A 70,328-nucleotide genomic window follows, 5' to 3' on the forward strand; every position below is an offset into this window, starting at 1 on the left:
AAAAAATGATAAAAAATTGGAAGGGCAAATGAAAAAAAAAAAAAAACAACAAACAACAAAAGAACAAAACCATGGGTTGATATAAAGACAGTTTTATAAGTGGGGGCATCCTGCTCAGGTCCTGCAGAGTTCAATGCATTTGCAGCAACCACCAGCACCCCCTTCCCCATCCTTTGACATGACATACACACAGCACACTGGGTTTGGCTGGTGTGGCTCAGGTGGACGTGGACAAGTCCCAGCCCACTCCTGACTTCTCCCCTCACTCAGTTAATTGGAGTTTTTTTTAAAATTTTAATCAGGTCATCCACCTAAGGACAAGGCAGAACATGTAGCACTGCGCTGCACCCCACGGTGGTCTGACAGGGATCTGTCATCTCCTCCACAACCTTGAGGAAAGGGGGCTCCCCAGTCTACCCAACTTCTTCTTGGGACACCTCAAAATGCAGTTTGCAGTTCACTGGCCCATTGGCTGTTTTCCCTCGAGCACATGGTGCTTTTGGGGAGCCCCTTTGGGTCTTTTCTGCTTTGTCCCCATGTGCATGTTCTTCTGCAGGTGGCATTTTGTCCTGGTTTTCCATTCTCATAGCCAGCATGGCCTGTGTCTTGCAGCACCGCTCAAAGCCCAGACTCTGCCCCAGTCAGCCCGCACGGCCGCCCTGCAGCGCTGGGCTGGGCTGTGGGGGCCTCCCAGTGCTGCTCACAGGAATGGGCCCTTCTTTGCACCTGACAGGATTTGTTCTGGGGGCCCCATGGAGGTCTCCAGGGAGGGGGCAACAGTACCTGGGCATGTCCCAGCTTGTCCGTGCCCCAGCACCTTTCGGGTACCCCTTCACCCTCTTGAATCCCCCCCAGCCCAGAGCTGTGAGTGCGTGTTCTGCCGCCTGGTAAAGTGAGGGACCCAAACATGGCCTTCTCCTTTTGTTTATGCTCACACTTAAACTTTAATTTTTCAGTACATTAAATCTTCATTGAAATAGATTTTATCCATTTCATAACTATACTTTTGTGATTATATTAAGTTCTGTACCTTTAAAAATATTTATTTGTTAGAAATGTGTATACGTATATACATATATAAGTGTATCTATAAAAAATACTGTACCTATTTATATATAAATAATAATTTTACTGATAGAATTATACACTTCCTTTCAGACATCTATTTCCATATATGTATATATTGAATATAAATGTATATATTTTATATCCAAGCACTTCCTAGGCCAAAGAAAGGAGGCAGCCAATCACAGGGGCTGCCTGAGAACACGCGGGTGTTGCGATGTCACAAGATGGCCATTAGCCAATCCCGTAACACAATGATATTTAACAAAATGGCCGCTCACTGCCATGAATGGCAGCACCCTGACCTAAAATGGTGGTCAAACCACAATGGCGGCCCCTGTGCATGTAGGGGAAGGGCCTTCCGGGTCTGATGTATCTCCAGGTGAACTGGAGGGAGCGGCCGGTCCTGCCAGCCAATCACAACAGAGCACATGACCAGAAGAGAGAGAGTCTTCCAGGGCCAATGGCCCCTGTGGCTGCTGGGAGGCGTTGGGACTACTTGTTTTTATGCCAGGTGGTTGATAACACCCTTGGGTTTGTGGTTGTTGCTCCGCAGTCGAGGCCTTTTGTGCTCCTCACACCACCCCGCCAACGCGTAGGCTGGAATGCACAAAGGGTTGGGAGGAGACACAGCCAGGAGAGCTGCCCCCCACTGACCAACGGGATGTTCCACACCGCATGACGTCGTGCTCAGCATATAAACTGGGGGAAGAAGAAGGAAAGGGGGACTTCTGGAGTTACGGCGTTTTGTCTTCCCGAGTAACCGTTCCGCGTGATGGAGCCCTGCTTTCCTGGAGATGGCTGAACATCTGCCTGCCCGTGGGAAGTCGTGAGGGAATTCCTCGATTTGCTTTGCCTGCGTGCGCGGCTTTTGCTTTACTTATGCACCTGTTCCTGTCTCAACTCACGAATTTCCTGACTTTTGCTCTTGTGATTCTCTCCCCCATCCAACTGGGAGGAGTGAGCGCGTGGCTGTGTGGTGCTTCGCTGCTGTCTGGGGTTAAACCACGGCACTTGTGCTCCCAGCCAGAATGAAAGTTTTATTAAAAAAAGCCATCTCCATCCACTTTGGAGCTACTGAAACTTATTTCACCGTCAGTGACACTTTCATTTGCAGCACTTTGGGAATTAAATAGCCACACCAACCTGAAAGTAATGGCTCCTGCCAGAGTTTAAACGTTGGGCAGTGGCGGCAGTGGCAGCAGTGGAGCAGCAGTTGTTGCGGCATGCTGAGAGGACGTCAAGGCTTGTGAGGTGCCTGCAGGTGCCTGAGGGTGTCTCTGGGCCCCTGGCACCTGTGGGCTGTGTGTGTGGAGGGACCAGCCGGCAGGCAACAGGTCTGGCAAGAGGGGTCAGCCAAGAGTTGTGCGGTGCATTGGTCCCCACCGCCAGTTCAAACCACAGGACGCCACATATAACTGGTCCCTGAGGAGCAGCACGACGAGGACGTACAAACAGGGAGTGGTGTCAGCTGGGAGCAGTGCGACCCTTTGCCCGGCACTTTGCACAAGACGGGCAGCGCACTCTGCCCATTGTCGGGCTGCTGCCTCCTCTGCTCCCCGGGCAGGCGTAGGCTGCAGCCCTGATGGTAACCCCTGCACGCTGGTGGCTGTGCAAGCCCACCCAGAAGCTTGAGATCTCCAGGGAATTAGAATTAGAAAAACAACATCTTTCAAAGGAATTACCATTTTAGATGTAAAAGAGCCATTTTTCCTGAGAACTTCAAAGAGACTGTGTCCTGCTCAAAGAAAATGGTGTCCAGGCAGCACAAGTGCAAGGCGGAGGCTGAAATGCAAGCAGAAGCTCTAAAGCCTTCCTATGCTGTCACCTCCACCCAAACAGAACTCCCAGGGACTGAAATAGCTGTCCAGACCTCAGGTTGCATGGAGCTCCAGCACCTGGAAGTCCCCCTAGTAAGCAATGGCCATCATAGCTGCAAGTGTGCCCAGCTGGAAGAGCTCCTCAAACCAGTAGGTGTGTTACCAGAGGAGCTCAACAGGCAGTGCAGTATCCGGGAACGTGAGGGAGAGATGGATGCGTGGTCCTGTGCGCTGTGCCACGCTGAGCACCAGCCCTGCCTTAATGCTGCCCAAGGGGAGGGTAAGCCTGAATTCCACCTCAGGCTGACTGACACAAGTAAGTCCTGAGAGGAAGGAGATTGGTCCCTTGTCTCTGGTCAGGGCAGGAGTAACCTTCCCCCTTCCCTGAAATGCCCCTGTGTAGCAGATGTAATGCTCTGGGGATGGAGAATGAAGAGCATGTGAGTAATGGGCAGGATTCAGGAAAAGCCGACCGTGGAAAGTTGATCCAACCACCCACCCGCATTAGAACCAGTGCCACCAGAAAAGCACGTAAAGTATTAGTAATTGGAGAAGCACTGAAGCAACCATTTGCCTTCCAGACAGTTTTTCTGGAGAAGTTTGCTGCCTACCAGGAGCTCACATTTGCGATGTCATTGAGAGGCTGCTGAGCCGGGTGAACCCTACAGGTTTTCACTCACTCCTCTTCCACATAGGGACTAATGATACTGCCACAAGGAAACTGAGAACCACCAGAAGACACTACATGTCCCACAGAGCAATGCTAAAAGGATCAAGGGCACAGGTGGTGTTCTCTCTCCTCCCAGTCAGAGGAAGGGGTTTCAGAAGGGGGAGACAAACCCAACAGGTGAATGCCTGGCTTTGTGACTGCTGGTGTCACACTCAAGGTTTGGGCTTCTGTGATCATGGAGTGAGCTTTGAGTAGGTGGATCTTTTGGGAGCTGATGAGATTCACCTGACTGAATGGGCCTTCACCAACAAGCTCACAAGACTCACAAGGACTTACCAGGTTTAGGGGGGGAAGGGGGTGGAGTTTCTTGCTGCAGAGAAGAGCCAGGGGCTGCTGATGTATTAGGAACCACCAGGGAAACCCCTGTGAAATGCCTCAAAGGAATTAGGGCATCTTTCTCTAAAAAGGTGACATGATCCATAGCACAGCTGAAATGCCTCTGTGCCAATGCAGGTGTGCTGGGTAACAAAGTGGAGGAGCTGGAAGCCCTGTGTAGCAAGAGAGCTCTGATCTGATTGCTGTCACTGAAATGGGGTGGGACGAGTCGCATGACTGGGGCACTGCAATCGATGACTCTAAACTGTTCAGGAGGGACAGGCAAGGAAGGAGGGGCGGGGGGTTGCCCTCCATGTAAAAGACTGAATTGACTGCACAGAGCTTGGAAAACCAGCAATGAACAGGTTGAGAGCTTCTGGGTGAAAACCAGTGGCCAAGCAAACAAAGGAAACCTTGTGTCTGGTGTTTCCTACAGAGCATCTGCCCCAGGGGAGCCTGGTGACAACACATTCTTACTTCAACTACAGGAAGCATCGTGCTCGCAGGATCTGATCCTGCTGGGGGGCTTCAGTCCTCCTGACATCTGCTGAACAAGGAGCACAACAAGCTGTAAGCTGTTCAGGAGACTCCTGGAGAGTGTCAAGGATAATTTCTTCATTGAGGTGATAGACAGCCTGGCCAGAAGAGAAGCGTCACTGGACCTGTTGCTCACCCACATGGAAGAACTAATTAGAGAGGTCCAGACTGATGGCAGCTTGGGATGCAGTGATCGTGCCCTGGTGGAATTAGCAGTCCTGAGGGGTACGGGCCTGGTGAAGAGTACCATCATGAGCCTAAATTTTAGGAGAGCAAGCTTTCTGTTGTTTAAGGAGTTAGTGGATGGGCCCCCTGAGGAAACTTCCCTCAAAGACAAAGGTGCTGGGCAGAGCTGGCAGCTCTTTAAGGACGTTTTCTTCAGAGCGCAAGAGCTCTTGATTGCCACGTGTAAGAAAACATGCATACAAAGCTGGAGGCTGGCACGGCTCACTAAGGACCTCCTGCTGAAACTACAGTGTAAGAAGGAAACACAGAGACAGTGGAAGCAGGGACATGTATCCTGGAAAGAATATAGGGATGCTGCCTGGTTGTGTGTGTGTGGGATCAGGAAAGCTAAGGCACAGCTGGAGCTGAATTTGACAAGGGATGTGAAGAATATTAGGAAGGGCTTCTATGGGTATGTTGGCCAGAAAAGGAAGTTTCAAGTGAATGTACTCGCCTTAATAAATGAGACAGGAAAACTAGTTACAGCTGACATGGAGAAGGCTGAATTACTCAACCGTTTTTTTTGCTTCAGTTTTCCCTGGCAGTCAGTCCTCCCCTGTCTGTCAAGTCCATGAACTTCAAGGCAGGGACTGGGAGAATTAAATCCCTCCCATTGTAGCAGAAGATTAAGTTTGAGGCCACCTAAGGAACCTGAATGTACAAAAGTCCATGGGACCCAACTCAATAAATCCTAAGGTGCCGAGGGAGTTGACTGATGCAGTTTTCAAGCCATTCTGCATCATTCTGCACCATCTCTGGTGTCCCCAGCACAAGAAAGATGTAGACATGTTAGCACAGTCCACAAAAATGATGCAAGGCCGAGAACACGTCTCCCATGAAGAAAGGCTGCAGAGAGTGTGGGTCGTTCATCCTGGAGAAGGGAAGGCTCCAGGGACACCTTCTTGTGGCCTTTCAGGATATGAAGGGGGCTTATAGAAAGACAGATGTTTTACCAGGGCCGAGAGTGACAGGGCAAGGGGCGAGGGATTTAAACTGAAAGAAGGAGGGATAACATAGGACATGAGGAAGAAATATTTTATGATGATGGTGGTAAGAAAGGGGAATAGGTTGCCAAGAGAAGCTGTGGATGCCCCATCATTGGAAGTGTTCAGACTCATGTTGGAAATTGCTTTTGGCAGCCTGATCTAGTGGAAGCTGTCCCTGCTGGTGGCAAGGGGATTGGATGAGATGATCTTTAAATGTCCTTTTAACCTGAACCATTTGGTGATCTTACAGCTCTAAGTCCTTATGACGTACATGCAAGGACACACATCCCAGTGGTGGTTACCAGGGGTTGTTACTCACACACTGAAGTGATCTCAATAAACTCAATTTCCCACAAGAGGACACTCCCAGGAGGGGCTGATGGCACATATGTTCACTCAAGTTTGTCTCATCACACAGACGCAATATGTATTCCGATATCTGTAATGCAGGAATAAACTTCTGATGTAGTCATTCAGTGTCCCTCGGTGGAGGGAAAAACAACCTTTCTGAGCTGAGGTGAGTGGCTATTGCTGGCAGTGGCAGCCGTGAGGGGTTGGTTGGTGATGAGTACCCTGGGGCAGCTTCCCTGGTGTGTCCAGGGACCATGGCACAGACCAGGTCCTGCTCTCCTGGTCCTTCATGTCTCTGCCAGAAGGCTGGTTGTGTGAGAACACTGCGGTGTGCACCCACTCTTCACACACAGCTGAGCTCTACACTGGCATTTTCCTCTCCCAGGCACTTTCCAGCTCAGCCCAGGCCCTCCCCTGCTCTCCCCACCTCCCCTGCCATCTTCCCAGCCCAGCAGAGCAGCCCAGTCTGGGCTGACCCCACGGCAGTGCCTGCCGCAAGGTGCTGCAGAGCGCTGGGCACTCAGCCCACAGCCCCACGGAAGGGCACAGCAGGTGCTGGGGGGCAGAGAGGGCTCTCAGCTTCCCCATCAGCCCCAGGGCTGCAGGCTGGACGTGGAAGGATGAAAGAGAGGTCTGTGACAGTGCCTCTCTTGCTGTCAGACCAGGAGGTGCCCTTCACCAGCAGCCTGCAGCCCCCCTGTGCCAGCCCCGCTCCCCAGGACAGCAGGAGGGTCCTTGCCCTGGGGCTCCTCTTGCAGCTCCTGCTCTGCCAGCGGCACAGCAGCCTGCCCCAGTTGGACACATGGGAATGGGTTGCTCTTTGTCTTCATCCCCTTCACACACATGGTGTCCTGCTCCTCTCCTGGGACACCCCCGATCACAGAGAGCCTTTTCCCATGTGAGTGTGTCCGTGCTGGCTTGGCCGGCTGTTTCTGCACCCCTGCCCATGCTCCCCACAGGGCCCTGAGCTAAAGTGCTGCTCTTTAGCGGGCGAGGACTGTGGTGCCCTGGGGCTACGGGGTGCCCCTGCACTGGCTGTTACGGCCAGGGTGGGAAGCAGACTCAGACGGACAGGGATCACTGCCGATGAGCCCCTTTCCAGCTTCCACTTCCTGATGGGCTTGTGGCCAAGGAAGGGGCTTGGTAGGACCGTGGGGTATTTCCAGTGCCTCTGCATTCGAGTGCTGCACTAAATCTGGTGTGTGATGTTTCAAAGAGGTGTCATGGTTTGACCCCAGTAGGCAGCGAAGAACCACACAGCCCCTGGCTCCCTCCCCCCTGGGTGGGATGGGGGAGAATATCGGAAGGACAAACCTGAGAAAAATCAAGGGTGGAGAGAAAAGCAGTTTAATAGGCAAAGCAAAAGCTACGTGGGTAAGCAAAGCAAAATCAAGAATTGCTTCAGTACTTCCAAACATCAGACAGGTGTTCAGCCAACTCCAGGAAAGCGTAATGGTTACTTGGGAAGACAAACGCCGTAAATCCAAACGTCCCACACTTCCTTCTTCTTTCCCCGGGTTTTATTACAGAATCACAGAATCACAGAATCACAGAATTATCAGAGTTGGAAGGGACCTCTAGAGATCATCTAGTCCAACTCCCCTGCTAAAGCAGGATTGCCTAGAGCACATTACTCAGGACTGCATCCAGGCGGGTCTTGAAAATCTCCAGGGAAGGGGACTCCACAACCTCCCTGGGCAGCCTGTTCCAGTGCTCTGTCACCCTCACCGTAAAGAACTGTTTCCGTGTATTTGAACGGAACTTCCTGTGTTCTAACTTGTGCCCATTGCCCCTCGTCCTGTCACTTGGAACCAATGAAAAGAGCCTGGCTCCATCCTTCTTCAACCCACCCTTTAGATACTTGTATGCCATAATAAGGTCTCCCCTCAGCCTTCTCTTCTCCAGGCTAAAGAGTCCCAGCTCTCTCAGCCTTTCCTCATAAGGCAGATGCTCCAAGCCCTTAATCATCTTAGTTGCCCTTCGCTGGACTCGCTCCAGCAGTTCCCTGTCCCTCTCGAACTGGGGAGCCCAAAACTGGACACAGTATTCCAGTTGTGGCCTCACCAGTGCAGAGTAGAGGGGGAGAATGACCTCCCTCGACCTACTGGCCACACTCTTCCCTATGCAGCCCAGGATTCCATTGCCCTTTTTGGCGACAAGGGCACATTGCTGGGCCATGGATAATTTACTGTCTACCACAACCCCCAGATCCTTCTCCTCAGAACTACTTCCCAGCAGGTCCGCCCCTAACCTGTACTGGTGCCTAGCATTCTTCCTCCCCAGGTGCAGGACCTTGCACTTGCTTTTGTTGAACCTCATTAGGTTCTTCTCTGCCCAGCTCTCCAGCCTGTCCAGGTCACACTGGATAGCAGCACGGCCCTCTGGGGTGTCAGCCACCCCACCCAGTTTGGTATCATCAGCAAACTTGCTGAGGATACACTCTGTCCCCTCATCCAGGTCATTAATGAATATATTAAACAAAATTGGACCGAGTATTGACCCCTGGGGGACACCACTGGTTACAGGCCTCCAACTAGACTCTGTGCCGCTGATCACAACCCTCTGAGTTCTGTCCCGCAGCCAAATCTCAATCCACCTCACTGTCACCTCATCTAGCCCATACTTCCTCAGCTTCCTAATGAGGATGTCATGGGAGACAGTGTCAAAAGCCTTGCTATAGTCAAGGTAGATGACATCCGCGACTTTCCCCTCATCCAGCCAACTTTAATATACTTTTTGTGAATAATGAGGCAAAGGTCATTCATCAGACACGATGGCCCCGAAAACAGAGAACTAACAATCTTCACAAGTTGAGCAGAAACCCCTGTCTTCACAAGACTTCCCCCACACAGATGAATCCTGCATTATCGAGATGAGTATTTTCTCCTGAGTGACACAAGAGAGAAGCAAGTGTTAGCCATATCAGTTCTTTGAGCACAAGGCCTCCATTATCCAGACTCCACATTATCCACCCCTTGGCTGCAGCCATATCTCAAAGTACTTGTGTTTGAGATGTTCCTCAGTGAGGCTCAGAGGGCCTCCCCTGTCTTTGGTCTCTCACCATTTGTTTCAGGGAATTTACAAGTCATCTCCTACAGTGATGAGTGGCAGCGTGACTTCATTCAGGCCATGATAGTCCACTGTTAGCCTCCACTCTCCATTAGATTTTCGCACTGGCCATATGGGACCATTAAAGGGTGAGTGGGTCTTGCTGATGACTGCTTGAGTCTCTAGTTGACAAATCAGCTTATGGTTGGGAATCCGAGAGTCTTGGTTAGTGCCATATTGCAGCTGATGCACAGTTGTTGTACTGATTGGCACCTGTGTCCCATGCCAGCTCCTTGGGAAGATTAACCCTATCCCCACCAGACCGAGGACAATGGTACTGCAGAGCTCTGGGCATTCACACCACAGCCCCAGCCCCGCCGAAGGGCACAGGAACTTGTCGGGGCCAGAGAGAAGGGTTGCCAGCGTCCTCATCAGCCCTGGGGCTAGAGGCTAGACATTGCCTGAGCACTGTAGGACACTGACACTCTTGACCTATTCTCCTGTGCAGGGTATCCTCATCCCCACCCGCATAAGGCCCCTGTCTGACAGACCCCTCTCCAGCGCAGCACAAGAATCCTGGTCCTAGGGCTCCTCAGGCAGCTCCTGCTACCCAGTGGCAGGACAGTTTGCCCTGAGCTGGTGCAGTCAGAAACATGGTTTTCTTTCTCGTTCATTCCTGCTCTTCACACAGTCTGCCCTGATCTTCTCTTGAGATGTCCCTGTTCCCCAGAGAGCCTTTGCCCAGGTGAATGCATCTGAGCTGGCCTGACCGGCTGTTCTGATGCTCTGCCGAGCGAGGTGGCTGTGGTGCCCTGGGACTATGGGGTGGCTAACTATTGTCTGTGCTGGTCAAGCTGGAAGCAGAGTCAGAGAGACAGGGGTCATTGCATGTGAGAATGCTCTCCCTGGGGACCTGTGGCTGTGCAGGTGCTCGGAGCAATCGTGGGGCTTTTCAGAAAGTCACAAGGCGTTCAGATGTGTCCTTAGATCCAGGCCGTGGCTCTTCATTGGAGGTGATGTGAATCACACTCCAGGCTCCCTTCCCTGCACCCGCTGTGCCTCCCCTGCCTCTCTTGGGATTGCAGAGCCATCAATAGCCTGTGTATTCTTTGCTTTAGCCCTTTACCTTTAGGAGACTCCACTTGGCTTTTGGAAGTTGCATTTGCTGCCCACCCCCCGGCACAGGGTGTCTGTGAATATCCCCTGTGCTCTCCTGGCGGGAGACAGGACGATGGGCAACAGTCAGCAGCGCTGTTACATGTGGGACAGTCATGAGCAGATGCGTACTGCCCATTCATCATCTCCAGTGGCACTGTGCGACCACAAATGTGAGCTGAGTCAAGCCCTCCCTCCCTAACACATCGTCCAATGAGCTCATCTCCATGAGCCCATGGAGACCCCAAGCACAGCATCTGACCCTTTTAGTGTGCAATTCCTTGTGGGTATTCCTGACTCCAGCTAAAGGAAGAAGATCTCAGTCTTTGGACAGTGCACTGAGGACATCCCCTTTTATTAGCGGCTACATGGGAGGGCAGCTCTGACATAGCAATCGACACATTGAAAGAAGGCCTCTGGGTCAGATGGAGTGGGTCGGTGCCACTGGAGAAGTGGGATAAATTCAATTATTTGTGTACAGACACAATAATGACAGGACAAATGTGCGAGGCACGGAAGATGCCTGAGAATAACTGGCAATTACTTGTGAAGAGAGATGGGTGGCTCAGTCCTGCTGAAATACGACCAAGGGAATCAGTTTCCTCAGGGCATCCTTGAGCTCCCGGTTCCTCATGCTGTAGATGAGGGGGTTCACTGCTGGAGGCACTACTGAGTACAGAACTGCCACCACCAGGTCCAGGGCTGGGAAGCAGATGGAGGGGGCTTCAGGTAGGCAAACATGACAGTGCTGGGAAAGAGGGACACAACAGCCAGGTGAAGGAGGCACATGGAAAAGGCTTTGTGCGGTCCCTGCTCCGAGGGCATCCTCAGCACAGCCCTGAAGATCTCCACATAGGAAAGCACAATGAAAACAAAACATGCAAAGATTAAACAAAGACTAAACACAAGAACCTCAACCTCCCTGAGGCAGGAGTCTGAGCAGGAGAGCCTGAGGATCTGGGGGATTTCACAGAAGAACTGGTCCACAGCTTTGCCGTGGCAGAGTGGTAGTGAAAAGATATTGGTGGTGTGCAGCAGAGCATTGAGAAACCCACTGCCCCAGACAGCTGCTGCCATGCGGACACAAGCTCTGCTGCTCATGAAGATCCTGTACTGCAGGGGTTTGTTGATGGCAACACAGCGGTCATAGGCCATGACAGTGAGAGGGAAGAAAAGAAAAAACACTTGGGCAGCACATCCCGAGTAGGAGATGGTCCTGGTGTCCCACAGGGAATTGGGTATGGATTTGGGGAGAGCATTGGAGATGGAGCCCAGGTCGAGGAGGGACAGGTTGAAGTGGAAGAATAAGGTGCAAAACACTTGGAAAGTTCAGTTCCTTGGGTTTGTTTTGTACCTCAACTGTATCAAGGAGAGCCCAGCCTTCAGGCACCACACTCAGGACATCCCCTTTTATTGCAGAGGTGTTATTAAGGAGGCAAGAAGTGACACACAGTTCTTCAAGGATCAGACACAACAGGACTGAGTCGCACGTGAAGGACTCTGAACCCAAGCAATTACCTCTAAGTATGATAACCAGAGGCGGGGGGTGGGGTGGGGGGAGCGGGGAGTAGAGGCCAAGTCTAAAATACATCCTGGGAAACCTGCAGAGAAGGGGAGGCAAATTATTGTTAATGGTGTCTTAATGGTGCAAGATCCATGGGATCGCTTTCCTCAGGGCATCCTTGAGCTCCTTGTTCCTCATGCTGTAGATGAGGGGGTTCACTGCTGGAGGCACCACCGAGTACAGAAATGATATCACTAAATCCAGGGCTGGGAAGGAGATGGAGGGGGGCTTCAGGTAAGCAAAAAATGAAGTGCTGATGAAGAAGGAGACCACAGCCAGGTGAGGGAGGCACGTGGAAAAGGCTTTGTGGCGTCCCTGCTCCGAGGGCATCCTCAGCACAACCCTGAAGATCTGCACATAGGAGAGCACAATGAAAAGAGAACACACAGAGAATACACAGGTGCTAAGAACAATAAGACCAACTTCCCTGAGGTAGTCTGAGTCTGAGCAGGAGAGCTTGAGGATTTGGGGGATTTCACAGAAGAACTGGTCCAAGGCAATGCCGTGGCAGAGAGGTAGTGAAAATGTATGTGTAGTGTGCACCAGAGCATCAAGAAATCCACAGCCCCAGGCAGCTGCTGCCATGTGGACACAAGCTCTGCTGCCCAGGAGGGTCCCATAGTGCAGGGGTTTGCAGATGGCCACGTAGCGGTCATAGGCCATGACAGTGAGAAGGAAATATTCTGCTGAGATAAAAAATAGAAATACAAATACCTGTGCAGCACATCCCCCATAGGAGATGGTCCTGGTGTCCCAGAGGGAATTGGCCATGGCTTTGGGGACAGTGACAGAGATGGAGCCCAGGTCAAGGAGGGAGAGGTTGAGGAGGAAGAAGTACATGGGGGTGTGGAGGCGATGGTCGCAGGCGATGGCAGTGATGATGAGGCCGTTGCCCAGGAGGGCAGCCAGGTAGATGCCCAGGAAGAGCCAGAAGTGCAAGAGCTGCAGCTCCCGTGTGTCTGCGAATGCCAGCAGGAGGAACTGGGTGATGGAGCTGCTGTTGGCCATCTGTTGCCTCTTGCCACAGGGTCGTGTCCAGTGAGGAAAAGACAGTGACGAGTTAGGGTATACCTCTCTGAGGAAAACCTACTTCATTTTTTTTTAGAAATCCCTCAAAATGCCTCTGTCTTTTCACTAACACTTTTGTGCAGCTCCCTTTTCCTTGAGCTGCGACTGGTACTGGCTGAGGCTGCCAGGAGAGCAGGGGTGCTGCTGAGGGCTCTGGAGAAGTCAGTTCTGCCATGCAGCAAATGTTCAACAGGAACACAGGGTGATTTCAGATGAAATCTGCTTCTGATAGAGAAGAGCTTTTTACCATTGTTGCTCCCAATTCACTCGAATACAGCATAGCGCTCTGGAGATTTTGATTTGTTTAATTTGTTCGAGTTGCCCCACCACACTGGAGTATTGTTTATAAAACAGATTTTGTTTGCATTTCTGCTGTACTGGAAGTGAAATATTGTGAGTCCTGAGATGCAAAGGAGCTGTCTCTTAGTATAGAGCGAGACATGTCTTCTCCAGGGGGCTCCCGGATGACACAGAGATGCTACAGCAGAGCGGTGCGCTGATGGAGAGCAGCCTGCAGCCCAGCAGCCCCTCCACCCCCAAGAAAGAGAGGAATATCCTAAAGATGGGGTGTCCTGAGGTGGGGGTGGAGGGTGGTGGGGGTGTATGTGAACTCAGTCCCAGACCCTCCCATGGCAGCGCTAAGAGCCTGCAGTCTTGGTGGGAAAAGGCAGCACAGAGAGCCGGGGAAACATGGAGAAATGCCTCAATGTCCCTGCCAAGGCAGGCAGGACAGGGACAGGCAGATGGTCACTCAGGAATTTCTCCTCCCCAGGGCTGGGGCTGCTGAGGAGGCCACTCAGGCAGAAAGGCCACAGCCTGGAGGGCAGAGGCTCTGCTGGGTGGGAGAGGAGAAAGAGGCTTTGCTCTGGGGAAGGCTTCTGCCCTGCTGGGGATGGCAGGAAGGTGCCCGAATCCCCCCTCCCTCGGCATTTCTGGTAGCAGCACCCTCTCCCTCCCTCCCTACGTCTCTCTTTCCTAAACGCGTCCCTGCTGGGAGCTGCTTCTCTGTCCCCACCTCTGTGCCCCCTCATCACTCACAGACCTCATCCCACCCTTTGCGGGCTCAGCTCTGCTTTGCAGACACCTCCCAAAGGAGGGGCACTGCCCATGGGCATCTCCACGGTAGCAGGAGCCAAGCAGCATGTCACAGAGCCTGAGGAAGCTGGAAAGGGGATGCTGGTGCTATGTGCAGACTGATGGGTGCTGAAGGCACTTGCTGAGGTTCCTCGTAAACCTCAGAGTGGTGGCTTAGGAGCCCCAGCCCTTTTCTAAGCCAGCCAGCCTTATCTTCATTCCCATGCAGACAAACCAGCGAAAAATTCCAAGCACAGCTTCAAGAAAGAACAGGCTTGAGCAGGACAAGGCTGCCCTGGTCATACTCATGTAAAGTCCCCTCCAGAGAAGTCTCGGTTGTGAGCAGGGGCTAAGAGCAGCCCTGACCCACCCATCACCCCCTAGACAGGCAGAAGGACCCTGCCCTGCCGTGGGTCACTCTGTCTACCCAGAGCTTCTCCCTGCAGCGCCGTGGGGAGCTCCCTGGGCAGGCTGAGTGCTGAGCCCGGCAGCAGCAGAGTCCCTGACGCGGCATACAGCTCCCAGGGGTGGAGGGACACAGCTCTGAAGGACAGCCCGGGGCACCCTGGGCTGCACCCCCTGGCTTCCCACCCCAGCAGCCATCCTTGGCAGAAGGGAGGTGGCATGCCCTGTCCTTCTGGCAATTTTGGCAGCTGATAACAGCTCCACAAAATGTCCTCCTCCTCTGTGCTAGAGAAGCCGGCAGAAACACTGAGACACATCCTCCCAGCCATGAGCTGTGCCAGCTCTAGAGGAGCCCTCCAGGGTTCTCCTCTGCCTTGCCCTGCAGCCAAAGACTTACCATGTTAAGGGCTGTTGGGGGATTTCTCCTGCAGTGAGATTTAAGCTGTCTTCCCGCTTCAGAGAGCTGTTGAAATCGTGTTCTCTCCTTTCCCCTTGTCACCTGCAGGCAGTGCCCCCGGCCCTGATGGGCTTTGCAGAGGAGCTGCTCCTGGGCAGAGCTGCCTCACCGCAGCGCTGCCCGGTTGCCACCAGCTCCCCCTGTCCTAGGAGCCTGGATCAGCTCAGGAGAAGAGACCCAGCCCAAGGGGTCACTGTCTCCGCCCCAGCTCCCTGGAGATTCTCCTGGTGCTCCAGGTCACCCCTGGGGAATGTCCTTTGCAGTCAGCAGAATGAATCACCGATTGTCCCTCTCTAAAGAGCAGAGAGAGACTGACTCCAGCAGCATGGTTTGTCACAGCAGAGTGTGGTTGCCTGCAAAGGCTGTAAATGTTCCCCTCTGGAAATGCCATTACTGCCCTAAATGAAAGGACACACAGGGTGGGACAGGGAGGGGTTGGCTTCCCCTGTGCAGGGCAGCGATTCAGCTGAGGGAATGCAGGCGTCTCATCCCAAGCTGGAAGCCCTCGGGCTAAAGCAGTATTCGCTTCCCCCTCATCATCACAGCCATAGCCTGAGACCACCGCCTCCACACCCCATGTACTCCTTCCTCCTCTGCCTCTCCCTGCTGGACCTTGGCACCATCTCTACCACTCCGCCCAAATCCATGGCCAGTTCCCTCTGGGACACCAGGGCCATCTCCTACACGGGATGTGCTGCACAGGCCTTTCTCTTTGTCTCCTTGGTGTGAGCTTAGTGCCCTCTTCTCACTGTCACAGTGCCCTGGTTTCAGCTGAGAGAGAGTTAATTTTCTTTCTAATCATTGCTGTGTTTTCAGACTGGGTATGAAAGGAATGTCAACGATGAGTATTGGTTTAGCTGTTGCTAAGTGAAGTCTATACTGGTCAAGGACTTTTTCCAGCTTCCCACAGAAGCTGAGAAGGGGCACAGACATAACATGATGATGTCATGCTCAGTATGTAAATGGAGGCTTGCTGGCCTGAAGAATCTGTGATCTGTGCTTGGCTCGGGCTGGGAACCAATTTACCAGATAGTGAGAGGGACTTGTGTATTGTATATTCTTTTACCATTCTTGTTATTATTAGTGTTATTTTCCTTTTCCTTATTGTTCTATTAAACTGTCTTTATCTCAACCCACAAGAGTTTGGTTTTTTTTTCCTTTCTCATCTTTTTCTCCCTCTTCTCCCTACCTTTCTGGGGTGGAAATCAGGGCTGAGAGAGAGGCTGCCTGGTCCTATTTGCTGGCTGGGGTGAAACCACAACACATGGCCTACGACCGCTAGGTTGCCATCTGCAAACCCTTGTCCTGTGAGACCCTGATGAGCAGCAGGACTTGTGTCAAAATGACAACAGCAGATTAAGGTTGCAGTTTATTCCATGCTCTGCTGCACAACGCTAATACATTTTCCCTACCAGTCCACCAAGGCAATGCCCTGGACCAGTTCTTCTGTGAATTTCCCCGAGACCCTCAAGCTTTCCTGCTCAGAGTGCCACCTCAGGGAGGGTGCTGGGGCTTAGGGGGATGTGGTTTCTGTTAGCAGTTTGCATTCAGGCAAACCTGAAATTCTGCTGAGAGTTTCTACTTCATGCTCAGGGTAGGGTGAGGGGTAGGAGCTTCCCTTTTAGGGTTGGGGATCAGGGTGAGGCTCAGGGTGAGGGTTTGGAATTCTTCTTAGGCCTTCTTGGAATTGATGTGAGTACTGGTCAGCTTTGTGGGTTAGGGGGTGGGGTTAGGGATAGAGGTGAGGGCCAGGGTTAAGGCTAGCATGGCATGAGTAGGGACCTCACAGAGAGCAACTAAGTGCTGTCCCTCTCACGCACCTCTCCTCTGACCTTCCCCGCACTCCCTTCTCTCTTTGTTGAAATGGTCAGGCTTATGGAGCACCTCACAGTGCTGCTTCCTCCAGCAGAAATGACATCCCAACCTACTCTCCAGAAAGGACACTTTTGCCTTCATCTTCCTCTTGCCTGCCCCTAACCTCTCATCTCATCTCCCTGGCCTTTCTCCACAGAACCTCACAATCCCTCTCCTCCTTCTACCTCCTGGGAAACATGAGTGAGGCTTAGGAGAGGGGTTGAAGAGGAAGGGAGGTTGAGGGACAGGATGAGGGAGTTGGGTTAGGGTTTAGGCTTGAGGCACCTGGTGAGGGTTTCAGCTTTGGCATTAGTGTTCAGGGAAGGGCTAAAGATGAGAGCTCCGGGTTTGGTGTTCGGGTCAGGGTAGAGGCAAAGGTTTGGGGTGAGCTGGGTAGTGCCAGGTCTTAGAGGCAAGGGGGTGTAGGCACTCTGCGTGCTTCTGCCCTCGTGGTGACCAAAGGGATATCTCAGCTGGTCAGGACCAAAAGCATCACCATTTCAATGGTCTGGGGATCAGCACTGGGCCCCTTGGCTTGACAGGGCACATCCAAGGGGCTACATGACACGGGACGTCTCGGCCTCCTTTCTTTGTCATCCCCAAATCGCAGCCTCTGAGTTTGTGCTCCAATCAGCCCCCAGGGAAGCCCGCTTCAATTCCCTGAAACAGCTTCATCACCCACAGCCTCAGCAGACCCTGCTAAACCTCCAAGCCTCTTTATTCCTGCCATGGCCCTCCACTCCCTGTGACTTTCCCCTGGGAGCTTGTTAGTGTGCAGCAACTGTAATGAGTTTATTCTTGCATCTCAATTTCTGTACGGTTGCAGAGGGATTTTTAGGAGAGTCTGTCTTTGAGGAAGAGTTTTGCAAAGTCTGACGATGTTAACAAGCACATGATGGAACACAGGTTCTTTTCTTTCTCAGTCGTGACTCAGTACTGCTTTCCACATTGACAAATGATTTTTATTTGACTGTCAAATGTTGCCCACAACACCCCAACTTCATTTGCTAGAGGTGGGCATGGGATCAGGAGGCAGAGGCAGCCAGGTAGATGTGACCACAGGAAGATGGGCAGGGAGATCGCGAGAGACATGAGTTGGTGACAAGGCTCTGGGCTGGGAATTTGGCCAAGAATGGATGCTGAGCTCTGCCTGAGAACCTCAGAAATTTTGTCAAGATTTAAAAAGCTGTGAGCACTTTGTCACTTGCTGAAGTGATTGAATACTCCTACTAAAACTAATAAATTTTCCCCGAGTCATGTCAAATGGAGAATTTCATTATATGTTCAATATTTTCTGGCCATGTGCTCTTTCCCTAGTCCTCAGGATTTTTGACCTCCCCTTGCACATGGTTCCTTCAGTCATCTCTCACTGCTTTGATCTTCAGGGAGTTGACACTTTGACCTTCAGGGACCTAAAAGGTTTGCTGTTTTCTGGTAGTCTGCTGAATTAACTCTTAAGCCAACTCACTAATTGTGTGTATATTTACCATTTCCTATTCTCTTATCTAAAATGTGTCATGTATGGTCATTGCTTGAGGAAGATGGACCTTATTGGAGGTTTGAACCTGGCATGCAGTTTAGAAAATGTTACTTCATTTTATTATTTATTAATTTTAAAATATATTGTTTTATAATATAATTAATTTGTAATTAATTATAATATATTAATTGTTAATTTATAATTATATTTAATTGTGGTTGTTCAAAATTAATAATAATCCTGTGTCTATTTACTGCCAAGTCTCAGGTTAAATCAGGCGGGAATTGGTACAAAGAAGCTGTAACATTCATCTACAGAGTTCAGTGCAGAAATGTGATGTAGGAAAAGAATGTAAGTCCCAGGCGGCCCCCGAGAGAAGTGGTGGGGTTGGGGAGGTGGGGAGGAACGTTGTACATACAGTGGGGGACCTCGAGGAGACAGCTGTTGCTGCCTCTGCAGACATCCTCAGGACACCCTCTGCTTCAGTATCAGTTGGAGAAAGCTGCCAGCACTTCTGTAATCTGAAAACATAAAATAAAATATGCTTCAAAATTAAAACCAATTTTTAATTAAGTTCTCATTGAAATCTCCCACTGTAAGCAGACTCCTGAGACCTCTCCAATTAGCTGTACAAGCCTTGAAGCCCTGCAGAAAATCACGGAAGAGATGTTGCTCATTAAATCTTTCTGCACTTTAACGAGCCCCATGGTGTATTTGGTGCTGAGCCCATGAACCTCAGATACTGAGAGGAGTTTGAACAACCTGTCCAGGAGTTAAAGTCAGCAGCAAACGCCAAAGTGTGTTGGAGCATTAATTGGCCCCACGGAGGGCCCTTCCAGAGCAAGCCTCCCCATGGGTTTGTTAGAGCAGAGGGAAAGATTTGACACAGTTATGATGTACAGTGATTAAAAATTTATTAGTGATTTAAGGTAGATCAAGAGGTGGAATTTTAGCAGCACTTAATCATTAACCAATGTAGAGGTTTGCAAAGTGATTTAACAAAATAATTGAACAGCGACTTAGCTACAGATTCGAAGATGGGAAGATTGACACTAACGTGCTATAGAGTATTCCAAATCAATACATATACATATGGGCAAGAGCACATATCTCAAGATAATACGTAATACCTAAGGAAAGCATATAAGTGCGCATGCACACACCCACACACACAGACAGAGGTCTTGGATTCCTGGAATCAGGAATTTCATAATAGCATATTAGCTATAATGCTCATAATTTCATAATGCCTCTAACGAGCCAACAGGTATTGCTTTTATCTCCTACGCGTACATGGACAAACAGCAGAATAAAACCTCCATAAAGCTAATGTGTATATCACAAACACATAGGTGGAGGGGTGGGTGGGAGAGAGGCTAGCCTATAGTCACAATTTCCCTTTCCCGAGTTTAGGATAAATACAATGCATCAGTGTTCCTCAAGGGGCAGTAGTTGAGGCTCGACTAGTCTGGCCTTCCAGTCCTCGAGGTGTCAGCCTGAGCGGTGTCCCCACTCAGGGGAGATACTGGCCACAGCCCACTGCGATCCAGAAGAGCTCAAAGGGTCTTTACTAGAATCGCTACTTTTAGGATCTGAGATAATTGACTTTTGTCAGATACTTTTCCACTCTGGACCAGCTCAGACAATGCAACGTTCCAATACTTTCCCCTGGTTACACAAGCCCAGAACTTGCAAGGACTTGGGGTCCTGGTATGCCCCAGCTCTGTGTCCACAACTATATGTTGTGAGTAGTGATGGATTGTAGTTATTATCTTCAAAGTGTAGGACCATAGGGATCAGGCACACTATTGTGTTCTGGTCCATTGTGTTCCACCTTTTCTCTCTTTCATGGTACACCATTATGTATTGTTCTGGACCAGTGTGTTATTTTGTGGCTCAGGTGGGGAGGAAATCACGCCATGTACCGAGTGGCCTGGAAAGAGAGGGGGTTCCCCACCACAATCTGCTCTGCGACTAATGTTAATTTACCTCATCCGTAGAGCTGCTGTTTTGTTGCCTCTTGTCTCTATGCCTATAAACAGGGAATGCCTCTGTCCAAGTATAATTTGAGGGAGATTTTGTGTTTGGGTAGTTCCTCAGTGTTTTGTTAATTGTGGTTAAGTGGCATTATATACACGGGGATATTTTCACAGGAATGCAGTTTGTTTAGCCATCCTCCAAACTGCAATGTATAAGACAATATTTAACAAAAAGCATAATATAACAGCAGTCCGTAAGATCACGATAGGCTGTAACACCGGGTTTGGTATTCCAGTTGCTGTTGGAGACCATCCAAACAAGACTTCCCACCAGTGGTGTTCTTGTCCTCCTTTGACACTTTTTAACACTCAGTGTATTTCTTCAACATCTCTGTAGCCTGTGATAATAGTTTTTTATCCAGTCTCTCGTGTTCGTTGTAGAAGGTTGATTAAATCAGGGTGGTGAAGGAGCTGTTTGATTATACTTAGACTCATTCTGATAGGTGTGGGCTGTAGCTCGTGATATATCATGTAATCAAAAGACAAATCGTCATGAATAGTTATTGGTACAGAGAAATGAAAATCACAACCAACAATTATGAACAGGTTGCATACACATAAGTTGAGCTGATTGGTTATGTTGTAAGCAAGATCATCTATCAATAAAGATTCACACACTGTTTGCATGCAGGCATGTCCTTTTCCAATGTCTGATGACAGATTCAGGAATCTCATTTGGGTGGATTTCAAGGTGGCAGATGCTTTGTTCTGTATCTTAACAGATGTCTTCAGCTTCAAGAATGATACTTTTGCAAATGAAACCTTGTTGCTCTCTCACAATGCATGTGTTGACATCAACTGTCACTTTCCTCCTTTTGATGGGCCCACACTCTCTGTTCTAAGGGACAGGGTACAGTTCCATTTTGATTTAGTCCTAAGGCCGTGATTGGGTATATAGTATACACCGAAGCATTGCGTATTGCGAGGATGAAGGCAACAATCTTATCACTTTCCGTGTGATAAGTGAAGTTGCAGAGTTGCCACCATGATTGAAACTGCTTTTCAAATTCTGAGGCATTGTCCAAATCAGTTTACGAGTTTCAGTGGTAGGGTTCCTCCTTCTCCTTCACTAACAACGGCTGCTAACATAGGCTGTATCCACAAGTGTGCTCAGAATCAACTCAAGGCAAGAGAGGTGTTATCTTGGGTTGCTCCGAGGGCTTTTGCAATTAATTGATGATTATTTTCTTCACTTTGTTCCCAATGAGGTAAAATGTCTGATCGGAGACACTGACTTGCTCCCAAGGCTGATAAAGATGACTGTAGTGGGCGTTCCAATTTGGTCAGGTCACTGGTAGTAGCAGTTAGTCTGTTCACTAAGACCTCAGCATCTATGCTATTCCGTACTCCCGATCCCGTCCCCAGTAACTCAGTGGTGTCCCATCATATAAATTGGGACTGTTAATTGTTAAAAGATGGTCCATGTAACCATGTTATGTTGTCAGGAGTGATCGATTATAGTTATTATCTTCATACGGCAGGACCATGGGGACCGGGCACACTATTGTGTTGTGGTCTGTTCTACTCCACCTTTTCCATCTTTTGTGTTAGACCATTATGTATCATTCTGGTCCAGTGTATTATTATGTGGCCCAGACATTGGAAGAACTGCTCTCTCCTGGCACTTTCCCGACCATCCAGAGACTCCCTGGCTCTGCCCCACCTCCCCTGCCCTCTCCCCAGCCCAGCAGAGCAGCCCAGTCTGGGCTGGCCCCACAGCAGCGCTGGCCACAGGGTACTGCGGGGTTCTGGGCACTCCCCCCACAGCCCCAGCCCCTCGGAAGGCCACAGCAGCTGCTGGCGGGCAGAGCAGGCTCTCAGCCTCCCCACCAGCCCAGGGCTGGAGCTGGCCCCAAGTGCCAGCAGAGCCCGCTCACTCTCGGGCTCTCCTGCATTCATCTGCGGGGCATCCCCCGCCCACACTGCCTCTGCCCCGCTCGGCCTCCCCGCCTGCCCTGCTCCCCAGCACAGCACCAGAGTCCTGGGGCTCCTCAGGCAGCTCCCCCACCTCTCCAGTCTCCCTTCCCTGGGCCCGCTGCATCTTCACTGCCTCCAACGGCACGGCACAGTCCTGGTTTGTGGGCACCTGGTTTGGTGCTTTCTCCTCGGGGGACTGAATCTTGGAGGCTGTTTCACCTTCTCAGTCTCCATTCCCTTCCCACCCCAGAGGACATGGAGTGTCCCCATCCTCCCCTGATTACTCCAGATTCCTTTCCACATGGACTGACATCTGCCATCAGCCCCACCATACCTGTGACAGCCTGAGGAGGGTGACAAGGAAGTCCTGCGTGATCTCTCCTGCACCTCAAAGTGAATAAGAGAGCCTTCAACTGCTAGGTGTCTGAAAGATCCCAGTGATACCATAACTTTATTCCCCCAAACGCACGGAGAAAACAAGGTGGAAAGACACTGTCCATTTCCTTGGGTTTGGTTTTAACAGCAACTGAATCAAGGAGACCCCAGCCTTCAGGCGCCACACTCGGGACATCGCTTTTTTTGCAGAGATGCTATTAGGAAGGCAAGAGGTGACACATACTTCTTCAAGGATCACACATGACAGGACAGAGCGTCAAGGGAAGTGCTGTGATCACAAGCAATTACCTCTAAGTATGATTATCAGAGAAAAGAAATACAGAGGTCTTCCTAAAATACTTTCCGCGTACCACACAAAGAAGGGGAAGAGAATTCCTGTTGATGGTGCAAGACCCCTTGGATCAGTCTCCACGGGGCATTCTTGAGCTCCTGGTTCCTCATGCTGTAGATGAGGGGGTTCACTGCTGGAGGCACCACAGAGTACATAACAGCCATCACCAGATCCAGCAATGGGGAGGAGATGGAGGGGGGCTTCAGGTAAGCAAAGAATGAAGTGCTGACAAAGAGGGAGACCACAGCCAGGTGAGGGAGGCACGTGGAAAAAGCTTTGTGCCTCCCCTGCTCCGAGGGTATTTTCAGAACAACCCTGAAGATCTGCACATAGGAAACCACAATGAAAACAAAACACACAGAGAATAAACAGGCACTAAGTACAATAAGCCCAGCTTTCCTGAGATAGTGTGTCTCTGAACAGGAGAGCTTGAGGATCTGGGGTATTTCACAGAAGAACTGGTCCAAGGCATTGCCCTGGCAGAGTGGTATGGAAAATGTGTTGGCCGTGTGCAGCACACCATGAACAAAACCACTGCCCCAGGTAGCTGCTGCCATGTGGACACAAGCTCTGCTGCCCAAGAGGGTCCCATAGTGCAGAGGTTTGCAGATGGCCACGTAGCGGTCATAGGCCATGACGGTCAGAAGAGAAAATTCTGCTGAGATCAAGAAGGGAAACAAAAATACCTGAGCAGCACATCCCCCATAGGAGATGGTTCTGGTGTCCCAGAAGGAATTGGCCATGGCTTTGGGGATAGTGGTGGAGATGCAGCCCAGGTCAAGGAGGGAGAGGTTGAGGAGGAAGAAGTACATGGGGGTGTGGAGGCGGTGGTCGCAGGCGATGGCTGCGATGATGAGGCCATTGCCCAGGAGAGCAGCCAGGTAGATGCCCAGGAAGAGCCAGAAGTGCAAGAGCTGCAGCTCCCGTGTGTCTGCGAATGCCAGGAGGAGGAACTGGGTGATGGAGCTGCTGTTGGACATTTGTTCCCACTGAACAGAGGGGCCTGTTGAAGGAGGAAAAAACAGTGAGGAGTTAGAACAGACAACTCTGAGTGGAGCCTGTTCCATATGTTACAGTAATGTCTCCCAAGTGAACTCTGTCCTTCCAGGAAGACCTTTGTGCAGATCCTGGCGTGATCCCGGTTTGTGCAGACTGAGGGTGCAGTGGGGAGTAGGGGACTCTGCTGTGGGCTCCAGAGGAGTCGGTCGTGCTGTGCAGCAATTGGTAGACGGGAACCAGGAGTGATCACAGGTTGAACCTATCGCTGATATAAAAATCTTTTGACCATTGTCACTCCCAGTTCCCCTGGCGGCAGAACACAGATGTGGGTTGGGGGTTTTGTTTCTTTTGCTCCTGTTACCCCTGTCCCACCTAAGGAGTCATTTTTGAAGAAAAAAGTTCCTGTCGTTTTTATTACACTACAAGTGCTATTTGGAGAATCCTGGGAGGCAATAGGACAGAGCCTGAGTGCAGAAGGAGGAGAGCTGGTCTGTCCATCCGTCTTGGACAGATGGACAGACCATCTGTCCATCTCAGCTCAGCTCAGCTGAAGAAAGCTGAAGAAAAGCTCAGCTGCTTTTTCTTGCACCTCTTTGCTCTGGAGGATAATCACAGAGAGATCAGAGGAATCCAGGTTTCAAAGTGCAGATCTTAAACCTCCACTCCCCAGTGAAGAGCTGTGAGCTTTTGGATGCCCAGAAGATGGCGTGTCCTTAACAAAATGTCAGCTTTATCCCCAGACCGTGGAATGCATTGCCGAGAGACCCACAGGTTGGAAGGGGGCTGGGGGACCATGGACACATCAGCATGGCAGGACCTGCAGGGTCAATCACTGAGCTGCTGCTGAAGCCCCATCCCAGAGAACCTAAAAAGAAGAGCAACAGCAAGAGCAGGGATGGGTGGAGAAGCAAGGAGAAATGGCCCAATGGTTCTGCCAAGGCAGGCAAGGCCAGGGAGGGACAGAAGGGCACTCAGGAGAGTCTCTTCTGCCCCAGCTCTGGCCACAGATGAGGCAGCTGCTGCCCTGGATGCCACATCCTTGAGGGCAGAAGCTCACTGGGAAGGCACACAGCCCCCCGGGGCACAGGGACCCTGCTCTGAAGGACAGCCCCGGGCACCCCTGGCTGCACACCCGCCTGCACACCATTGCAGCCATCCCAAGGACAAGGCAGTCCTGCTCCTCTGGCGGTGCTGCAGGGAAGCCCTGCTCTGGAGAACACCCTTATCCTCCTCTACACTGCAGTGGCAGTGCCCTGCAGCCCGAGACTTACCGTGCAGAGGGCTGTGAAGCTTTCTCCCACTGTGAGCTCTCAGCTGTCTTCCACTCCCAACTGCCTTTAAGCTCTCTCTGCATTGCTCATCTCATCGTCGCACCTGAAGCTGTTCCCTCAGCCCTGCGGCGCTTTGCAGAGGAGCTGCTCCTGGGCAGAGCTGTCTCTACAGCAGCACCAACTCGCCAAGTGCTCCCTCTGTCCCAAGAGCCCGGCCCAGCTCAGCAGCACAGCACCAGCCCAAGGCATTTTAATGACCCCTCTGGTGGGTTTCAGACACAGTCCATGAACCTCAGACACTGAGATGAAGTACAAGAAACTTGTCAAGAAGCAGAACTTTGATGTCATCGTCAAAACCAACACTTTCTTGGAGTGTTAATGGGTCCCACTGAGGACCATTACCAACAAAGCCTCCCCAGGGCCTCATTAGAGCAGAAAACAGGAGTCAATAATGACAGGTAGGGAAAGGAAAATTAAAGGTGGCTCTGATGCTGAGGAAACCTGAATGTGTTACATTGAGACAAAGGGCCACACTCTGACCTGCAGCCCCTGGGAAAGGAGATCTCGTCCCTCACCCCTTGCTCAGGGCTCTTCCTGGGGCAGTGTGATGTGGGGATGTGCAATGCCGAGGGCAGGAGTATGGCATGACACTTCTGGGTGGGGCAAGGAGGTCATGAAGTCTTCCTGAAAACGGTTAAGGTACCTTCTGGTAGGACTTGGTGGCATAGACAGTAGCCATAGCCATAGTGAAGAAGAGATCATGTCTGGTGGGGGCTTTCAGTGCCCCCTTCTTTCTTTGAAGGCACTCAATTGTCTTTCATTTTCACCTCAATATCTCACTGCCCTTACTGATATCTCTCCATCCTCCCTGGCTGGTCCTTGAAAGACAAAGCCATGGGCTGGTCCAGCCTCCCTCTGGGTGCCCGATTGTTCCACAGCACTGCCCTTGCAGTGACATTTCCTTCTCTTCATTTCTAGTCTCAACCTCCCAAGCCACACGTTGTGGCATTCTTCCTCTCTCCTGCTTTTTGACCATTATGAAGAAAAGCTCCACCATCTCTGAAACCACCCTTCAAGCAGTTAGGGGTTGTGACTGTGATGTGAGCCTCCACTTCACCAGGCTGAAGGACCCCAGGTCCCTCAGCCTCCCCAAATGGGACATGTGCTTGAGGCCATGAATCCCGTATTGGCAGATCTCCTCTGGACACTCTCCATTCCTCCCCACTTGTCTAGAACAGGAAGCCCCAAAGAGGGCCACGCTAGTCCAGAGATGGCCACACGAGGTTTCAGTGGAGTGGGATGACTGCTCCGCTGGTGTGGGTGACCCACACTCCTCCTAATGCTGCTCCAAATGCACCTGGCCCTTTGCATGGTGAGCATGCCCTACTGGCTCCTCTGGCATCCCTCGTGGTGCCAGGCCCTTCTCCTCAGGGTGCCTACTCAGCCAGGCAGGTCCCAGGCTGCCTTCAGCTACAGGATTATTCTTCCCCCTAATGCACAACTGGCCTCTTCTCTGTGTAAAATTTCAAAGGTTTTCTGTTGCCCAAATCCCAGAGTTTCTCTAGCCCCCCCCTGGACTGAAGCTCCCTTTTGTCAGCTGCTTACATTAGCATGCAGATGGCAGCCCTGATGATGTGTTCCACACAAGGTACTCCAGATACTAACAGGTGGGGCTACTTTAATGCAACTTCTTTCCAATTTAGGATTATCCATGGTGACCATCTCAGAAACATCTGCAAAGCATGCAAAACCAGGGCCAGTGAGGAAAGAGAAAACAGGGGTGGGCTCTTTGTACTGGAGGGTACAAGAAGGATCAAAGAGAAGAAAAGAGGGAGAAAGGAAATGGCAAGTGAAGCTAAGGACTAGATCAAGGCTGGTTTGGGGGTTCCTGCCAAGATGCTCTGGATGTGAGCAGCAGTGACTGGTGTGGGACAAGAATGACCCAGATGATCTGACCAAACCTATGTCTGACTTACTTTCAGGGTCCTGGAGCGTCTGAGTACTTTCCCTACCATGATAAAGGGAAGAGCTGTGGTGGAAGGAAGCACGGAATGACTCATGTTGAAGGGACCGCAGAAACTCTCTAGGCCAATGTCCATCTCACAGCAAGGGCAGCTATCAGGTTACACCAGGTTGCTCAGGGATTTATGCACGTTGGCTTTGAAACCTTCAAAGGAATGACACAGCACAATGTTGCTGTCCAACCTGCTCCAGTGCTTCACTCTCTTCGTGGGTAAACAGTGTTTCCTCACACACATCAGGGAAGAGCGTGGGATCATCTTCATGGCCTTCTCTGGACCCACTCCAACAGGTCATGAGAGAGAGCAGAAGGAATGTCTGGATGTCAGCCTGGGGAGAGGCGATGAGTCAGCTGAGAACAAATGCGTTAGTGGGCAAAGACACATGGGTGAGGTAGTGCGTGTCTTCTTCAGGGAATCAGGAAGATTAAGGAAGATAGTTAAGAAAGATTAAAGCTTTCTTCAGATGACCATGCACCATGCTCTCATGGGGAACATGCTCATTTTATCTGGGAAGGGAAATGAAGGGAACAAGAAAGGATGCTACCACTATATCACTGGCAAAGGGAGGGCTTGGGAAAACATGAGACCACAGTTGAATGGGGCAGGAGTCCTGGTGACAGAAGACATTGACAAAGCTGAGGGATTTGATGCCCTTTTGACCTCACTCTTTGCTTCTTAGATGAGCCATCAGTAATTCCAGACACCTGAGACCAGAGGGAAAGGCCAAATCAAGGATCACTTGTCTTTTTCACAGAATTGACGAATGGTTGAGGGTGGAAGGAACCACCAAAAGTCATCTGGTCAAGTCCCCTTCTGTAGCAGGGCCACCTAGAGCCAGTTGTCCAGGATCATGTCCAGATGCCTCTTGAATATCATCAAGGATGGAGACTCCACAACCTCTCTGGGAAACCTGTGCCACCCCTCAGTTCAAAAAATTTTCCTGATGTTCAGAGCTGTGTTTCACCTCATGCCCATTGCTGCTGATCCTGTCACTGAACGGCACTGAAAAAAATCTTAGAAACCTAGAATAGCAGGTTGGAAGGGACCTCAAGGGTCATCTGGTCCAACCTTTCTTGGCAAAAGCACAGTGTCAATTAGATGGCCCAGCACCCTGTCCAGCGGAATTTAAAAGTGTGATCCTGGTTTGAGGTGAAGCAGAATCAATTTTCTGTTCAGGAACTTCACTTTTGAGCTGAGCCTCTTCTAACTACTGAAATTAACAGCATATTGTGCAGACACAGCCTTCTCTCGGAGTGGTAAGACTCTGCTTACCTGTGTTTATAGTTGAGGCCAAGGAAAGGCATGCAGGGAGGCTCCTGCTTATACTTATTGCTGTAACATCCACTTTGTTGCTTTCCCCATTGGAGGGTCGGAAGCGGAAAAGCACAGAGGGGTCCCACCTGCGGGGAAGAGCGGACAGGACAGGTGACCCCAAACTGACCAACAGGGTATTCCATCCCATCTGCCTCGTGCTCAGTGTAAAAGCTGAGGGAACAAAGGGTCAGTCTCTTTTTCTTCAATGGCTGACATCCAAGAAGGACTCTGTTCATCTACCTTTCATCCCAGTCCTGAATCCAGATCCAGAATCCAGTTCTCATTCATTGCTGAGTTCAGTCTGGCACTTCCCCAGTCCCACCACTGATGGGATTGTCATCCTGGGAGCTTGATAGGGTTTTGTATCTATTTCATTATTGCCTTTTAATTTCATTATTAATATTCAATTAAAGTAGTTTAGTTGCTTCTAAACTCATAACTCTCTCTCTTTCTCCTGCCTCTCTTTGAAGAGAGGTTGGGGAGGGCACATGTTGTTCCGCCCAGTGGCTGGTTCAGCCCAAATCTCAACATACGTATTGGTGCCCAGTGTGGGGCTTGAGCAGGGCCCGACCAGAGCTGTGATAGATTGGCTGAATAGTTTGAATTCCAGCTTGCCCAGAGATTAGAACAGACAGCTCACATCACGTCGTTCTTAAATGAAATGTTATATTGCACCTTTAGAGAGCTTTGTTTGTTCTTAACTGAGTCAACTCCGTTTAACCTGCCGACTGTGTTGCATAGTTTATTTACTCTTTGTGGTTTTATGCAAAAGTTTAAATGCACTGGTTTTTTGTGGTTCACAATTCAGATGTATATGATTACTTGGATAACGGCTCTACCTGCACATCACAGAATCAGAATCATAGAACGACAGGGGTCGGAAGGGAGCCCTGGAGATCTTCCATTCCAACCCCCCTGCCAGGGTAGGTACACCTACAGCAGGTTGCACAGGATGGTGTCCAGGTCGGTTTGGAATGTCTCCAGAGCCTGAGACTCCACCACCTCTCTGGGCAGCCTGTGCCAGTCCTCTGCCACCCTCAAAGTAAAGTTCCTCCTCATGTTTAGACGGAACTTCCTATGCTCAACTTTGTGCCCATTACCTCTTGTCCTGTCACTGGGCACCACTGAAAAAAGACTGCTCCCATCCTCCTGCCACCCTCCCTTTAAGTATTTATAAGCATTATAAGATCCCCCCTCAATCTTACCTTCTCCAGACTAGAAAGTCCCAAGTCCCTCAGCCTTTCCTCATAACAAAGATGTTCCAATCCCCTAATCATCTTCATAGCCCTTTGCTGGACCCTCTCCAGCAGATCCCTGTCCTACTTGAACTGGGGAGCCCAAAACTGGACACGGTACTCCAGATGTGGCCTCACCAGGGCAGAGCAGAGGGGAAGGATGACCTCCCTCGACCTGCTGGCCACACTCTTCTTGATGCACCCCAGGATGCCATCCACCTTCTTGGCCACCAGGGCACATTGGTGTCTCATGGTCATCCTGTTGTCCAGCAGGACTCCCAGGTCCCTTTCCACAGAGCTGCTCTCCAGGAGGTCAGCCCCCAACCTGTACTGCTGCATGGGCTTATTCCTCCCCAGGTGCAGTACCCTACACTTGCCCTTGTTGAATTTCATACAGTTTCTCTCTGCCCAACTCTCCAGCCTGTCCAGGCGGCACAGCCTTCTGGTGTGTCAGCCACTCCTCCTAGTTTCGTGTCATCAGTAAACTTGCTGATGGTACACTCTATGCCTTCATCCATGTCATTGATGAATATATTGAACAGGACTGGATCCAGTACTGACCCCTGAGGGACACCACTCGTTACTGACTTCCAGCGAGACTCTGCACCACTAACCACAACCCTCTGAGCTCTACCTGTCAGACAGTTCTCAATCCACTCCACTGTCCATTCATCTAACCTACTCTTCCTAAGCTTGCATGTGAGGATGATGTGAGAGACAGTATAGAAAGCCTTGCCAAAGTCAAGGTAGACAACATCCACTGCCTTCCTCTCTTCTACCTATCCAGCCACCCCATCATAGAAGGCTATCAGATCAGTCAGACATGACTTCCCCTTGGTGAATCCATGCTGAGTACTTCTGATAATCTTCTTTTCTTTCAGGTGCTTTGAGATGACACCCACAACAAGCTGTTCCATCATCTTTCCAGGGATGGAGGTAAGGCTGACCGACCTGTAGTTTCCCGAGTCATCATTCTTGCCCTTTTTGAAGACTGGAGTGACATTGGCTTTCCTCCAGTCCCTCAGGCACCTTACCTGTTCTCCAGGACCTTTCAAAGATGATGGAGAGCGGCCCAGCAATGACTTCCCTCAGCTCCCTCAGCACTCGAGGGTGCATCCCATCAGGCCCCATGGACTTGTGGTTATCCAGTTTATCTAACTGATCTCTAACTTGTTCCTCATCAACCAAGGGAAAGTCTTGCTTTCTCCAGACTTTCTCCGTTACCCGCAAAGTCTGGGTCTCCCAAGGAGTGGCCTGAGCAGTGAATCACAGAATCACAGAATTATCAGAGTTGGAAGGGACCTCTAGAGATCATCTAGTCCAACTCTCCTGCTAAAGCAGGATTGCCTAGAGCACATTACTCAGGACTGCATCCAGGCGGGTCTTGAAAATCTCCAGGGAAGGGGACTCCACAACCTCCCTGGGCAGCCTGTTCCAGTGCTCTGTCACCCTCACCGTAAAGAACTGTTTCCGTGTATTTGAACGGAACTTCCTGTGTTCCTGAAGACAGAAGCAAAGAAGGCATTCAGCAACTCCGCCTTCTCTGCATCATCTGTCACCACGGCACCTGTCTCATTCAACAGCGGGCCCACATTTTCCCTAGTTTTCCTTTTGTCTCCTATATACTTAAAGAAACCCTTCCTATTGGCCTTGACATCCCTTGCCAGGTTCAGTTCCAAGGCTGCCTTGGCTTTCCTTGTTTCCTCCCTGCATACCCTGACAGCATTCTTATACTCTTCCCAAGCGGTCAGCCCCTTTGTCCACCCATTGTAAATTCCCTTCTTCCACCTGAGCTTTTTCAGAAGGTCCCTACTCAGCCATGCAGGTCTCCTTCTTCCCTTGCCTGATTTCTTGCTCTTCGGGATGCACCGATCCTGAGCTTGGAGGAAGTGAGCCAGATCTCTTGAGCCCCCCTTCTCTCTAGAGCCCTCCCCCATGGGATTTGTCCAAGCAATTCCTTGAAGCAATCAAAGTTAGCCCTCCTGAAGTTTAAGATTTCAACCCTACTTGTCTTTTTGTGTATACTGCACTTAATCCTGAACTCAATCTTCTCATGATCACTGCAGCCCAGTCTGCCCCCAACCTCAACAGCCTCCACCAGTCCTTCTTTGTTTGTCAGTACTAGGTCCAGTAGTACACCTCTCCTGCTGGGCTCCTCCACCACCTGAGTCAAAAAGTTGTCATCAATGCACTGGAGGAACCTCCTGGACTGTACATGCCCAGCTGTGTGGCCTTCCCAGCAGATACCAGGGTAGTTGAAGTCCCCCATCAGAACCAAGGCCTGTGATTGTGAGGCAATTCTCACCTGTCTGTAGAAGGCCTCATCAACTTCCCCATCCTGATCAGGTGGCCTGTAATAGACACACACAACAGTGTCTCTCATATTACCCTGCCCCTTGATCCTTACCCACAAGCTCTCAACTGGCTCTTCGTCTGCTCCCAGGGAGAGCTTGATACATTCCAGTTGCTCTCTGACATAAAGAGCAACTCCACCACCTCGCCTCGCTGGCTTACCTTTCCTAAAGAGAACATAGCCCTCCATCACAGCGTTCCAGTCATTTGAGCACCACGTCTCAGTAATTGCAATGAGATCATGGTCCTGTGACCGCACGCAGACCTCTGACTCCTCTTGTTTATTCCCCATGCTGCGCGCATTAGTGTATAGGCATTTCAGAAAAGCCAATGAGTGTATAGTTTTTGCCCTTGAGGGGTGGTGGGCCTTCCAATCCTCAAAAATACCAGCACTCTGCCCCACAAGTGCTCAGCTACTACCCCCAGGCGCCTCACTATCGAGCCCAGTCACATGCCCACCCCCCTGCCAATTGACTTTAAAGCTCTCTCAGTGAGCCCTGCTAACTCTAGTCCAAGACCCCTTTTCCCCTGTGAGACAGGCTTTTCCCATCTGCTGCCAGCAGGCCCGGTGTTCTGTAAATCGGGCCGTGATGAAAGAACCCAAAACCCTACTGGTAGCACCAAGTTTGGAGTCAGTCATTGACCTGCTGGCTCTTCCTGTTAACCCCCTCATCACTCCCTGCAACAGGAGGGATAGAAGAAAACAAGACGGGCTCCCGATCCCTTAACCAGTCGTCCCAAGGCCCTGAAATACTTCTTCATTGCCCTTGGAGTTCTTCTTACTACATCATCACTGCCTACCTGAAAAAATAAAAGGGGATAATAATCCGATTGCTGCACCAGGGTTGCCTTCCTTTAGAGAGCGGCCCAGCTCTTGCTTCTCCCTGTCAGGGGAAGACTGTCTTCTGATCAAGTGTCAACATTCTTAAGAGAAAACCTGCACCTGACCTCATCATCTGGCCTCACTTCTCATTCTCCAGGAAGAAAATACCCACAATGGTATTTAGGAAGTATAACTCATCCCACTTAATGTGGACAACTGAAATCACTCTAGAAGCATCGGTTTCCTTTTACGGACCATCTTCTTTCATCCAGGTGAACACATGCTCCCCTGGGCCAATGGGAAAAAAAAAGAATTAGAAAAAGGGTGACTCATCAGAGGTGCTCTGCACAGATGAACCCAAAAGCAATGGATTGCCCTCAGGAAGTCTCCCTGCATTGATCACAGCAGAAGCGTAGAACAGTTCAGACTTTGCAGCCGTCTCCACGGTGTATAAAGTTACCTGAAACTAACCGTATCCCCTCCGTTCTCGAGCTATGTGCAGGTATCGCTTCTGTTTCTCCTCCCCCTCACAACTGCCTTCCTGGCTCTGCAAACAGGGCTCAACGTGCACTCACCCAGAATAAATCATCAGGAGCTTGCCTTCATACAATGACTGGATAAAACAAAGACATGTATAAGAACGTTCCCCTTTTCCTCTGTGTGCCACTGGGAGTTGGATCTCATTAGGGTTTCCTGTGCTGGCCCAAGAGTCACACTGCTCTCTGCTCACACAGTGTTCTTGAAGAACAATATACAGCTCCAGAAGCGGCTGATAGATGTTGCCTCTGCAATCTGCTTGCAGCACAGTGTAGGCCTCAGCAGGTAACTTACTGTTCTCTCATGTCTCAGCTCCGGACACAGAGAAAAGGCCTGAAATTGCTGTGTTTTCAAAGATTCAAAGTCCAAAGTTCCTGGTGGTTGGATACTGAGGTTCTCATACCCCCAGCACACACCACAATAGGAATACAGAGATATTAATGTGGATTTTCTCTGCCTTATTTCAGCTGTCAGATCATCAAGTCTAAATTAAGGTCAAACCTTAGTTCTGAACTTAACCTATGTTAAGATCTAAGATCACATTTAGCTTCTAAATTGGAGATCTGGTCTGAGGCCCTTTTCTGTGTTCAGTGGAGAGACATCTCTCAAATGGTGAGCATATAGTCACCCACCTCAGGACACGATGAATCATAAACGGGAAATATTTCTTTTCCTGTAAGTATCAGAAGGCACCAAGAGGAATGGCTCAGAGAAGGTGATTTGGGAGGGATTCATCTCAGACAGTTGTTAATGTCTCCTACAGAAGCCATTTGCAATGAGTCAGTCTCATAAATCAAAAGAAAGAAGGACTTTCAAGGTAAAATGTTTATCAAGTGCTTTTACATCATTGGAAAGACATCTCTGGTGCAGGTTGGATGGGGCTTTGAGTAACCTGCTCTGGTGGAAGGTGTCCCTGTCCATGGCAGGGGGTTGGAACTAGATGACCTTTAAGGTCCTTTCCAACCCAAACCATTCTATGATTTATGATGCCAGAAGGTCAAATGCAAGTGCAAGGTCCTGCACCTGGGGAGGAAGAATGCTAGGCACCAGTATAGGTTAGGGACGGCCCTGCTGGGAAGTAGCTCGGAGGAGAAGGATCTGGGGGTTGTGGTAGACAGTAAATTATCCATGGCCCCGCAATGTGCCCTTGTTCACAAAAAGGCCAATGGAATCCTGGGCTGCATAGGGAAGAGTGTGGCCAGTAGGTCGAGGGAGGTCATTCTCCCCCTCTACTCTGCACTGGTGAGGCCGCAACTGGAATGCTGTGTCCAGTTTTGGGCTCCCCAGTTCAAGAGGGACAGGGAACTGCTGGAGCGAGTCCAGCGAAGGGCAACTAAGATGGTTGAGGGCTTGGAGCATCTGCCTTATGGGGAAAGGCTGAGAGAGCTGGGACTCTTTAGCCTGGAGAAGAGAAGGCTGAGGGGAGACCTTATTATGGCGTACAAGTATCTAAAGGGTGGGTTGAAGGAGGATGGAGCCAGGCTCTTTTCAATGATTCCCAGTGACAGGACGAGGGGCAATGGGCACAAGTTAGAACACAGGAAGTTCCGTTCAAATATACGGAAAAACTTCTTTATGGTGAGGGTGACAGAGCACTGGCACAGGCTGCCCAGGGAGGTTGTGGAGTCCCCTTCTCTGGAGATTTTCAAGACTCGCCTGGATGCCGTCCTGAGTAATGTGCTCTAGGCAATCCTGCTTTAGCAGGGGAGTTGGACTAGATGATCTCTAGAGGTCCCTTCCAACTCTGATGATTCTGTGATTCTGTGAACCACATCAGGACTGCTGTGTCCAGTGTGGAGGTTTCACACTGCCCCACTTGGCCTCCAACACCACATGGACCAGGGTGCATTCAGAGCAGGAGAAATGTTACCCCCAAACAGTCCCCATTGCAGCCCTTTCTCCTTCTTCCCCAAGTAGTCCCCTGTTTGTTCCCTCCCACCAGTGCCTGCCCAACCCCAGCTGAATCCCACGTTGGTGAGTGCAGACAGCTCTGCTGCAGGGTCTGGCAGCATCTAGGCCAGGAGAGATTGCACAGGTCTGGCCATGCCCCCTGCAGGCACTGAGCCCAGCAGGAGGATGGAACTGGCCGTGCAGCAAAGGTCCCTCCCTGGGCCTGGGGTGTATGGCCAGAGGTGGAAGTGGTCAGGGTGCGGGGCTGGTTTGCTCCCCATTGCCCTGGGGCAGCTTCCCCAGGGTGTCCGGGGACTGTGGCACAGACCAGCTCATCTCTTGTCCACCTTTCACACCTTGCTTCATCTCCGTGAAACCTGGCTCTGTATGGTGATCACTCTTCTGAGTCTCCATTCACTGCCCACCCCAGGGAACGTGCACAATCCCCATCCTCTCCTCACCCCTCCAGACTCCTTTCCAGAGGAACGATAGATGCCATCAGCCCTGTCATACATGTGGCAGCCTAAAGAGCCAATGAGGAGCTCATGCAGCATCGCTGCAGACCCTGCTCAGCAAGAAGGCAGCATTTAAAACCAACATTTGTGTCTAATGGATCCCAGTTGTACTGCGAGCTTATCCCCGCAGTCACAGGGAGAAGAGGAGAAAAGACACATGTACTGGTGAAGGAGCTGAGGAGGAGTCAGCATTGTGCCCTGGAGGCAAAGGTCATTGACATACTGGCTCCCATAGTGCAGGCATTGAAAAAGTTGAGATCTGTGGAGAACCAGGGTGCAATGACCATCCCTTCCCTCGGCCCTGGATAAACTGGGTGGAGTGGGTTGATCATGGCTGTCAGTGAAGCCTCACACAGCCGCTCCCTCACTGACTCACCCCTCACCCCAGTGGAATGGGGGCAGAGACTAGGAAGAGCAAAAGTCAGGAAAGTCATGGGTCGAGATAAATATAGTTTAATAGGCAAAGGAAATAAGAAGAAGAAAGAAAAAAATCAATCAAACAAACAAGAAGATAATAAGTGATGCAAAGACAAACACGACCTTCCACAAGTACACGAATGCCCAGGCAGTCCCCAGGCAATGGCTACCCACCCAAAAAAAACTCCCCTCCGATTTTATTGCTGACCTTGATGCCATATGGCATGGCATATCTGTTTGGTCTGCTGTCCTTGCTGTGTCTCCTCCCAACTTATGCAAACTCTCAACCTACTCACTGTAAGGGCAGTGTGAGAATGAGAGACAGTCTGGATGCTGTGCAGACACTGTTCAGCAAAAGCTAAAACAGGGGGGTGTTATCAACACAGTTTTGGTCCCCAATCCAAAACACAACACCTTACGGGCTGCTATGAAGAAAATGAGCTCCATCCCAGCCAGACCCCCTACACTGGGTCAAAGCTTTCCAGTGGGGAAGGAGGGCTGAGGTGGAAAGCCTGATCCTCCACAAATGGAGGAGATGGGGCAAGGGAGGGGGTGTCCCAGTGAAGAGAGAAGACCTTGAGCTGGAGCCAGAGGAGCACAGCTGGAGCAGGGATTTGCTCATTTCCCTGGGAAGAGGGGAGGGAAAGGTGGAGGGAGGAAGATGCAGGTGATGATCTTGTTTTAGCCCTCATAAAGAGGAACTGCTTGAATCACTCCAGCCGGAGAGGTGGAGAACCTATCTTTGCAGCAAGAGAAGCAAAGGCTTCTCACTCAGCTGCTGAGCTGCTGCATCCCCAGCTGGTTCCTGAGACGTGCATGCAGCAGGGCCTGGCCAGTGGCAGGAGGAGATGTGCATGGCTGTAACCCACGTGAGCCACCCAATAGGAATGGCCCATTTTTCCTTGGCAGTGCAGTGAAGGTAGACCTTTGTTAGTGGCTGCCATGCGAGCCTCACGCTCCTGAAATGTGCACCACAGGGGGGATGCGCACCACGTGACTACCATCCCCGGAACCCACAGTGAGAAGATGGCCTCATAATGGCCCTTGTAAGTATTCACAAACCTGGGCAAATATCTTCTCTTTACTCTTCCCGAAAAGACAACCTTGACACTTCAGTACTTCCCACATGGTGTTTATTAACAAGGAAAATCAAACCCATGACATTTTCTAGACTGTTAATTAAACCATGATATTTCTTCCCAAAGACCTTTTGCTTTCTTCACTCACCACTGCACAAGCGGTCTCAGTGGCACACACTTCTGAAGAGCCAGCCGGTATCCAGAGCTTTCAAAGGAGCTAGAAGTGTCTCTTGCCTGTGTCAACAAGGGACCATGAGCTCTGGGTGAGGACCAGGGCTTTCCTCATGATTTTCCTGAGTGCCTCCCTGACCTCCCTGTTCCGCAGGCTGTAGATGAGGGGGTTGACCAGGGGTGTGAGGATGGTGTAGAAAAAAGAGAACAACTTATTGAGCTGCCTCAGAGGAGCTCTTCTAGGCACAATGTAGACAACAAAGAGGGTTCCATAGAAAATGGTGACGAGAGTGAGGTGAGAGGAGCAGGTGGAGAAGGCCTTTCCTCTGCCCGTGCTGGATGGGATCCTCAGGATGGCAGCTATGATGCACACATAGGAGCCCAGTGTGAAAAGGAAGGGAAAAATGACATCCAAGATACAACATATAAAAGAAAAGATTGTGATGTCTCTGGTGTCACTGCAGGCAAGCTCCAGCAATGGGGTAAAATCACAGAAGAAGTGGTCAATAATCTTGGGGCCACAGAACTGCAACCGCGATAAGAAAACTGTGACTACCACCAGCAGCAGTGATCCCCATAGCCAAGAGGCAGCTGCCAGGTGTACAGAGACCTTCCTGGTCATGAGGCTTGCATAGACCAAGGGCTGGCATATGGCCAAGTACCGATCATAGGCCATGGCCGCCAGCAGGAAACACTCAGTAGTCACAAAGGAAGCAAAGAAGTAGAACTGAGCCAGGCAGCCGTGTGCAGAGATGCTGCTGTCCCCAGTCAGGAAGCTGGCCAGCAACCGAGGCAGGGTGGTGGAGCTGTAGCAGGTCTCTAAGGAGGACAGATTGCCCAGGAAGAAGTACATGGGGGTGTGCAGGTGCCGGTCTGCCACCACCAGCACAACGATGAGGATGTTCCCAACCATGGTGACTGAATAGATCATAAGCAAGAGGAGAAAGAGCAGGTTCTGGACTGTGGGGACGTCAGTTATTCCCAGTAGCACAAAATCCATGGATGATGTCCTGTTGTCCCTTTCTCCTTCTTCCATGTTGTTTTTCTTTCAGTTCCTCAGCTTCCACAGAGAGGTGCTACGACAGAGAAACACATTTCAGTGTTTACCTTCAACATTTTTTTGTGTAAGGCATTGTTCTCTTCACATGAGCTTTATGTGTTTCGTGCCTCACGAAAGCAGAAAAAGAATGTTTTTCCTGATGGGTAAAGAACATTCATCCCAGCAGACCCTCTGGAGACTCCAGAGGTGAGCTGCCCAATGGAAGTTCTTCTTTCTCACTGTGAAATAGAACTATGATGTCCATTTGCTCACACAGAAACAGAGAACTTTCATATGCCTGTGGGTATGCCCAGGAAGTCATAGAGTCACAGAATCATAGAATGATTTAGGTTGGAAAGGAGCCTGTAGATCATCAAGTTGCATTATCGGTGTTGAGGACTGACATCCTTCTGCTCTCAGGAAAGACAAAGTGTGCCAGAGAAAACAAACACCACTCTCCAAAAATCCCAGTGTGTGATGCGTCATGGCAGACACTACCCTTGCCCCAAAGCAAGGGATGGGCACATCGCAGGTGAGTGGCCACAGCTCTCGGAAACATTCCCATGAGGAGAAAAGGATTCCCACCCCACTCCTTCCCCACCACCCAACACAGGCAAATCCCTCCCATTGAGAAAGGGCAGGTCAGGAGATACTGCCTCAGATGACCAAGGCACTGTGCTGGGGGACTGCCAGAGAGCATGCTGAAAACCACATTGCGGGTCAAAATGCGGCATAAAAAGTGACAAGGAAGGGATCAAAAAAACTAGGGAAGGGGTTACTGGGAGACAACCAAGGCACACGGGAGAGGTTGTGCAGGGAGGAAGGATGGGAGGGCAAAAGAAGGCAAGTCCAGGCTCTCTTCAGTGGTTCCAAGAAGAAAGGACACATTGAAATACAGGAAATTGGAATTTAAAGATAGCGTGGTGAAATACTGGAAGAGCTGCCCAGAGAGGCTGCAGAGGTTTCATCCCTGTGGCTATTAAAAACTTGACTGGGCATGGTCCTGAGCCACCTGCCTCAGCTGACTCTGCTTTTAGGAAGCAGGGGCTGAACAGGCTGATATGCTGGGGTGGCTTCCAAGCCCAGCCGCTCTGTGACTCTGTGACTGGGAGCTGCTGGGCGGAACCTGTTGCTTCACATTTTTCCCTCATGAGCAGTGGTTCCTGAGGGGTTTGAGGATGCCTGCCTGCAGATCCCAGCCCAGCAGCAGGACTTCGGCATGGCCAGCTGTGCTTGAGGGGCTGCCTGGGCAAGCAAGACATTAAGCAGGGTGTCTGCAGGGTGCTGGGGCTGAGGTGGGATACGATCAGGGTCAGGGGCGTTGGCAATGCCAGGACATGCCTCAGCGCATGATTGGAGAAGGCTCATGCCCAACAAACACAGCTCTCTGCAACAGCAGTGCCCTCCAAGGGCCTCACACCCACCTCTTGGGCTGGAATGCACTTGTTCCAGTGGTGATAATCAAAGGAACTGTGCCGAGAGTTTGCCAAAAACTATTCAGAAAGCCTGATACCCCCAGACCTCTCCACTGCAGGGGAGTGACAAAGCTGAGAGCTGGAAAAAAAAACCAACAACTACATGGTCATAATCATAATTCTGAGAGTGAGAAAAAATACAAAACCCAGCAACAATAACAACAAAAAAATAACCAAAACTTGAGACAATTGAAGTAGCCCTGTGAGGGATGAAGTGAAGGGCACAGGCAATGTGGCCCCACACAACCTGCCCAAATGCTCTCCCGCCTTCCCAGCTAAGGAGGGAGAGTGTCCCGGGGCTGTCCCTGGGATGTCACTGTGCAGAGCCGGCGGCCCGGGGGAGTCTGGTAGAAGGTGGAAGTTGGGGTGGGATGACATGAAGGAAAGGACGGGGCTGAAGCTCTCGTAGTAATGCTCTCATTTATTGTCTTTGAAGACCCAGCAGCCTGACTAATAACACTCAGACCTAAACAGCCCCCCGCACACCCATCACAAACCTGCAGTCCTCATCATGAAGCACTGACATCAGCTCTGATGGATCGTGGCAATGAAGTCCAAGTTCAGCGTCTTACCTTCTGCCTCTTCCCTACCACGACCTTCACTTCTTGGACCTCACCACAAGCCCTGAACCAGGGCTCATTCCTTACTCTGCCCTTGCCCTCTTCTCCCAGCAGCTGCTAAGGTGAGTCTCCAGCAGCACCTGAAGGCTCCCTCATCTCTCAAGTCTGCCCGGGTTTATAGCAGAAAGGAGACTCTAAAGGTTCTCGCTGTGGCGTGTCGCCCCTGAGGATTTGCAGAGAGTAGAACCAGTATAATTGTCTCCCTGGTGGGATGGAAGCTCTGAGGTGGTAGAAACTGCTTTAACAGCCCCAGGCACTGCTGACCCCCCAGAAACATGATGTAAACTGAGGCAGGGAACTGAACCAGGAGCTGCTCTGAATTTGGTGAGCAGAACAAGAAAATACCCAGAAATTGAACTCACCTCAGTTCCCTTCAGATGACTGCATCAACTCACACAGCATGAGAAAGCCTCAGACCTTCTGAGGCAGAGGGACCTGCCTTGTTGGCAGCTGAAGGCAGCAGAGCGGTGGGTATGTCCTTCCAGATAGGAGTCCTGTACAGGAGGTGCACAGGGGCCTCCCTTGCTCCTCTGCTAGCCAAGGGGAGCAAGTGGGCATGGCTCCTTCCAGTCCTGGTGGGCTTCCACTTTGGGAGAACCCTCTCCTGTTCCTCTGCCCTGGCTGGAAAGGCAGGAGAGGGAGGCCTAAAGGACACAGACGTTTGTGCTGTTGCTCTCATGGACATGAGATATCGAATCACAGTTTATCTTGGGAGCCTCACACTGAAAGGAAGGTGCTGGGGGTCCCAGTCCAAGCTGGGCACATTCACTCCTCATCCAGTTGGTGGTGGTCCAGGAAGAGGGGGAACTCCTTTGCCAGTACAATTTATGGCCTTTCTTTGGACATTCAATGCTTTTGGTACGTTTCTCTCTCCATGCAGAGACTGCACATACCCAAAGGCATCAGACGCAGCCCCAGGAGCCCATGCCCAGGCTATCCCATCCCATTTCTATTTGTTGGCTCCCACCTCTATGGTGTTTGCCCTCCAGCTGGAGCCCACCCTTCCCATCTAATCCAGCTGCCAGAGGAGCCCTGAGTGGGCTCCCTCAGCTCACTGCTTTGGAACCTTCACTGCACAGGCTGCACTCAGGCAATGGTGCAATGGTGGCAATGGAGACAACTTCTTTCCTGCTCCTGCCTCCCACCTGGCTGTCTCCTCTGCAGGAAAGCTCATCTGAAGAGCTATGGGCCTGAGAACCTGCCATCTGCTCCCACTGAGCCAACCAGGTTCTTTGCCAGGAATGCTCTGACCACATGATGTATGGGAAGGAGGAGAAGTTTTTTTTAATCACAGCTGTAATTTGGGCTTAAGGTACTCATTTAAGGTGCCAGTTACAATCTTTGAATGTAAGAACAGTCACTGGTTTGCTGTATCAAAATATATGACGTTCTTTGAAATGTTAGAAATATGTAGAAACATGTTATATGTATTTTTGATACTCCTTGAAATGTTATAGCAAATAATAAATATATACTCATATGTATACATATATACACATATATAAAATTAATATACTTGGTGATGTTATATTCTTTGATCTGTTACCGGTCTCTAAATATTCACTGTCATTACCCCAGACATCCCCCACTGCTGGGGGTGAATACATGCTCTGAGGTCAACTCTGACCTATCACACTCTTACAACTTCTTAAAGAGAGGTTCAGCCTTTACATAGCCAATCGTTGGGCTAAGCCACACACACACCTCCTGGTTAGTCTGTCAGGGGCCCAGGAGCTGCAAAGCCAGTAGCTCCACCCTCACCAAACTGTTTGTGGTGTTAAAACATTCTCAAGGGTTTGAGTCCTTGCGAGGCTAAGGGAATGACAGCCAAGGACGACACTGGTTTTCACAACCATGACCTGCTCTTGGTCACCATAGTTGGCCCATCGGGCAGCTGTGCTATAAAGACCCATCTCCCGAGCTGTGTCTAAACACCATCCAGAAACCTCAACGATTGTCTGCACACTGTTGTGCTTCCTTTCCAGTGAACACCAGGTCATTACAGACCCCTTCAGGGGACACATAAGGATTGAGAAACTAAGGAAAATTATGCTCACACTTGGCACATAAGGCCATTTTGCAAGGTCATGAGCACTCTGGTCTTCTTTTCTCTCACAACAACGTCACCCTTACCAGCCTCTCCCCTTACCCTCAGCCATAAGGGCTCACTCCATTTGTCGGTCCCATAGAGGAGCTCCACATATCTAAGCATATCTCCTTCGCACTGACAGCTCTCCCCTCCTGATCTTTCCGGCCTGTCTCTCATGATCATCCTCTGCCCATTCATCACAGCACCCCAGTCACGTGGGCTGTCCCAACACACCTCCGTTGTTATTCCCCTCAAGTGAATGAAGAGATGGCACGTGGGACTCCTCCTGCCTGTGCCCCAAGCTGAGGGCACCGGTGCATGTCTGGGCTGCTGCACCAGGGCTGAGAGTGGACTTGCCATGGGGAAATCTGCTACCAAGCCTCCAAGACCTCATGTGTGCACAGTCTTTGCTCCATGGCAGAGACATGCTGGAGAGGATGGCCGACGGCAATGTCAGGAAGAAATCAGGTGCCCACACAAAGAGCGAACTGGGCTTTCCCTGAAGCCAGAGAGAAACGGGGATGGGCTGTGCAGTCGGAGCAGAAGAGGAGCCTGCTGTCTGTGGTGTCTCTGCAGGCCTGAGGGGCTGTGGTGGAGCTGAAGGGGATCTCAGGAAGGAAGAGATGATGTTGAAAATGTCCTTGGGTGTGGACACGCTGTGGTACAGGCAAACTGTGAAAATCATTGGCCTCATCCATGATTGTATCATCAAGGGGATGGTTAAATGATGGGGGAAACCCCATCAGGGTTTGACATGGAATGCACTTGAGTGGAGACCCTGGTGTGATGTGCTTTGTATTCATGCAGTTCCCTGCATCTACAGGGTAGGGAACAGGCACACCTTCTGTCACTGCAGTGGTGGGCTTCAGTCAGTGGCCCAAAGGCACCAAAGTGCTCTGAGATGCACGCAATGACTGAATGGGGATGGGGTTCCTCTATAGGACCTGAGGTGTCCGTGTCAGCTGCGTGCACTTGTGCTGGAGAGCCCTGGCATCTCACGTAGCACTGCAGGCCTGTATTTGGCCATGAAATTGAGATGCAGTTGCCCTGAATTCAGTTACGTAATAAAGAGATGCACATGAAACCTTTGTCATTATACTCAAAGGACGTGGAGAAAATACAGCTGGTGGAGAACAGAAAGAGAGAGACTTCCCTCCCCCAATGGCACATGACTCCATCTGGTCAGCTGAAGACCTCTATAGGCTGTCCTGGACATAAGGAATTGTTACAGGTTCAGTTGTCATACGTGTGGGCATCTGCTGTCATTTCAGTTGGCCAAAAGAATTTCCTACCAGCCTCAACAAGATGTCCCCAGACGCTGCCCTGTCTCTATGAGCTGCTCCATTAGAGCTTTCAGTTTCCAGCATGCATGTTGGTCCCCTCTGGCACTTCACATGTCACCGTGTGTGTGTGTCTGAACAGCTCGCTCCTGGCCTCCACCTCCAGTAATTACAATGGGAGATGAAAGAAGGAACTCCCCTGCAGGAGCCTATTTTGGGCACATCTGAGCTGAGGCAAGAGGAATCCCACCACCTGTGGGGTTGTGGCAGTCCTGGGAGGAGCTGAGTCCCCTTCCAGCCCCAGGACTACAAACCCAGAAGGAGGTGCCTTGACTGACGCAGCTGCATCCCTTCCCTCAGCAGGGTGAAGAAGATCCCTCCCTGGCACTGTCTGGGTGTCCTGTCTAATGATGAGACAAGGAGAGGTGATATTTAGAGCTAACTCTGTCCCGGAGAGGAGAAATGAAACTGCTGGAAGTCAGAGTCTCTTCCCGGGTGAAGGAGGGAACATCAGTGATTGCTTCAGCCTCTTTCACAGGAGATTCCCCTGGAGCCCCAGGGACACCTCAAGGGAGCCCAGAGGGGGCACAGAAAGTGCCGCCTTGGGCTGGTCCTCTGCTGCTGAGCTGGGCCGGGCTCCCGGGACGGAGAGAGCTCACGGCAAGTGGGAGCGCTGCCGAGAGGTGGCTCTGCCCAGGAGCAGCTCCCCGGAAAAGCACAGCAGGGCTGAGGCACTGCCTGCAGGCGCTGAAGAGACACGAGAGAAGTGAGAGAGAGTTAAAGGCAGTGTGGAGTTGGAGGATGGTGAGAGTTCACTGGGGGAGAAATCTGCTCAGCCCTGAACACAGTAAGTCTCTGGCTGCCGGTCAATGAAAATGAGCGTAGATAGGATCTGGCGGGGCGGCGCTCAGAGTATTTGAGTGTGGAGAAGGACGCGCTGCAGAGCAGGGCTTCCCTGCTGCACCATCAGAGGGACGGGCATGCCGGCCGCCTTCTCCCGGGGACGGCTGCAGGGCTGTGCGGGTGGGTGTGCAGCCAAGGGTGCTCAGCTCTGTCCTGCTGAGCAGGGTCCCTGTGCCCCAGGGGCTGTGTGCCAGGGCAGGGACCCTGCCACCTGCCAGGGGCAGCACTCAGCCTGTCCGGGGAGCTCTTCATGGCACTGCGGGGAGAAGCTGCGGGTGGAAGGAGCGATCCCCAGCAGGGCAGGGCAGGGCAGGATCTTTCTGCTGTCAAGAGGGTGCTGCGTGGGGCACAGCTGCTCACACCTCCAGATCACCCCCAGGGTGTTCCTGAGGGGACTTTTCAAGGGGAATATTTATGAGGGTAACCTGAAAGTGAAGGAGTCTGTGCTTTGACTTTTCTACTCTGGGTGGGCTGGGTGATGAAGGAGGAATTAAAATTCACCTTTCAGGTTTGGGTGGGGAACAGAGACTCTTCAGCTGTTATGTTGACGGATGCAAAAGTCTCGGGGAAGCAACACAAACACCAACTTCCCTCTGCCTCAGCTTACAGAGAGCTCCAGCATCATCTCTGCAGGCTCTCCCTCACCTTGCATGCCTTTGCAGAGAACCCTGGTGATGCTCCTTCTTCCTCTCCCTCCTGTCTGTGCCGCCCTTGGGCTTCCCCTCAACTTGCCGGGGAGTGGGGTTTCAGCTGCAGCTCAGACACCGACCCTGTGGGTCCTGCCATGCAAATCTGCACTCTGTAAGTGAATCCTCTTTTCTCCACTGTCCTCTGTTTCTTTGGGGAAATAATATGACAGTGTGAACATGCTCCAGGTCAAACCAAGAGTGAATGTGCTCCAGGTCAAACCAAGCACAAAGGAGCCAGGAACAAGGCTGATGGACAGACCAGCTCTCCTCACTCTGCCCTAAGCCACAGGCAATGCTTTTGCATCTGCCCAGATGCAGCAGTTAACTCAGACTGCAGGAAAGATGCTGACAGTTTCAGCTCTGAAATAATATTCCCCTGGTAATCTTATGATTATGAGTGGCTAAAATCTGACTTAAATTGTGAATGGGAAAGCTAAATCCCCACCTTGCCCCGTTGCAGAGTAGAACAGAGTACTCTGGAGCGCACAGTGGAGCCTGAGCTCCTCGTGGCACACTCCAACAGCAACCAAAGGAGCTCCAGAAATGGAGCTGAACAAAGGTGCTACTAAGGAATAAGACAACTGGAGTGTTTCTATGAGAAATAATGAGTTATATTGCAAAATGTTTGTCCTAACCTGTCAATAACTTCTCTTCCTTGGGCAGCTCCCTGGGAAGCTGATGTCCAACAGCAGTTCCACCACTGACTTCCTCCTGCTGGCATTCGCAGACACACGGGAGCTGCAGCTCTTGCACTTCTGGCTCTTCCTGGGCATCTACCTGGCTGCCCTCCTGGGCAACGGCCTCATCATCACTGCCATCGCCTGTGACCACCGCCTCCACACCCCCATGTACTTCTTCCTCCTCAACCTCTCCCTCCTCGACCTGGGCTGCATCTCCAGCATTCTCCCAAAATCCATGGCCAATTCCCTCTGGGACACCAGGGCCATTTCCTACTCAGGATGTGCTGCTCAAGTTTTTCTCTTTTCCTTTCTGATGTCAGCAGAGTATTTTCTTCTCACTGTCATGGCCTATGACCGCTACGTGGCCATCTGCAAACCCCTGCACTATGGGACCCTGATGGACAGCAGAGCTTGTGTCCACATGGCAGCAGCTGCCTGGGGCAGTGGATTTCTCTATTCTCTTATGCACACAGGTAATACTTTTTCACTACCACTTTGCCATGGCAATGCTATGGACCAGTTCTTCTGTGAAATCCCCCAGATCCTCAAGCTCTCCTGCTCAGATTTAAAACTCAGGGAAGCTGGGCTTCTGCTGGTCAGTGCTTTTCTTTTTTTTGGATGTTTTGTTTTCATTGTGTTGTCCTACGTGCAGATCTTCAGGTCCGTGCTGAGGATGCCCTCAGAGCAGGGACGGCACAAAGCCTTTTCCACGTGCCTCCCTCACCTGGCCGTGGTCTCCCTCTTCATCAGCACTTCATTTTTTGCTTACCTGAAGCCCCCCTCCATCTCCTCCTCATCTCTGGATTTAGTGGTGTCATTTCTGTACTCTGTGGTGCCTCCAGCAGTGAACCCCCTCATCTACAGCATGAGGAACCAGGAGCTCAAGGATGCCCTGAGGAAATGGATTAGACATTTTTTCAGCAGCCACGAACTGCGTACCTTCCTCTGCAAATGATTCCCAGTGTGTCTTGTGATGGGCCAAGTCTTCCATTCCTTCCCCCTTTTTTCCTTCTTTTTGTCTTTTTTTCCCCTTGTGATGATCTTTTCTGAAAAGAAATTCTTTTACTCATCCTGTCGTGTTAAGTATCCACCTGTCTTGTGTGACTCAGAGACTTTGGGTAAAATAAGAGTCAGGCTCTCTTTGTATTTAAAGAAAAAAATGAGGCAGCTGCAACTTCTTTTTGTGAGACCCACCATCAGCAGCGCATGAATGAGTGGGAAATGAAGAGACCTTTCTGGCTGCAGCAGCCTGGGGCAGGCCGCTCTGTCACCGGGGCAGCAGGAGCTGCCTGAGGATCCCCAGGGCCAGGGCTCTTGTACTGGCCTGGGGAGAGGGGGTGGCCCAGAGGGGCTGCCGACCTCTCCGAATAGCCTGGAGAGGAGGACACAGGGAGCCACTGACTGCCTTGTCCTTGTGCCACAGATGCCCCCCATCTCTGGGGCTGGCCCTGCTCTGCCCCCCAGCAGCTGCTGTGCCCTCCCGAGGGGCTGGGGCTCTGGAGTGAGTTCCCAGAGCTCTGCAGCACCCTGGGGCAGGCACTGCTGTGGGGCCATCTCTGGGATGGAGAGAGGCCAGGGGAGCTGGGAGAGAGCTGGGATGGAGCCGGGCTGGGCTGGAAAGTGCCCAGGAGTAAAAATCCTCAGTGTCTGGCTTGTCCTGTGTGACCACGCAGGGTGAGGAGTCACACCAGAGCGGTTGTGGTGCAGAGCCAGGGCTTGGGGAAGGGCTCAAAGGCGTGGAGGTGCAGGAGAGAGGAGGCTGGTCTGTGCCCTTGGTGGCATAGACACATTGGGAAGGTGGCCCAGGGCCTTTGTTACTCCCCAGTCTGGCTCGCCGACCATCTCCAGCACTGTCCGCTCACCCCAGGTTTATGGATGAGTACTGCTGTGAGGCCATCTCCATCCTCCTGCTGGGCTCAGTGCCTGTATCAGGGCACGTCCAGCCCTGCCCCAGCTCTCTCCTGGCCCAGACCCCAGTAGACTCTCGAGCAGCGCTGTCTGTGAATCCCTGTGTTGGACATGGCTGGGACTGGGCAAGAATTGGGTGCTGGGGGAGCTTCACAATATGATCATGTTGTAGCAACATTGACATAAACCAGGAAAAGGGAATGTAAAATGTAATTGAAGCCACCAAGGAAACCTGCTGCTGCTCAAGTCCTCTGTACTGCCCCAACCCTATTTCATTATTTACCTAAGATTAAAAACAGAAATAGTAATTAGACGTGATTTATTTACAACTCAATTAAGGAACGAACCAGCAGACAATGTAGCATTGTTGATAAGCAGGGTATTCCTGTCAAGAGAGCGATGAACTGCAGGCCTGGTCAGCAAACCCAGAAAACCACTTGGAACTGCCAAGATCAGAGGAGAAGTGGGTAAAAGGTAATTCTGGCAGGGGGAGATCCAGACCACCGACTCATTGGCCACCTACCCAAATGATGCCACCTACTCAAAAGAGAACAATGGAAGAAGAAGATAGAGTCTGCACAGTAATTTACATGGGAAGCGAAGAAATCTCGACCAATCATTGAAGAAAATAACAATGAGTAGGTATTAATTGTTTGAATATGTAGTAATCCATGTATATAAGTGGAGATTTTTGAAACTAAGGAGTGCTCCGGTTTTGGGATGAGCAGCCAATTTCTGCGCATTAATTGAATAAAGTTGGCAATACCTCTGCTCTGTGTGTTATTGGCTTGCACACCGGGTAAAGAACCCAGATTTGGGACAACAATCATGGGGAGAAGGGGCAAAGATGACTGTTGGTGTTGGGGAACTTTTACCCATCCCTGAATGCACACCACCATGTGGTGTACCTCCCCAGCAGGGCTGTGGGGCCATGTGTGGGGTGGTGGGGCTGGAACCGTGCAGGGACAGGACATTGAGGGAGACCATGAAGCAGCTGCCAAGAGGTGACAGCAAGGACAGGTTACACAGAAGGAATTTACAAATTGCCTTTGCTGTGGAGGTATGCTTTAGGGAACAGCAAAGCTCTCCTGGAGTTGGTGACTGTAAGAAAAGTGAAGGGCAAAACAGGAGTTTAATCGCTCATGAAACCAAGGCTCAACATGGAAAATGCAGGGCTGTGGAATGGGGGGGGGGATTTCATAACAGCAGGCACGGGTGGGGCTGAGGGACTCAATGACACCTTTGCCTGAGTCTTTCCTGAAAAGGCCTCCAGTCCTTTGTGATCAGTGAAGGGGTTGGAGGAGGAGGAGAGCACGTATTGGCAAGAACTTCAGGAAATGCAGGAAGGGCCAGTGCCAATTTCTGCCCCTGCAGGGGACTCACCCTGGCAATGGCAGGGCTGGGGGCTGCCGGCTGGCAGCTGAGGGAACCAGGCTTGTCCAGCCTGGAGAAGGGCAGGCTGAGGGGGACCTCATGGCAGCCTGCCAGTGCCTGCCAGGTTATGAAGAATACAGAGCCAGGCTCTTCAGCATGGTGCATGTTGGGAGGGCAAAAGACCATGGGCGTAAGGTGAAAGAGAAGAGGTTTAGAGGGAAAAAGGAAAAAACCTTTTCCCCATGAGGTCAGGCAAGCATGGGAACAGGTCACCCCGAGAGCCTGTGCAGTCTTTGTCTTGGGAGGTTTTAATGATCCAACTGGATCAACCTTGAGCAAGTCCGTGTCACCGTTGGTCTGACTCTGTTTCTCACAGGTTGGACTACAAACTTCCCAAGCTCTCTCTCAACCTCAATAATCCTGTGTTATGGTTTGAGAGACCCATAACAATTTGTTGTCATTTAGACAATCATTCTATCACCCGATGACCCCTCCCCACCTGGGAAAGGGAAATCGGGAAAAACAAGAAAACCCGAGAGCTGAAGTATAAACAGATTTAATAAAATAAGATTAGATAATTAACATTAACAGCACTAAAGAACTGATATCGATCCCGACACCAATACAGAATATGCAAAGATTATACTCAGCCAGTTATATCAGTAGGAAGCTGTGCACTCCCAGCAGTGGACAGCAAATGTCGGACACTGCGAGCGCTACGGCTTCAGGAGGAAGGGAAGGCCTCAGGGCTCCGGCACCAGGGCACGAAGTTCTCAGGATGGCAGCCATCAAGGGAGAGAGCGACTTCGCAGCAAACTTTCTAATTTATAATGAGTGTGACGTTGATGGTATGAAATAATCCTGTTGGCCAGCTTGGGTCAAGTGCCCGGGTCTCGCTCCTCCTCATCCCTGCACCTGGCTAGCTCAAAAACACTGAGACCTTGAGACCCACACACCATAGCTGTCTGTAAAGTAAATATTTTCACAAATTCAGACACTGGAGTCTTCTGAAAGTGCAGTTTTCCCAAGCATTAGAAGAGAAATTAGTCCTGTGTCTCTCAAACCAGGACATCCTGTGATCCTATGATTTCAGGTCCCATTTCTGATCACAACCAAGTAGACATTCATAAGGCATGAATTCCTCCATGGTGTATGTGACCATCTAAAACAACATCTAAAGCAGTGAAGAGAGGTTGACACCACTTTAACTTGCTCTGTGCAAAGGCTGAGTGAGGGGTGTCAGACTGTCATGGATCCTCTTGACTCCTACCCGTGCTTTGTTCAGGCTGACTAAGGAGCAACAGACTTCACATCCTTGGGGTGAGCTTGCAAGCTGGAAAGCTCCTGGCTCACGTCCAAGGGAGTGAAGGTGTCTTGAAAAATGTTTCAAAAGGTGGTTTTGAAAACCAAAAGTGCAAGACAACCAATGTACAGAACAAGATACCGGAGTAAAAGACAACTAACTGTCGTGTCTATACTATTGACGAGCAGCCCACTAATTCACTCTATCAATATTACCATCAGGATGGGCCCAGTGTGAGCTCTCCCTGGATTGCAGGTGGACAGCACGGCGTGTGACTCTCCCTTTGAGCAGGGACACCTCTCAAGGTTAGAGATTCCTTATCTGAGACTAGGAGATCATTCCTTACCCAAGGTGGAGACATCCCTTAACCACGATGGATCCTCAGTAAGTGACTGATAGCATGCTGAATTAATACTCTGACACACTGCGAATCCATATAGCTACCCACATACCATTAATGTTGTAAGAATATATCCATTAGACATGGACCGTTGACCAAGTCTGAGACTATGATTGGATCCAGCCAGACCTAGGCTTCAAAAAGGAGTTTAGAAGGCAAGGAGGGCCACACTGAACCTCATTACTCAACAGAAGGGTCATAGAATCATAGAATTGTCAAGGTTGGAAGTGACCTTTAAGATCATCAAGTCCAACCATCAAACTAACACTGACAAAACCACCTTTAAACCATGTCCCTAAGTGCAACACCTCTCCATCTTTTAAATACCTCCAGGGATGGCGATTCCACCAATTCCCTGGGCAGCCTGTTCCAATGAGTGACAACCCTTTCTGTGAAGACATTTTTCATAATCTCCAATCTAAACCTTCCCTAACGCAACTTGCGGCCACTTCCTCTTATCCTATTGCTTGTTAGTAGCGAGAAGAGACTGACCTTGCTACAACCTCCTTCCAGGCAGTTGTAGAGAGCGATAAAGCCTCCTCCAAGCTCCTTTTCTCCAAGCTAAACAAGCCCGGCTCCCTCAGCCGCTCCTCATAAGACCTGTTCTCCAGACCCCTCACCAGCTTCACTGCCCTTCTCTGGATATGCTCCAGCACCTCAATGTCTTTCCTGTAGCGAGTGGCCCAAAACTGAACACAGTACTCGAGGTGGGGCCTCACCAGTGCCAAGTACACAGGAACAATCACTGCCCTGCTCACCAAAATACTCCTGATAGAGGCCAGAACGCTATTGGCCACCTGGGCCCACTGCTGGCTGATATTCAGCTGGCTGTTGTCCAACATCCCCAGGTCCTTTCCTGCCAGGCAGCTTTCCAGCCACTCTGCCCGAAGCCTGTAGCGCTGCATGGGGTTGGTGTGACCCAAGCTTTTTTAAATCTCATACCATTGGCCTCAGCCCATGGACCCAGCCTGTCCAGATCCCTCTGTAGACCCTTCCTGCCCTCAAGAAGATCAACACTCCTGCTGAACTTGGTATCGTCTGCAAATTTACTGCGGGTGTACTAAATCCCATCGTCCTGGTTGTTTATAAAGATATTAAAGAGGACTGGCCTCAGTGCTGAACCCCTGGGGACACAACTTGTGACCGACCGCCACCTGGATTCTGAGGGAGTTTTCCTGGAGATCTCACAGTCAGCAGCACTAAAAGGCAGCAGAGCTTCCTAGAACAGCATCTTCCAGGCTTGGTGTGGTTGCTTAACCTTGGCTGGCTGCCAGGTGCCCACCAAGCCACTCCATCACTCTTCCTCAGCAGGACAGGGGGAAAAATAAGATGAAAAACTTCTGACTCTAGATAAAAGCAGTTTAATAAAGAAAAGAAAGACCCCGTGTGGAAGCAAAGGAAATAAAACAAAGATTTATTCTCTACTTCCCATCAGCAGGTGATGTCCAACCACTTCCTGGCAATAGGACCTCGGTTGCTTTAGAAACCCCTCCTCCTCCTTTCTCTTCTCTTTTATTGCTAGGTGTGATGTTATATGGTATGGAATGTCTCTGTGGTCAGTTTGGGTCAGCTGTCCTGGTTATGTCCCCTCCCAACCTCTTGCCCACCCCCAGCCTACGGGCCTGTGTTTGCAGTGGGGTTTGGAGAGACAGCCTTGCTGCTGTGTGAGCACTGCTCAGCAGTGGCCAAAACATCGGTGTGTTATTAACACCATTCTAGCGACAAATACAACAGTAGGACGGCACTGTGAGGGCGGCTATGGGCAAAGGTAACTCCATCCCGGCCAGACCTCCCTCTTCCTGATCACTGGGTTGTCTTCCTGCCTTAGCTGCCCTGCAGGCCGCCATGCCCAGGCCTGTCCTGCTCGCCTTGCTCAGGTACGGTGCAGCCGGGCCCTGGCTGGGGAGGCACCACCTGCGTTGCCAGCCATGGTCTCGCCATTGGCTCCCAGCTCGCCTTCCTTTGGAGAGCAGCCCAGCTCTTGCTGCTCCCTGTCAGGGGAAGAATGTCTTCTGACCAAGTGTCAACATTCTTAATAGAAAACCTGCACCTGACCTCATCATCTGGCCTCACTTCTCATTCTCCAGGCAGAAAATACCCACAGAGGTATTTAGGAAGTATAACTCATCCCACTTAATGTGGACATTTGAAATCACTCTAGAAGCATCGGTTTCCTTTTATGGACCATCTGCTTTCCTCCAGGTGAACACATGCTCCCCTGGGCCAATGGAAAAAAAAAAGAATTTGAATGAGGGTGACTCATCAGAGGTGCTCTGCACAGATGAACCCAAAAGCAATGGATTGCCCTCAGGAAGTCTCCCTGCATTGATCACAGCAGAAGCGTAGAACAGTTCAGACTTTGCAACTGTCTCCACGGTGTATAAAGTTACCTGAAACTAACCGTATCCCCTCCGTTCTCGAGCTATGTGCAGGTATCACTTCTGTTTCTCCTCCCCCTCACAACTGCCTTCCTGGCTCTGCAAACAGGGCTCAACGTGCACTCACCCAGAATAAATCATCAGGAGCTTGCCTTCATACAATGACCGGATAAAACAAAGACATGTATAAGAACGTTCCCCTTTTCCTCTGTGTGCCACTGGGAGTTGGATCTCATTAGGGTTTCCTGTGCTGGCCCAAGAGTCATACCGCTCTCTGCTCACACAGCGTTCTTGAAGAACAATATACAGCTCCAGAAGCGGCTGATAGATGTTGCCTCTGCAATCAGCTTGCAGCACAGTGTAGGCCTCAGCAGGTAACTTACTGTTCTCTCATGTCTCAGCTCCGGACACGGAGAAAAGGCCTGAAATTGCTGTGTTTTCAAAGATTCAAAGTCCAAAGTTCCTGGTGTTTGGATACTTAGTTTCTCATACCCCCAGCACACACCACAATAGGAATACAGAGATATTAATGTGGATTTTCTCTGCCTCATTTCAGCTGTCAGATCATCAAGTCTAAATTAAGGTCAAACCTTAGTTCTGAACTTAACCTATGTTAAGATCTAAGATCACATTTAGCTTCTAAATTGGACATCTGGTCTGAGGCCCTTGTCTGTGTTCAGTGGAGAGACATCTCTCAAGTGGTGAGCATGTAGTCACCCACCTCAGGACACGATGAATCACAAATGGGAAACATTTCTCTTCCCGTAAGGAGCAGAAGGCACCAAGAGGATCGGCTCAGAGAAGGTGATTTGGGAGGGATTCATCTCAGATAGTTGTTAATGTCTCCTACAGAAGCCATTTGCAATAAGTCAGTTTCATAAATCAAAAGAAAGAGGAACTTGGATGGTAAAATGTTTATCAAGTGCTTTTAGATCATTGGAAAGACATCTCTGGTGCAGGTTGGATGGGGATTGATTTGAGCAAGCAGGGGGGTTGGAACTAGATGATCTTTAAGGTCCTTTCCAAGCCAAGCCATTCTATGATTCTGTGATGCCAGAAGGTCTTCTTATGATGGTATGTTGCAGTACAGAACCTGTTGTGATATTCATATCAAGAAATTTTACACTGCATCAGAATCATGTGATTCTACAGGGGGTCTACAGGAGAGCTGAGGAAGGACTTTTTTCAAGGGCATGTAGTGATAGGATGAGAGGGAATGGCTTCAAACTGGAAGAAGGAAGATTTAGATGAGATATTAGGAAGAAATTTTTCACTTTTGCATGGGAAGGCACTGGAACAGCTTGTCCAGAGAAGCTGTGGAAACTCCATCACTGGAGATGTTTAAGGCCAGGCTGGTTGGGATTTTGGACAACCTGGTCTAGTGGGAGGTGGCCCTGTCTATGGCAGGGGGGTTGGAACTCGATGATATTTAAGGTCCCTTCCAACCTAAACCATTCTATGATTCTGTGAATCATGTGTTTGCCCTCCCCACACTTTTCTCCCTTCCACATACACTTACAACATCTCTTCTTAGACAGAAAAGAAGATTTCCTGTTTCCTGAAGATTATCACACTTCTCTTCAAGCCCACCTTGGGACCATCTTTCATCTGCTGGTTCCTCAGGCTGGAAATAAAGGGTCTCATCAAAGAAGTTATGACTGTTTTGAGAAGGGACACTGCCCTGTTATAGAAAATGTGGTGATCTGAAGGCTGGACAGGCAGGAAGATGCAGCTACTGTAGCCCAAGATGACAAGGATGAAGGGAGAGAAACATGCAGAGAATGCCTTTTGCCAAGAGGAAGCTGACTACAACCTAAGTATGGTACTAATGATGTACAGGCAGGACCTTGCTGTCATGCCCAGGGAGCCAAGGACAATGATGCATGAGGCTCTGAAGGTGATCAGCTCAATAATGTGTGTTTCTGCACAGGACACCTTGATCAAAAGCACACTGTCCTAGAGGAAGTGCTCAATACCCTGCAGAAGGGCAGCCTGGCAACCGGGACAGTGGAGACACGGATGGCCAGGAAGCCTGCAGTCCACAAGCCCACCTTTAGGGCTGAAGGTAAAGCTGACTGTTCATGAGCACAGGCGGCTGAAGAGGGTGGCATATGGCATCATAACGGTCGTAGGACATGACAACCAGAAGCACAAACTCAGTGCAGCCCAGAAGGCAGAGGAAGTAGCATTGAGGTAAGCAGCCTGCGTAGGAGATGGCTTTGCTCCCTATCAGCCAGTTTCCGATGGCTTTGGCTGGGATGGACGTCGTGATGAAGTTCTCCACACGGGAGAGGTTATAGAGGAAAGAATACATGGGCCTGTGGAGGTCTCCTTCAGCAAGAATGAGGGAAATGATCAGCAGCTTTCCCACTAACATCACCAGGTACGAAGGCAGGAGAGAGAATGCCATTGGGCGCTCCTGATGGCAGAGGGATGGGAAGCCCAAAAAAGGGAACTCTGTGAGAGTCGTGTGGTTCAACATTTTTTAACAATTTTTTAAAGAACCACACAACTTTGTAAAACTTTTCAAAGATTGTTAACAAGCCCCCAGGGAGGCTTTGGCAGTAATGGCTCTCAGAGGGACCCATTAACACTCCAAGAAACTTTGGAGTTAACATCTGACTTCTTGAGAGGTTTCTTCAGCTTCCTCTCTGTCTGAGGTTCATGGACTCAGCACCAAAATCACCAGAGAGGTCATTAAAATGCCTTGGGTTGCTCCTCTGCCGCTAAACTGGTCCAGGCTCCTGGGAGGGAGGAGGCTCATGGCAAGTGGGCATGCTGCAGAGAGACAGCTCTGCCCAGGAGGAACTCCTCTGCAAAGCACAGCAGGGCAGGGTCCAAGGGCAGAGGAGCGAGGCAGAGAGGGTTTAAAGGCAGTTGGGAGCAGGAGGACACTGAGAGCTCACAGAGAGAGAAATCTCCACAGCCCCTGACACGGTAAGTCTCTGGCTGCGGGGCAATGCAGCCGCAGCTCCTGCAGGGATCTCCTAAAGCTGCCATAGCCCAAAACCTACGGGATCTCGCTGCAGCGTAGAGGAGGAGGACGTGCTCCAGAGCAGGGATCCTCTGCTGCACCATCAGAGGGAATGGGCACGATGGCTGCCTTCTCCCGGGGACGGCGTCAGGGCTGTGAAGGTGTGTGTGCAGGCACAGGTGCCCAGGGCTGTCCTTCTCAGCAGGGTCCCTGCACCCCAGGGGACCGTGTGCCGGGGCAAGGACTCTGCCGCTTGCCAGGGTCAGCACTCAGCCTGTCCAGGGAGCGCCCCACAGCCTGTGGCAGAAGCTGTGGGTGGAAGGGTTGACCCCCGGCAGGGCAGGGCAGGGCAGGGTCCTTCTGCTGTGGAGAGGCTGCTGCATGGGTCAGGTTGGCTCCACATCAAGCCAAGACGTTTCACAGGGGACGTTTCCAGAAGCCCATCAAGACAAGGGCTACCTGGGAGTTGTCCTGGTTTCAGCTGGGATAGAGTTAATTTTCTTCCTAGAAGCTGCTGTGGTTTGGATTTGGTATGAGAATAATGTTGATAACACATTTTGTTTTAGTTGTTGCTCAGTAATGCTCATAGTAAGTGAAGGACTTTTTCATCTTCCAATACAAACTGAGAGGGACCATAGGCAGGACAAGCTGGGCAAAGGAACGTTCCATACCATCATGCTCAGTACATAAATGGTGGGTTGGTGGGGAGCAGGAATCTGTGATCGCTGCTTGGGATGGACACTGGGTGGTAAGCACGTGTATTGTGTCACTTTTGGTTTTCGTATATACTTTTACCATTATTATTTTCTTTTCCATTACTGTTATTTTTAACTGTCTTTGTCTCAACCCATGAGGTTTTTAACCCTTTCTTCCCTCTTCTCGCTACCCTTCTGGGGAGCGGAGTAGGGGCTGGGGCGGAAGGTGATGTACTCCAGTGTTGTCTTCTCCCCGAGGGCTGAGGAGTGACCTGGCTCTGCTCATATCACTACAGTTTTAAGACATCCAGGACTTTCCTTGAGGTTTTCCTGCAGGAATATACTGAGCAGCTCCACACTACATTACAAGTGGATGACCGATGAGGTAAAGTGTGAATTTCAGAAGCTGTCATGTCCTTTTCACAATCCCCGCTGTTGTGGAGCAAGGATGACTCCTTGGGAGCCCACAAGCAGCTCCCATGCCCACAACTGGGCCAGCACAAACCAGAGCGCCAACACAGGAGATTCAAAAATTCCCTAGAAAAAAGGAGAGAGGCGATGTGTGTTTTCGGGGGTAGAGGTTTTGAAGGGCAGGGAATGGGAAGAGATTTGCTCAGAGCTGCCCTGAGTTGTGAGTGTGCTTTCTCAGTCAGCAGTACCTCGTGAATCAAGGGATCAGATGTCCAACGGCAGCTCCATCACTGAGTTCCTCCTGCTGGCATTCGCAGACACACGGGAGCTGCAGCTCTTGACCTTCTGGCTCTTCCTGGGCATCTACCTGGCTGCCCTCCTGGGCAACGGCCTCATCATCACTGCCATCGCCTACGACCACCGCCTCCACACCCCCATGTACTTCTTCCTCCTCAACCTCTCCCTCCTTGACCTGGGCTCCATCTCCACCACTGTCCCCAAAGCCATGGCCAATTCCCTTTGGGACACCTGGGCCATCTCCTATGGGGGATGTGCTGCACAGGTCTTCTTTTTTCTATTTTTAATCTCATCAGAATATTATCTCCTGACCGTCATGGCCTATGACCGCTACGTGGCCATCTGCAAACCCCTGCACTATGGGACTCTCCTGGGCAGCAGAGCTTGTGTCCACATGGCAGCAGCTGCCTGGGGCAGTGGGTTTCTCTCTGCTCTGCTGCACACTGCACATACATTTTCAATACCACTCTGCCGAGGTAATGCCGTGGACCAGTTCTTCTGTGAAGTCCCCCAGATCCTTCGACTCTCCTGCTCAGACTCAGACTACCTCAGGGAACTAAGGCTTCTTGTGTTTAGTACCTCTTTTACTTTTGTGTGTTTTGTTTTCATTGTGCTCTCCTATGTGCAGATCTTCAGGGCTGTGCTGAGGATGCCCTCGGAGCAGGGACGGCACAAAGCCTTCTCCACGTGCCTCCCTCACTTGGCCGTGGTCTCCCTGTTGATCAGCACTGGAATGGTTGCTTACCTGAACCCCCCCTACATCTCCTCCTCAACCCTGGATTTAGTGGTGTCATTTCTGTACTCAGTGGTGCCTCCAGCAGTGAAGCCCCTCATCTACAGCATGAAGAACAAAGAGATCAAGTATGCCCTGAGGAAACTATTGCAATATACTCTATTTCAGCATCAATGAGATAACTGTCTGTCTCCTGTGACTCCCAGCATATTCACAGAATACAGCAGGATGATCTCTTGTTCATTAGCTTCTCTTTTACTTTCTTTCTTTCTTTCTTTCTTTCTTTCTTTCTTTCTTTCTTTCTTTCTTTCTTTCTCTTTTTCTTTTTCTTTCTCTCTTTTCTTTATATTGTTTTCTTTCTTTTTCTTCTTTCCCTTTTTTCTTTTCTTTTTCTTTCTTCTTTTCTTTCTTTCCTTTTATTGCTTCAATCCTTCCTCTGTTTTGCTCTTTTTCTCTTTATTCATTTCTCTTTCTTTCTCTCTTTTGTTCCTTCATTTCCTTGTTCATTCACTCATTCCCTTATTCATTCATTGCTTCTTTCTTTCCTTCCTTTCTTCTTTTTTCTCACTTTTTCTCTCTCTCTCTCTTTCTTCTCTCTATCTCTCTTTCTCTCTTTGTTAGACCTTTGGTAATATTATTCCTAATCTCACTTCTTAAGCATTTAGGTGTATTTTCTTTCCCAGTGACCTGGTGTACATGAGAAGCCAGATTCCCTCTGTAATTGAAACAAAACAGAGGTGGCAGCAGAAAATCAAGTTTTAAAACCCCTGTTTCTGAAAACTTTCCTGGACCTGAGGGTGAATCTCCTCTGACTCTGCAGTCCCAGCATGGGCTGTTAGACAGCAGAAGGACACTAGAGAGGGATTCACGATATCCTGTTGTACTGGCTTTTGATGGGATAGACTCAAACTTTTTCATAACAGCTAGTACGGAGCTATGTTTTGGATTTGTGGTGAAAACAGTGCTGATAATATGGGGACGGTTTAGCTATTGCTGAGCAGGGTAACACAGCGTCAAGGCTTTATCTGCTCCTCTTAGTTCCCTGAGAGCAAGTAGGCTGGGGGTGCACAAGAAGTTGGGAGGGGACACAGCTGGACAGCTGACCCCAACTGACTGGAGGGATATCCCATACCATATGACGTCGTGATCAGCAATAAAACCTGGGGAAAGAAGAAGGAAGTGTGGAACATTTGCATTTATGGCATTTGTCTTCCCAAGTAACCATTACGCTTTCCTGGAGATGGCTGAACACCTGTCTGATGTTTGGAAGTACTGAAGGAGTTCTTGATTTTGCTTTGCTTACCCACACAGCTTTTGCTTTACCTATTAAACTGCCTTTCTCTCCACCCTTGATTTTTCTCAGGTTTGTCCTTCCGATTCTCTCCCCCATCCCACCCAGGGGGGAGGGAGCCAGGGGCTGTGTGGTTCTTTGCTGCCTACTGGGGTTAAACCATGACACCTCTTTGAAACACCACACGCCAGATTTAGTGCAGCACTCAAACGCAGAGGCACTGGAAATACCCCACGGTCCTACCAAGCCCCTTCCTTGGCCATAGGCCCATCAGGAAGTGGAAGCTGGAAAGGGGCTCATCGGCAGTGATCCCTGTCCGTCTGAGTCTGCTTCCCACCCTGACCATCACAGCCAGTGAAGGGGCACCCCGTAGCCCCAGGGCACCACAGTCCTCACCCGCTAAAGAGCAGCACTTTAGCTCAGGGCCCTGTGGGGAGCATGGGCAGGGGTGCAGAAACAGCCGGCCAGGCCAGCACAGACACACTCACATGGGAAAAGGCTCTCTGTGATCAGGGGTGTCCCAGGAGAGGAGCAGGAGACCATGTGTGTGAAAGGGATGAAGACAAAGAGCGACCCATTCCCATGTGTCCAACTGGGGCAGGCTGCTGTGCCGCTGGCAGAGCAGGAGCTGCAAGAGGAGCCCCAGGGCAAGGACCCTCCTGCTGTCCTGGGGAGTGGGGCTGGCACAGGGGGGCTGCAGGCTGCTGGTGAAGGGCACCTCCTGGGCCTGACAGCAGGAGAGGCACTGTCACAGACCTCTCTTTCATCCTTCCACGTCCAGCCTGCAGCCCTGGGGCTGATGGGGAAGCTGAGAGCCCTCTCTGCCCCCCAGCACCTGCTGTGCCCTTCCGTGGGGCTGTGGGCTGAGTGCCCAGCGCTCTGCAGCACCTTGCGGCAGGCACTGCCGTGGGGTCAGCCCAGACTGGGCTGCTCTGCTGGGCTGGGAAGATGGCAGGGGAGGTGGGGAGAGCAGGGGAGGGCCTGGGGTGAGCTGGAAAGTGCCTGGGAGAGGAAAATGCCAGTGCGGAGCTCAGCTGTGTGAGTATGAAGGTTGGGTGCACACAGGAGAGCAGGACCTGGTCTGTGCCATGGTCCGTGGACACACTAGCGAAGCTGCCCCAGGGTAATCATCAGCAACCAGCCCCTCATGGCTGCCACTGCCAGCAATAGCCACTCACCTCAGCTCAGAGAGGTGGTTTGTGCCTCCACAGAGGGACATAAAATGACCAGATCAGAAGATTTTTCTTGCATTACAGACTTATGAATACACATTTCCTGTGTGTGATGGGATGAACTTCTGCCTTCCATTGGTTTCGACATATCTTCCAGGAGGACCTGTTCCCTGACTGTACCAAGTACAGAAGTGAGGCTGACTGGTCAGCAGTTCCCAGGGTCCTCGTTTTTACCCTTTGTCAAAATGGGCCTGATGGTTCCAGTTTTCCAGTCACTGGGGACTCCAGCTGACTGCCATGATGTTTGAAATATGATGCAGAATGGCTTGAAAACTGCATCAGTCAACTCCCTCGGGACCCTAGGATTTATTGAGTTGGGTCCTGTGGACTTATGTACATTCAGGTTCCTTAGGTGACCTCAAACCTAATCTTCTGCTACAATGGGAGGGATTTAATTCTCCCAGTCCCTGCCTTGAAGTTCATGGACTTGACAGACAGGGGAGGACTGACTGCCAGGGAAAACTGAAGCAAAAAAAACGGTTGAGTAATTCAGCCTTCTCCATGTCAGCTGTCACTAGTTCTCCTGTCCCATTTATTAGGGCAGGTACATTGACTTGAAACTTCCTTTTCTGGCCAACGTACCCATAGAAGGCCTTCCTAATATTCTTCACATCCCTTGTCAAATTCAGCTCCAGCTGCGCCTTAGCTTTCCTGATCCCACACACACACAACTGGGTAGCATTCCTATATTCTTTCCAGGATACATGTCCCTGCTTCCACTGTCTCTGTGTTTCCTTCTTACACTGTAGTTTCAGCAGGAGGTCCTTACTAAGCTGTGCCAGCCTCCAGCTTTGTATGCATGTTTTCTTACACGTGGCAATCAAGAGCTCTTGCGCTCTGAAGAAAACGTCCTTAAAGAGCCGCCAGCTCTGCCCAGCACCTTTGTCTTTGAGGGCAGTTTCCTCAGGGGGCCCATCCACTAGCTCCTTAAACAACAGAAAGCTTGCTCTCCTAAAATTCAGGCTCCTGATGGTACTCTTCACCAGGCCCGTAACACTCAGGACTGCTAATTCCACCAGGGCACGATCACTGCATCCCAAGCTGCCATCAGTCTGGACCTCTCTAATTAGTTCTTCCATGTGGGTGAGCAACAGGTCCAGTGATGCTTCTCTTCTGGCCAGGCTGTCTATCACCTCAATGAAGAAATTATCCTTGACACTCTCCAGGAGTCTCCTGAACAGCTTACAGCTTGTTGTGCTCCTTGTTCAGCAGATGTCAGGAGGACTGAAGTCCCCCAGCAGGATCAGATCCTGCGAGCACGATGCTTCCTGTAGTTGAAGTAAGAATGCGTTGTCACCAGGCTCCCCTGGGGCAGGTGCTCTGTAGGAAACACCAGACACAAGGTTTCCTTTGTTTGCTTGGCCACTGGTTTTCACCCAGAAGCTCTCAACCTGTTCATTGCTGGTTTTCCAAGACAGCTCTGTGCAGTCAATCCAGTCTTTTACATGGAGGGCAACCCCCTGCCCCTCCTTCCTTGCCTGTCCCTCCTGAACAGTTTAGAGTCATCGATTGCAGTGCCCCAGTCATGCGACTCATCCCACCCCATTTCAGTGACAGCAGTCAGATCAGAGCTCTCTTGATACACAGGGCTTCCAGCTCCTCCGCTTTGTTACCCAGCACACCTGCATTGGCACAGAGGCATTTCAGCTGTGCTATGGATCATGTCACCTTTTTAGAGGAAGATGCCCTAATTCCTTTGAGGCATTTCACAGGGGTTTTCCTGGTGGTTCCTAATACATCAGCAGCCCCTGGTTCTTCTCTGCAGCAAGAAACTCCACCCCCTTCTCCCACTAAGCCTAGTAAATCCTTGTGAGTCTTGTGACCTTGTTGGTGAAGGCCCTACTTGTCCCACTTGGTCAGGTGAATCTCATCAGCTCCCAAAAGATCCAGCTACTCAAAGCTCACTCCATGACCACAGAAGCCCAAACCTTGAGTGTGACACCAGCAGCCACAAAGCCAGGCATTCACCTGTTCAGTTTGTCTCCCCCTTCTGAAACCCCTTCCTCTGACTGGGAGGAGAGAGGAGAACACCACCTGTGCTCCTGATCCTTTTAGCATTGCTCTGTGGGACATGTAGTGTCTTCTGGTGGTTCTCAGTTTCCTTGTGGCAATAGCATTAGTCCCTATGTGGAATCGGAGTGGGTGAAAACCTGTAGGGTTCACCAGGCTCAGCAGCTTCTCAATGATGTCACAAATGTGAGCTCCTGGTAGGCAGCAAACTTCTCCAGAAAAACTGTCTGGAAGGCAAATGGTTGCTTTGGTGCTTCTCCAATTACTAATACTTTATGTGCTTTCTGGTGGCACTGGTTCTAAAGCGGGTGGGTGGGTGGATCAGCTTTGCACGGTCGGCATTTCCTGAATCCTGCCCATTACTCACCTGCTCTTCATTCTCCATCCCCAGAGCATCACATCTGCTACACAGGGGCACTTCAGGGGAAGGGGGAAGGTTCCTCCTGCCCTGACCAGAGACAAGGGACCAATCTCCTTCCTCTCAGGACTTACTTGTGTCAGTCAGCCTGAGGTGGAATTCAGGCTTACCCTCCCCTTGGGCAGCATTAAGGCAGGGCTGGTGCTCAGCATGGCACAGCGCACAGGACCGTGCATCCATCTCTCCCTCACGTTCCTGGATACTGCACTGCCTGTTGAGTTCCTCTGGTAACACACCTACTGGTTTGAGGAGTTCTTCCAGCTGGGCACACTTGCAGCTATGATGGCCATTGCTTACTAGGGGGACTTCCAGGTGCTGGAGCTCCATGCAACCTGAGGTCTGGACAGCTATTTCAGTCCCTGGGAGTTCTGTTTGGGTGGAGGTGACAGCATAGGAAGGCTTTAGAGCTTCTGCTTGCATTTCAGCCTCCACCTTGCACTTGACTGCACACAGGATGCAGTCTCTTTGAAGTTCTCAGGAAAAACGGCTCTTTTACATCTAAAAGGGAAAATCCTTTGAAAGATGTTGTCCTTCTAATTCTAAATTACTGGAGACCTCAAGCTTCTGGGTGGGCTTGCACAGCCACCAGCGTGCTGGGGTTACCATCAGGGCTGCAGCCTACGCCTGCCCGGGGAGCAGAGGAGGCAGCAGCCCAACAATGGGCAGAGTGCGCTGCCCTTCTTGTGCAAAGTGCCGGGCAAAGGGTCGCACTGCTCCCAGCTGACACCACTCCCTGTTTGCACGCCCTCGTCGTGCTGCTCCTCAGGGAACAGTTATATGTGGCGTCCTGTGGTTTGAACTGGCCGCGGGGACCAATGCACCGCACAACTCTCGGCTGACCCCTCTTGCCAGACCTGTTGCCTGCCGGCTGGTCCCTCCACACACACAGCCTACAGGTGCCAGGCGCCCAGAGACACCCTCCGGCACCTCCGGCACCTCACAAGCCTTGACATCCTCTCAGCATGCCGCAACAACTGCTGCTCCACTGCTGCCACTGCCCAACGTTTAAACTCTGGCAGGAGCCATTACTTACATGGTTACAGATACTGTCTTTCCATTCCACCCATGCGTTGCTTATTAATACTCCAAGTGGAACATGGACTTCTGCAGTCCCCAACTGTATTACTCCGGTGGATGCAAAGATGCTTTAGGGCACAGCAAGCTGAAAATCAGCAGCTGAGATGCACCTCCATTACCAGTTATGTCCCCCATTAAGAAATACATCGCAAGTCTTGTGGTACTGATCAGTGGTTAAGGTTGAATTCTTAGGTATTAATTTAATAGATACTAGATGCAGAGTCAACACACACTGTTAATCCTTGGAACACATATTAGACAGTGACTTGGAACAGCTCAAAGATAAATAGCATAAGGTTTTGGTGCCTGAGCCAGAAATCCCAGTAGATGGTCTAGTGCAGTTCTGCAGCTGTAACTGCAATTGTTCAACTTAATCCACTAACAGAACTTTATTTTTGTTTCACAAATCTTGAATCTTAGTCTTGAATACAGAACTGAGGAAATGATGGCTACGTGAGCAAGGTGGGCTGGTAGTCTGTGAATGTCACCCTCCCTTCTTGCTGCACATGCCAGTTCAAGCCTGCAGCAGCTTCTGTTGTTCCAGCTGTAATCTTCCTTCTTCCTGTCTCAGTCATTTGCACTGAGCAGGGTGCATTACAGTTCTGTGACATGAACTAATGAGGGTTGCTTGAGACTGTTCTCCGGCCTGATGAGTTCAGGGTTCCAAAACACTCGAGTTTGGAGCCATTAGCTCTAATGGAGCAGTTCATAGAGACAGGGCAGCGTCTGGGGACATCTTGTTGGGGCTGGTAGGAAATTCTTTTGGCCAACTGAAATGACAGCAGATGCCCACACATACAGCTGAACCTGTAACAATTCCTTTTGTCCAGGACAGCCTATAGAGGTCTTCAGCTGACCAGATGGAGTCATGTGCCATTGGGAGAGAGAAGCATCTCTCTTTCTGTTCTCCACCAGCTGTATTTTCTCCACGTCCTTTGAGTATAATGATAATGGTCTCATGTGCATCTCTTTATTACGTAACTGAATTCAGGGCAACTGCATCTCAATTTCATGGCCAAATACAGGCCTGCAGTACTACGTGAGATGCCAGGGCTCTCCAGCAAAAAGTGAACACAGCTGACGCGGTCCTATAGAGGAACCCCATCCACTGACTGAAGCCCACCACTGCAGTGACAGAAGTTGCGCCCCTTCCCTACCCAGTAGATGCAGAGAACTGCATGAATACAAAGCACATCACACCAGGGTCTCCACTCGAGTGCATTCCCTCTCAAACCCTGATGGGGTTTCCCCCATCATTTAACCATCCCCTTGATGATACAATCATGGATGAGGCCAATGATTTTCACAGTTTGCCTGTACCACAGCATGTCCACTCCCAAGGACATTTTCAACATCATCTCTTCCTTCCTGACATCAGCTCCTGCTCCACCACAGCCCCTCAGACCTGCAGAGACACCACAGAAAGAAGGCTCCTCTTCTGCTCTGACTGCACAGCCCATCCCTGTTTCTCTCTGGCTTCGGGGAAAGCACAGTTCACTCTTTGTGTGGGCACCTGATTTCTTCCTTACGTTGCCATCGGCCATCCACTCCAGCGTGTCTCTGCCATGGAGCAAAGACTGTGCACACATGAGGTCTTGGAGGCTTGGTAGCAGGTTTCCCCATGGCAAGTCCACTCTCAGCCCTGGTGCTGCAGCCCAGACATGCACCGGTGCCCTCAGCTTGGGGCACAGGCAGGAGGAGTCCCACGTGCCATCTCTTCATTCACTTGAGGGGAATAACAACGGAGGTGTGTTGGGACAGCCCACGTGACTGGGGTGCTGTGATGAATGGGCAGAGGATGATCATGAGAGACAGGCCGGAAAGATCAGGAGGGGAGAGCTGTCAGTGCGAAGGAGATATGCTTAGATATGTGGAGCTCCTCTATGGGACCGACAAATGGAGTGAGCCCTTATGGCTGAGGGTAAGGGGAGAGGCTGGTAAGGGTGACGTTGTTGTGAGAGAAAAGAAGACCAGAGTGCTCATGACCTTGCAAAATGGCCTTATGTGCCAAGTGTGAGCATAATTTTCCTTAGTTTCTCAATCCTTATGTGTCCCCTGAAGGGGTCTGTAATGACCTGGTGTTCACTGGAAAGGAAGCACAACAGTGTGCAGACAATCACTGAGGTTTCTGGATGGTGTTTGGACACAGCTCGGGATATGGGTCTTTATAGCACAGCTGCCCGATGGGCCAACTATGGTGACCAAGAGCAGGTCATGGTTGTGGAAACCAGTGTTGTCCTCAGCTGTCATTCCCTTAGCCTCGCAAGGAGTCAAAAACCTTGAGAATGTTTTAACAGCACAATCAGTTTGGTGAGGGGGGAGCTACTGGCTTTGCAGCTCCTGGGCCCCTGACAGACTAACCAGGAGGTGTATGTGTGGCTTAGCCCAACGATTGGCTACGTAAAGGCTGAACCTCTCTTTAAGAAGTTGTAAGAGTGTGACAGGTCAAAGCTGACCTCAGCGCATGTATTCACCCACGGCAGTGGGGTTATCTGGGGTAATGACAGTGAATATTTAGAGACCGGTAACAGATCAAAGAATATAACATCACCAAGTATATTAATTTTATATATGTGTATATATGTATACATGGTATACATACATGGCTATATATTTATTATTTGCTATAACATTTCAAGGAGTATCAAAAAAACATATAACATATTTCTACATATTTCTAACATTTCAAAGAACATCATATATTTTGATACAGCAAACCAGTGACTGTTCTTACATTCAAAGATTGTAACTGGCACCTTAAATGAGTACCTTTAGCCCAAATTACAGCTGTGATTAAATAAAACTTCTCCTCCTTCCCTACATCATGTGGTCAGAGCGTTCCTGGCAAAGAACCTGGTTGGCTCAGTGGGAGCAGATGGCAGGTTCTCAGGTCCATAGCTCATTAGATGAGCTTTCCTGCAGAGGAGACAGCCAGGTGGGAGGCAGGAGCAGGAAAGAAGCTGTCTCCATTGCCACCATGCACCATTGCCTGAGTGCAGCCTGTGCAGTGAAGGTTCCAAAGCAGTGAGCTGAGGGAGCCCACTGAGGGCTCCACTGGCAGCTGGATTAGATGGGAAGGGTGGGCTCCAGCTGGAGGGCAAACACCATACAGGTGGGAGCCAACAAATAGAAATGGGATGGGATGGCCTGGGCATGGGCTCCTGGGGCTGCGTCTGATGCCTTTGGGTATGTGCAGTCTCTGCATGGAGAGAGAAACGTACCAAAAGCATTGAATGTCCAAAGAAAGGCCATAAACTGTGCTGGCAAAGGAGTTCCCCCTCTTCCTGGACCATCACCACCAGGATGAGGAGTGAATGTGCCCAGCTTGGACTGGGACCCCCAGCACCTTCTTTTCAGTGTGAGGCTCCCAAGATAAACTGTCATTCAATATCTCATGTCTATGGGAGCAACAGCACAAACATCTGTGTCCTTTGGCCTCCCTCTCCTGCCTTTCCAGCCAGGGCAGAGGAACAGGAGAGGCTTCTCCCAAAGTGGAAGCCCACCAGGACTGGAAGGAGCCATGCCCACTTGCTCCCCTTGGCTAGCAGAGGAGCAAGGGAGGCCCCTGTGCACCTCCTGTACAGGACTCCTATCTGGAAGGACATACCCACCGCTCTGCTGCCTTCAGCTGCCAACAAGGCAGGTCCCTCTGCCTCAGAAGGTCTGAGGCTTTCTCATGCTGTGTGAGCTGATGCAGTCATCTGAAGGGAACTGAGGTGAGTGCAATTTCTGGGGATTTTCTTGTTCTGCTCACCAAATTCAGAGCAGCTCCTGGTTCCGTTTCCCTGCCTCAGTTTACATCATGTTTCTGGGGGGTCAGCAGTGCCTGAGGCTGTTGACACAGTCTCCACCATCTCAGAGCTTCCATCCCACCAGGGAGCCAATTATACTGGTTCTACTCTCTGCAAATCCTCAGGGGGGACACGCCACAGCGAGAACCTTTAGAGTCTCCTTTCTGCTATAAACCCGGGCAGACTTGAGAGATGAGGGAGCCTTCAGGTGCTGCTGGAGACTCACCTTAGCAGCTGCTGGGAGAAGAGGGCAAGGGCAGAGTAAGGAATGAGCCCTGGTTCAGGGCTTGCAATAAGGTCCAAGAAGTGAAGGTCATGGTAGGGAAGAGGCAGAAGGTAAGACGCTGAACTTGGACTTCATTGCCATGATCCATCAGAGCTGATGTCAGTGCTTCATGATGAGGACTGCAGGTTTGTGATGGGTGTGCGGGGGGCTGTTTAGGTCTGAGTGTTATTAGTCAGGCTGCTGGGTCTTTGAAGAGAAGAAATGAGAGCATCGAGATAAGAGTTTCAGCCCCGTCCTTTCCTGCATGTCTTCCCACCCCAGCTTCCACCTTCCCCCAGACTCCCCCGGGCCCCCGGCTCTGCACAGTGACATCCCAGGGACAACCCCGGGACACTCTCCCTCCTTTGTTGGGCAGGCAGGAGAGCATTTGGGCACGTTGTGTGGGGCCACATTGCCTGTGCCCTTCACTTCATCCTTCACGGGGCTACTTCAATTGTCTCAAGATTTGGTTATTTTTTTGTTGTTATTGTTGCTGGGTTTTGTATTTTTTCTCACTCTCAGAATTAAGATTATGACCATGTAGTTGTTGGGGTTTTTTCTCCAGCCCTCAGCTTTGTCACTCCCCTGCAGTGGAGAGGGCTGGGGGTATCAGGCATTCTGAATAGTTTTTGGCAAATTCTCGGCACAGTTCCTTTGATTATCACCGCTGGAATAAGTGCATTCCAGCCCAAGAGGTGGGTGTGAGGCCCTTGGAGGGCACTGCTGTTGCACAGAGATGTGTTTGTTGGGCATGAGCTTTCTCCAATCATGCGCTGAGGCATGTCCTGGCATTGCCAACGCCCCTGACCCTGATCGTATCCCACCTCAGCCCCAGCACCCTGCGGACACCCCGCTTAATGTCTTGCTTGCCCAGGCTGCCCCTCAAACACAGCTGGCCATGCCGAAGTCCTGCTGCTGGGCTGGGATCTGCAGGCAGGCATCCTCAAACCCCTCAGGAACCACTGCTCGTGAGGGAAAAATCTGAAGCAACAGGTTCTGCCCAGCAGCTCCCAGTCACAGAGCCACAGAGCGGCTGGGCTTGGAAGCCACCCCAGCACATCAGCCTGTTCAGCCCCCGCTTCCTAAAAGCAGAGTCAGCTGAGGCAGGTGGCTCAGGACCATGCCCAGTCAAGTTTTTAATAGCCACAGGGATGAAACCTCTGCAGCCTCTCTGGGCAGCTCTTCCAGTATTTCACCACGCTATCTTTAAATTCCAATTTCCTGTATTTCAATGTGTTCTTTCTTCTTGGAACCACTGAGGAGAGCCTGGACTTGGCTTCTTTTGCCCTCCCATCCTTCCTCCCTGCACAACCTCTCCCATGTGCCTTGGCTTACTCCCAGTAACCCCTTCCCTATTTTGGGGTTTTTTTGATCCCTTCCTTGTCACTTTTTATGCCACATTTTGACCCGCAATGTGGTTTTCAGCATGCTCTCTGGCAGTCCCCCAGCACAGTGCTTTGGTCATCTGAGGCAGTAACTCCTGACCTGCCCTTTCTCAATGGAAGGCATTGGCCTGTTGGGTGGTGGGGAAGGAGTGGGGTGGGAATCCTTTCCT

General features: G+C 50.7%; 5 protein-coding genes across 5 annotated transcripts; 2 read left to right on the top strand and 3 right to left on the bottom strand.

Moving 5' to 3' along the window:
- Window positions 1-10,797: 10,797 nt before the first annotated feature.
- LOC309683893 (olfactory receptor 14J1-like) lies at window positions 10,798-12,804 on the bottom strand (the record flags this gene model as incomplete). The annotated part of the gene is made up of 2 exons (XM_082499878.1): window positions 10,798-10,980; window positions 11,899-12,804. The coding sequence occupies 2 exons, from the start codon at window positions 12,802-12,804 to the stop codon at window positions 10,798-10,800; spliced, it is 1,089 nt and encodes a 362-aa protein (XP_082356004.1).
- A 10,012-nt stretch (window positions 12,805-22,816) lies between these two features.
- LOC309683894 (olfactory receptor 14A16-like) lies at window positions 22,817-23,797 on the bottom strand (the record flags this gene model as incomplete). Its single annotated transcript, XM_082499879.1, has 1 exon — window positions 22,817-23,797. The coding sequence occupies one exon, from the start codon at window positions 23,795-23,797 to the stop codon at window positions 22,817-22,819; it is 981 nt and encodes a 326-aa protein (XP_082356005.1).
- Window positions 23,798-37,487: 13,690 nt separating this feature from the next.
- Window positions 37,488-38,477, bottom strand: LOC309683895 (olfactory receptor 9G19-like; the record flags this gene model as incomplete). The annotated part of the gene is made up of 1 exon (XM_082499880.1): window positions 37,488-38,477. The coding sequence occupies one exon, from the start codon at window positions 38,475-38,477 to the stop codon at window positions 37,488-37,490; it is 990 nt and encodes a 329-aa protein (XP_082356006.1).
- Window positions 38,478-46,214: 7,737 nt separating this feature from the next.
- On the top strand, window positions 46,215-47,171 carry LOC309683896 (olfactory receptor 14A16-like; the record flags this gene model as incomplete). Its single annotated transcript, XM_082499881.1, has 1 exon — window positions 46,215-47,171. The coding sequence occupies one exon, from the start codon at window positions 46,215-46,217 to the stop codon at window positions 47,169-47,171; it is 957 nt and encodes a 318-aa protein (XP_082356007.1).
- A 10,756-nt stretch (window positions 47,172-57,927) lies between these two features.
- LOC309683897 (olfactory receptor 14J1-like) lies at window positions 57,928-58,866 on the top strand (the record flags this gene model as incomplete). The annotated part of the gene is made up of 1 exon (XM_082499882.1): window positions 57,928-58,866. One exon carries the CDS (start codon window positions 57,928-57,930, stop codon window positions 58,864-58,866), a length of 939 nt encoding a protein of 312 aa, XP_082356008.1.
- Between the last annotated feature and the right edge of the window lie 11,462 nt (window positions 58,867-70,328).

This window comes from Vanellus vanellus (genome assembly GCF_965231255.1).
Source record: "Vanellus vanellus genome assembly, contig: HAP1_SCAFFOLD_35, whole genome shotgun sequence".
NCBI lineage: Eukaryota > Metazoa > Chordata > Aves > Charadriiformes > Charadriidae > Vanellus > Vanellus vanellus.